General features: G+C 45.8%; 1 protein-coding gene across 1 annotated transcript; it reads left to right on the forward strand.

The window, feature by feature from the left end:
* Positions 1-1,463: 1,463 nt before the first annotated feature.
* On the forward strand, positions 1,464-49,365 carry BCAS1 (brain enriched myelin associated protein 1; the record flags this gene model as incomplete). The annotated part of the gene is given in 16 exon segments (XM_084271790.1): positions 1,464-1,524; positions 1,527-1,603; positions 1,605-1,664; positions 1,666-1,705; positions 6,397-6,470; positions 6,583-6,664; positions 13,433-14,016; positions 19,325-19,480; positions 20,028-20,072; positions 23,980-24,117; positions 27,208-27,243; positions 27,653-27,856; positions 34,680-34,847; positions 39,413-39,478; positions 43,173-43,439; positions 49,291-49,365. Coding segments are annotated over 16 exon segments (2,133 nt in total).
* Positions 49,366-71,589: the final 22,224 nt, after the last annotated feature.

Raw genomic sequence — 71,589 nt, forward strand, 5'->3', positions numbered from 1 at the left:
GGGTGGTGGTGGTGGTGTTCCCATTCATTGGAATCCTGAGGCACACACCGTGCAGATAACGCATGACCTCATTAGGATATTTGAGCAGCTGAAGCTGACTGACAAGTGATCAATGTACCAGGCTTGGATGAAAGGAAGCCTGAAGGGGACTTCTGGGAACCCCCGACCTCGGGATACTTCATTAATAATGAAGGAGAAGTTGACATTGTGCTTCTAGTACCTTCACACCGTGGCAGGGTTACAGCACTGCTGCTGTCCCCCACTGTGCTGGGGAGCAGTGTGGTCTCTCTCAGAGCTTCACCACAGAAGCTCCAGCCAGTCCCTAAGCTGGGTTATGGTATCGCCCTGCGTGAGCCTTTCGCAACTCTCCACAATCACTTTCTCAAACTATAAAATAAGGAATTTTTGTTGTTGTTGCTATTACAACAGCCTGTGGGAACCCTGTTTCCCAAACCCAAGACTTATTGGCTGAGGTGGTGTGAAAACTGGGAACAGAAAGCCTTTCCCTGCTCCAGACACCCCCAGCCAGCGCGTGGGCTCAGTGACTCACGGAGGGAACAGTAAAATTGGGACAATAGGTTTAAAATATAAACACTTAGTCAGTTTACATGTTACAGAAGGATTATTAAGATCCCCTTTGACTGCAGCAAATAGTCATGTCATTAAATGTACTTTGGGTTTTTTCTGCCATGGTGGGAAGAATCTGTATCTGGAAGGGGGTTTGGCCAGTGGGCACAAGGAGGCAATTTCCACCCGCAGAGTGTTCATGCTGGGTTTCCCCAGGGCTGCAGAGCCAAGTCTGTATTTGAACAGGGTTGGGTGGCCAGAGCGCTCAAGAACAGAAAGCATTTTGAGGAGGGCTGGGCAGGTGGACTACCCCACCCCTCCGTGTGTTTGCACCCAGTGTTTGAGAGCACTCCCGACGCTGATTACGAGAGGCAGGGACAGGGACACAGGGACCAGGCGAGCAGCACTGACCAGCTCCATCTCCCAGGTGTCTGGGTGCCCTGGCTGCCCTCCCCAGGTAACTCCTGCTCCTGGTGTGGCTTTTCTTGGGTTCTGCTCTTGTTCTTCCTCTGTCACCACTTCTGGCCCACGCTTGAATAGATTCCTACATCTGCTCTTGCACTGAATGATCTTGGGAGCTCCTGCAAGTGCTTGGCTTTCTTTGGTTGGGGCTTTAAATTGCCTGGTACAAATTTTCCCTCTGAGCACCCTGGTTTTCTCTGCAAAAGGACAGAAGAATAAAAAGATTGGCTTTCCAAGAAAGCATTTGTACCAGCCAGGTTGGGATTGTTCACCTGTGTGCCATTGTTGAACTGTTCCCTCCTGGAGAGCCTGGGATGTGAGTGTTTGAACTGTTTTCCCATTTGGCTACAGCGCAGAGTGGCCAAAAGATTTCTATTAAAAACTGCCCAGAGCCTGAGGGACTGTAATCCTGTATGCAACTCTGCATGTCCTGGATGCACAGCCAGCTGCCAGGTTGCTATTCAAATCCCTCTTGGGTGTTTCTTGTTTGCCCTGGGTGAGTCATCTCAATCCTTCCTTCTCCTGCCCCTTCACTACTGTCTATTGTGTGTCCATTTCTCCTCTTCAGCCACTGACAATGCTCAGAACCACCTGTCTCCTGGTTTCATCACACCCAACACGTGTCTGAGTTACCTTTTTTCTGCAGGAGAGCGATTGAGAGCTGCACTGAAGGAAGGTAAGGAGACTTTCTCAAGCTCTATCCTATCCAGAGTCCTTCCTTGCCTCCACTCGAAACAGAGCAGGAGCTTCTGCATTTCTAGCTGGGCACTGATGGACATGTCTCCACGTTCATCTCCTTTCCAAGAGGTGGGATAAGGGACAAGGACACACTAAAGGGGATCCAGTCCTTGCTCTGTGGCCACAAACCCAGCTGCCTTCTGCACGGATTGACGCATGTGAGGTCCTTCCTCTGCCCCTGAACACACATGGGTTAATATTCAGGTCTTCCCCAATGCTTGCCAAGCAGACGTATCTACAGTGAAATGAGATGCAAAGGGAACCAAGTGAAGTTGATTATTAAGTATTTTCCGATGTTTAAGTTCAACATATGGCAAGTTTTAGGGAGGAAAGAATTGGGGCTGTTGATGTGAACAGGCAGGGTGAGGCAGGCAGTTGCAGTGCTCAGGGCTGATGGATACATTTGGAAGGTGAGGCATGCCTGGCTTTCCCCACATCACCCAGTAGATCAAGCTTTTTGCTGTAATTTTCTCTCCTGGTTTCCAAAGCTTTCACTGCTCTGCCAGGACCAAAACAATGATTTTTGAGAGGGGGGAGGAAAAACAGGAGGGTTTTTCCCAACCCTCAAGCTGCACTTCATGCAGTGGCACTTAAAAATTCTTTTAAAATACTGTTTTCTTTTTTGGATTATTTTCTGCCTTACAATGGACGCAGTGAAGCATGTGTTGGGAAGGGAACTCTTTCTGAGGCTGGTAGCAAACGTTCCTTTAGAAACCAGTCGGGCTGCATTCCCGCTGCTCTGAATGAGGATAATATCCTTGAAACTTCATCGAAAAACCTGTATCCAGAAAGGAATCCTGAGGATGAGAATAAACTTGCTCCAGTTCCTCTTGGCTTCTAAGGGGTTTCTTCTCCTCTAGGAGAAAAGTGGTCTTGCAGCAGGATCATCTCTTTTCCACTCTCAGTCCCTGAAAGCTGTCTTGTCTCTAAATGTTGTCAAACTTCCCCTCCTAAAATAGACGTCTCGCCAGCAACACCTCACATGTCTGGTGGAGGTTTGCTCCATACTCACAGCTTACTATGGAGATGAGCTTTGTGCTGTTCAGAGGTAGAACAAAGGGCACAAAGAGGTCCTGCCTGGTGGCTGTACCACTAATAAATAACCGTGATTGTAGCTGAGATGGACCAAAGACAGCTGATGGAGAGACCAAGGCAGAATCCCAAGAGGCAGCATAGGGCTCACAGCTGGATGCAGGTCCTCAGTGGTTCCCAACATCCGATTCTGCCTGTCAGGAGCATGTGTGTGGCCAGACCCTGAGATGTCCCCAAAATTTGTGGTGCTCAGGCAAGTCACTGCATGCCAGGTGTCCTCAGCATCTTTTTGGAAAGTCCCTTTGCCTGTGCATGGATTTCAGCTGGGTGGCAAAGCGGGGCTTGGCGCTTAGCTTTTGGCAGCCCACGATCGAAAAGGTGGTCTTTGTAAACACACAGGTGAACAAAGACACCCAGTGAGAGCCTCACCGGAGCCCCTTATTTTCCCAAAACCCTCCTTGGCTCCACATTTAAGGACATTTGCTTGTATAACCTGGAGAGCTGAGTGCTTTGGGAAAAACACGACCATTCCATGTTAGTGACCGATCCAGACAGACTCGTTTGCACAGATCTGGAGCCATGTGTGATCCAGCACAATGGTCTCTGCAGCGGCGGCTTCTCGATGTGATGGCAGCAGTGAATAGCTGTGACACTACTCGCTTGGCAGCTGGAGACACTGCCAGTTTGATACCATTTTGCATGCACGTCATCACTTCTGCTGATACCCAGTTCTGTCCATAGGTGGCAGCGACCTTTCATTTTTTCGGTAAAACAGGGCGAAAACACAAGGACACCCATACACCCATATCTTCTACACCCATACACCCTTGGATGCTTACTTTCCCAGCACTCCTGCGGGATCAGGGGCCAGGAGGCTGAGCCATTGACTGAGCTCTGTATCCAGAGGAATAGAGTCACCTTCTGCCCTTGCCCCTGTGCCCCAGGGGTGTCACGATGCTCGTGCAAGCCAAAGATCAGCGCAGTACAATGAGCAGTTACTGTTGCAAGGAGGGAAAAAAGTCCGAAGGGATGCTATAGGGATGTGTGAACGGTGGAGAACTGTGTCTGGTGTTTGGGGTTCTTATTCCAAGGGGGTTATGTAGCAAATTTGTCCCATTTTTAGCAAAAAAACCCACCCTCAAAGCCTTGTTCAGCTTCCTATGAGAGAGAGGGTTCTGCTGAAGGAAAATCTTTTGAATTTCCACACGACCGCTGTGTGTGTTTTATATCAGCGAGCATTATAAACTTGATTGTGGAAAGCGGGTAATCTCTCCTCGAGTAAAATATGCCAGAGATCAGAGCCTGTGATCTCTGCTCTGCATCAGTTAAAGATAACTTACTTGACGTGAGTAGAGCTGCATCAACAGGAAACTGGAGTAATTGAGAATCAGGCTACAAATCACTGTCAAAACAAGAGAATAAAACGCAACAAGGAATTTGCTTCTCCTACTCCCTGCACTGATTTCACAGCCCATGCGAAAAAGGAAGCACGTAACCTGCAAATATTCCATCCACTGCTTAAGTTGTCTCTTGGCATAAACCAGGCAGCCTCGTGAATGGAAAACAAAAGTAAATCCTCCAGATTCAAGCAGATAGTAAATTTACTGTCGAGACTAAGCAGCAGGATTTGAATCTTGTTCACTTCTCTTCCGATAGGGTAATGCTTAAAGTTGCTAGGAAACGGAATTACATAGCAAGGACAAGGGGCCACTGCACATCCATGGGGAAACGTTGGCTGTTGTCCATCATCAATCAGAAGTTCTGATTTGTAGTGGAAATATCAGCTGAGAAGATAAAACCCCCACAAAGTAACTGTGCCCTGAAGGTGAGGTGCAGGCCCACTGCCTGTATTTAAGCAGCAATTCTCAGCAGTTCATGTTTCAGCATCAGTGGGGGCTGCTCAGTGTCCGGCACATCACTGGGCACTCCACACAGAGCAATACCCATCCCTGGAGAGAGGCCCAGCGTGGATCTCACATCAGCTAGGATGCAGCATACAATAGAAACCAGATCTGGGCCACCCCTGTAAAGCACAGGTTTGTAGGCCAGGGTCAGCAAATCCCTCCCCCTGGCAGCCCGGGCTCTGTAAGGAGTAACTGGAAGCAGCCGTGTGGGGTGGGAAGGGGAGCTGCCTCCGTGCCCACAGTCAAATTCCGCTCAACATGATTCAGCAAAATTACTCCTCCTTTTCTCCAATAGCCACGGGGATGGGATGTTAGATTAAAACACTGAAGCAGGCTCCCTCATGCTCACATGGACTAAAGCTAAAGAAAGGAAGGGTTAGATGAGATATTAGGAGGAAGTTTTTTACAGAGAGAGTGGTGAGGTGCTGGAACAGGTTGCCCAGAGAGGTGGTGGATGCCCCATCCCTGGAGGTGTTCAAGGCCAGGTTGGATGGGGCCCTGGGCAACCTTGTATAGATCCAGGCCTGGAGGTTGGTGGCCCTGCCTGTGGCAGGGGTGTTGGAGCTCTGTGATCCTTGGGGTCCCTTCCAACCCAGACCATTCTATGATTTTATGATTCTGCAGCTTCACTGATGGGTGCAGGCAAAAACCAGAATGATAATGGAAGAGCAGACAGGCTCCGTGGTGGCTGTTCTGGGCACCCGACGGGGTGAGCACAGAGCTGGATCTGGCTCCAGCCCTCTGCCTTCCTCTCTTCAGAGACCTTCCTCTTTCAAGGTGTGGCTCACAGCAACTTTTCCTTGTTTATTTGCTTAGGTTTAATAGCACATATGCGTATACATCCTAAGCCAAAGTCAATAGGAACCTTCCTCTTCAGCCTGGTTTGTGCTTTGATCATATTGCAGGGAGTGTGTTTGGCCCCAAACACCTTGCAGCCTGAAAGCACAGCGAGCTCAGATGGTACATAAATGTCTTGTAAGTTAAGGGGAAAATAAAATAAAAGAGAAAGCACAAAACAGAAGCTTCCGAGGTGTTTACGTGTACTGGTACGCAGGGAAGAAGCTCGAGTTGAATCAAGCCCACTGCTCTTGAAATTAAGTTTAAAGCAGTCTGAACAGTTTCACTAAATGTTGAGTTACCTAAGGGGCTAAGAGCGATGAACCAGCCAAGCCCACACCAGGGTTGTCATCAGAGCACTGACTCCAGTGGAAATGAGCATAAGAAAGTGACTTTAAACTGACCAGCTGCCTCTTTTCCTTCTTCTTTTTTTAAATGAAAACCAAACAGCAACCAAAAAAATAAAAACCCCAGACCTCCACCAAACTGCTCTAATTGATTTCTATACTTTGGTCCTTTCCACTTTAACCTGCTGCTAACCTCTCACTGCTTTCAGCTGAGTCCTAATGAACGGTGCAGGTGTGATCACTCCCAGTTCTCCCCAGTGCACAAGGAAAGTTACTCTGCACCACTTTGAGTGAGCAGCTGTGAGCCCAACAGGGCCAGAGAGGGCTGGTGGGTGCTGCCTGGCCAGGGCAGGTGCCTTTGGGATGGCAGGCAGGGCTCCTCAGGTGTCACACAGCCTGCCAGGGCTCTTTGCCATTGGCTGCCTCTTGATTTGAATTGGGCAGCAAATCCCTATCAGTGAGAAGGGAAGGGTTATTTGGGTTTGGTTGTTTTCTCCTCCATCTTACAGGAGCAATGGGGAATACAACGAGTGTCCCGGAGGCAGCTGAAGAAGACAACACATGCACAATGAAGAGCTACCAGGTAACCAGGAGCTGCCCATTCTCATCTTCCCTGGCTGCTGTCTGTGGCTGCCCCTGCTTTCCCTCTCCCGTGGTGTGCTGGGTCCTCAGAACTGTATCATTTGCTATTCCAGGCTCTGTCTGAATCTCCTGACAATGTTAAAAATGGATCCGTTGCATTTGTTCAGGATCATCCTCCTGCAATGAACGGTGAAGGTACGTACCACAGAAGGGTGGTGTGTCTGCACCTCCTTTGCCTCCAGACAGGGAGCGGTTTATGCTGGGGCAACAATAAACATTGGTGCTTGGCCTCAGATTAAAAGGGGAAGCCACATTTCAGCTCTTGCTTGTGAGTCAGTGCATGCAGCTTTTCTGAAGCTTGGAGGTTTGTTGGTAATAATAAAGAGTAATAATAAAGACATAATAATAATAAAGACTAATAATAATAATAATGAGTAAAATAGGAAAATATTTCCAAGGTCCCTTGGAAGCTGTTAGAATATTGAGTGTGGGCTGATAGAAACCCATAAGCCCAAAAGGAATGAGGTAATTGGTGTAAATTAAAGGCCAGAATAATGTATTGAGGAAACAAAAGAAAAGAAGGGAGTGGGAAACTGTTTGGGAGACTTTGTTTTGTGACTGCACTAAAAGACATTTTGAAGCACCCTACATGCACTCAGCTTTCTCAGGATGTTTTGAGCAGTTTAACATTAATAATAGACAATTGGGCAAAATTCTATGCAAGTTGGTTACAAAAAAATGAAATAAAATGAAATCCAGGTCCTACCTGCATGTTCTCACTCATGAGACCATAAAGTCTTAGAAACCACCTCTGCTTCTTTGTGTGTGCTTGTGAAACATTATTTCTGATGCTTTCAGTAGCACCTTCAACAAGTGGCATGATGGAAGTGTGAGTGCCTTTTTCTGTGTCTCAGCTGTTCTGCCTTGCTCTCTGATTTGTGGCCCTGTGCTGTGGTGTAGGTGCATTGCTTCAGCTTCAAACATACCAGGTGATTGTTTGTTAATGATAAAACACACGCAGGGGTACGTTTTCCTGTTCTGGTGGTCATTTAGAAAAAGTGGTTGGCTGTAAGTGCCATAAGGTGGTAGGCATGACACATGCAGTGATGTCATAACGTCACTGCTGCCTGACCTGAGGTTTTGCAGTGCAATGCTGCTTCTGATCCTCAGCTGGGTAGGAGACACTTGAAGAGAGCAGAGTGCATTGAATATGTAGTGAGATCCTTGTACACAGAGTTTAATGGTGTCAGGTGCTGGTGTTTGGGCTCCGGAGAGTTTGGGAGGAGTACAGTGCCGGAATTTATAGAGCCAGGGGTGTGCTGCTGGGAATGCAGCCTGGCTGGCAACATATAGCCAGGATGTCAGTCCTATTTACCATGAGTTCTTCACCCTTTGTCACGAGGCTGATGTAATCCCAAGCACCCCTCTGCATCATTGCTAGGGGTGTGTTAGACATCAGTGGGGGCAGAGCCTCAGAGTGGGCTTGTTCTCCCAATAGACCCAGGCTGATGTGCCCCTGTTTCATGCGAGCCATCGGTGTGAGGGTGGAAGCTGGACAGTGTCTGGCACAGCTTGGCTCCTCTGGCACAATACTGCTCTGTGTGGTGAGAGAAGCAGGAGGTACCAGGTGCTTTTGGGGATGGTAAAGCACTTCTCCATTGGTCTGCAGCCCATCTCAGACTGATTTGGGTGGTGCTCACAGGGGGACAGCAACCAGGTTCTCGAGTACTCCCACCAGCAGCAGGCTGGACCCTCTGGTCCTTGGGAAAGGTGCCTGTCAGCAGCTGAGCCGTGCTTCCAGGGCTGGCTTCCTAAAAACCTGCTGTGACCTGTATGGTCTGAGCACCAAAAACTTGGATCCAAGTAGCTTTGAGAAATTATCTCCACATATTCGTGGGAAGTCATGCTCATCTGCAGACACGAGTGTGTTTCCTCACTTTTCAGCACCTCACTCCTGTCTCAGTGCCCCTCTTGCTGGCTCTGGAGCTTCTGTGAGCAGCTTGGAGCAGTGCTGCTTCAGTTCTCATCTCTGCAGATTCAGCCGCATTTGTTTTGCCAGTGCTTTCCTTGCAAGGGATTCCTGTCTGCTTTCAGAACACAGCAGCACCCAACAATCTGCTCCAGTCTCTGCAAGGAAAGACAAACATTACTTTCTTGCTCATTGTTAAGAGAACACTCGCAGCCTGTTATGTCCAGTTGCAAAATCTAAGTTTGGACAAAACCACTCCAAGACTGGCACAGAAATCTGCAGATGGTACCGATTACAGCTCGGCATCTCTGCTCCGTGGCTCATTTCCTGATGCCATCTAGCTTCAGTAAGGCAGCTTAAACTGTTGCCTATGAGAAGATAAAAGCCTGTAGCTGCGTGTTTCTGCCGGTGTAAACCAGCAGAGCTCTGGGAAGTAAATAGGAGCCAGATGATTTACACTGTCTGAAGACCTAGAAAATAAGTGTATGTTTTACCCTTAACGTATAAAATGAAGCATATGGTATTGTTTTGCTTAAATGGATTACCTAATTAATGTAATTACTAAATCCGTTTAAGTAGCAAGTTGAAAAATTGAACTGCCCTGTTTTGATATTACTCATATTTTAAGTTCATTAATGTTTAAAGAGCAGCTACAATCGTTAACTGTTTGGATACTGCTGAAATACTGAGACAACCAAGGTCTTGGGGAAGTAAAAGTGCAAGTGGTGTTTGGAGATTGCTGTTAGTCCTGCAGAAAACGTAGTGGAGAGTATTTCTAATAGGAAACAGTGCAAGAACTAGTGCTGCAATTTATTTTGTGGTCGTAAAGTGAGCACTTATGGAGAAGACAAAAGAGCTGCAAAAAAGGCAAGTGAAGCAAGAGGATTTTACTGACAGTGCTGGGTGCACGTTTGTGGTCTCTGCCTCGTTAGCTCGTGTTTCTGTGACTGCCAGTGAGCTGCCCATGTGCTGCACATTAAACAGCATTGCTGATAAATGAGTCTGAAATCTATATCAGCTAATATAATGAAAAAAAGAATCCAGAGAGTTAACTTAATCTGACCAGAGGAAGTAATGTTATTTGGAAGAGCCCTGTCACCATCTGCTTCACATCTGCCTGAGCAGATTGGTGACTGGTTCCCTCCGCTTGCTGCTTCTGCTCAAACAGGCTGACAGATGTGTGGGCTTAGGGATTCTTTCCATGACTTGCCTTTCCTGCTCCAATTGATTAGCAGGGATGCAGACACTGCGCAGAGCGCTTGCAGGCAAGGCTGTTTAAATAGCAGTGGTGCCCTTGCTGCCGCTTCGTGACGTGATGCTTTTCGGGGAACGGCAGCCTGACTTTTCCTAACGTCTTGTGTCGGCCTTGCAGAACTTCAAATAACAGCAGTACTTGGTGGAAAACAGGAAAAGGGAAAAGAGCCAGGACTTACAGCTGTATAGCTGAGATTTTGCTGCAGAGAGTAGGAATGTCTCAGGACAATATAGGAGAAATTAAATTTGCATTCAGTCAACGGCTATGTGCGAATCCCTAATCCAGTGAGCAGCTTACTGGTGCTCACAGATTGCACAAGGAAGAAGGTTTCAGCTAAGATGCAGGTCCATTCTTCCAGGGGACAAACCTGATCCAGCAACTAACAGAGCTGGGTGTGCTGCAGAAATGCTGTGTGCTTCTCGAGTGTGAACAATGAGTTGTAGTTGGGTTGGTTTTATTCAAAGAATGATCATCGCTGTTCTTTCCATTAGATCCAGTAAGTCTGTTAGATAACTAGCATTGTTATTTACCTAGGTAAAACAAAGCTATTCTTAGAGCAAAAAGGTACTGTCAACTTAATTTGAATGGAGTAGCTGAGGAAGACTGCAAAAGAGTATTAGTGTTTTTTTTCTTTTTTAAGATAGGGAGGGAATGCCTTATTTTGGAGCTCTCTAATGCTTCTGGTAACTCAGTCATTTAGTCTTGTCAACAGCTTTGGGGTGTCTGCCACACAAACACAAGATACACTTGGAAATCACAACACTTAGCACGTCTGGAGCATCGTGAAGATGCTCTCAAGGCTTGTGGGCATCACCGTGCCTTTACAAGCAATCGTAGGGACTCTGCATGCAGCTGAATCTCTGAGTGGGGTCAAAGACTGAATTGAAATGTGCTGAGAGGTCGAGTGTTGCCAAAGCCCTGGTGCTTTCATCCAAACAGTGCCATTTCAAGGCCTTTTTCCCTCAGTTTGCTGTGACTGTGGCACAAGTCAGCCTCACGTTTGTGCCACCGTAGTAGTGTCTCCTTTCTGGTGGTGGGATCTGCTCTGTCTGGGGCCTGAGCAGACTTTCCCCGAAGCACTCAGCACTGTTTTGACACAAGAGACATGCTGCAGAGCTCATGCCAGTGAAACTTTCCAGGTCTTTCATTCCTTCCATGATAATTAGAGATAAAAGGAGCTTGATAGGTTCATGAGCTACTTTTTGGTTGGTTGGTTTTCTTAATGATGAGTTTATATTCCTATTTTTATACTAAAGAGAGTTTTCTTGTGTTTCATTTTTATCTGTTACATAAAGCAGAAGTTCAGCATCTATTACAATTATTTTCCAATGGATATTGTTTCTGCTTTCTCTACCTGGGAATGGGTTTGACTTTTTTTTTTGCTTCCTTCCCAAGTTTCCAACTACAATTAGGAGTTAGTGCTCCATATCTTTGTTCATAGTGTGCTACAGGAGGCCTGGGAAACTCCACTGATACTTAGCAGCCCTGGCCGAGTAGCTGAATAGTTGGTTGAACAGCAAGTTATTTGTGCCTCCTCTCTGCACGTCATCGTGTTGCAATAGAGGCTCATGAAATATTGCAGAGGAATATTACTGGCAAAAGATTCTTGCCAGTGTGAGTCACTTTCTTACATGGGTAGCAACAGAGAATCCAGGGAAAGAATTTTTCGTCCATTGGACTGCACACAAAGAAGTGAAAGTCTATTTACCTGGAGAGGACAGGCTGTGCTGCAGCACTCTGGCCCCTCTGTGTGCCTGCAGACACCCAAAATGCAACAAGAAAGCAAATGACAGATTAAAAATGTTATAAATAAGGAAGTTTGGAGCCAGCTCACTGGCAGCTGATAAGATGCTGGCTGCAGATGGGAATCCTGCCACCACAGCCCTTACTCTGCTGGTGAGGGTTTCAGTGAGGTCACTTGGGATTCACGCTGGTGTGCTGGCACACTCAGCACACCTCATCTCTTGATGTACAGATGCTCCCACCTCCTGCTCGTTGGGACAATGCTGAGCTGCAGAGCAGGAGTCCGGTGAGGACTCTCAGTCACCGGGTTAAGGGTGTGGGGTGGGGTGTCACAGCTGGATGTTGGGGCTCTGTTCTCCTCCCACATTTGCCCAGGGATATGGCCAGGGTCCTTGGGCAGTGCCACAGGAGAGCAGCCTTGAAAGGATACAGGCACAGGTTGTATGGCACCTGCAGTGCTCCCATGTTTTAGGCTAAATCCTTGGGGGGGGGGGGGGGGGGAGGGGACGGGGACGGGACACGACAGAAAGTTGGGATAAGGAAGAAAAAAACCCTAAAGGGTAGTTTTGAAAGCTGTGGTGTGTGTCCTGCTTTCCTTGCCTCAAAGGAGTTTGAAAAATGAAACTGAACATGGAAGATGTGCTCTGGGGAAGACAGGCAGTTCAGGCAGGGTCTGCTGGCATCAGGGGGTTTATTTCTGTTGGATTAGAAGGTGAAGGCATAATATTGACTAGACTATTGTTACAGTTATCATTGAAATAATTTCAATTTTACACTTGAACTGACAATTTTACAATCCTAATTTAGCAAGTCAGCACGAGCCTGTCAGTTTTTCACAGTTATAATTAAGTAGATCTAAATTCATCCTTGAAACCCACAGTGATTGGCAGGGAAATCAGAGATACATCTAGTTAAAGGGGGAGACACTCAGGCTGGGGGGGGGAGCTGTGAGGCTCCCCTTGACAAGGCTCCTCTTGTTCACTGGGTTCTGCACCACGCTATCTGTGATTCAGTCTCCCATCCACAAAATGGGTACAAAAAGATAGTTTTTTCTCTTGTTTCTTTTGTCTTCTATGAATCAGAAGCCTTTCCCTCCCCTCTGCATACCCAGTATCAGGGATTTTCACCTCAGCTGTGTTATCAAAGTGCCATTGTAACATAAAACCATACAATATACTTTTAAGATGAAAGATTTTTTTCCACATCCCAAGTGTGATGGCCACGTGTGTAAGTGAGGGGGGGAATTTTTGGGGAGAACATCAAGGGGATTAAGGGCCACATTATCACTGGGTAAGAAGAGTTGGAAGCCTAAGAATAAAAAGCCTGGCACAGATGTGATTCACAACTACTCAGACCAGGCTGAAAGTAATCTGCAGACAGCAGAGAGGTGGGAGGGGAGTAGGGAGCAGTGTTGGGAAGACAAATACAGTTATGACTGCAAAGCTCTTTGGGGAGGTTGGAAAGCCAGGGCAAATTCAGTCCTCACAGGTTCTGCTCTTTTTTCCCATTTAACTTCCACAGAGGGAAGTAAAATATATAGTATATAACAGAAGAAAGTGTAACTTAAGTAATAAACTTTGTCTCAAACTTTGGGTTTTTTGCAAATCACTTCTTTAATTTTAATTGGAAAGTAAAATGTCCTCAGCAGGTCTGCTGGGCAAGTAGTGGAAAGCCTGGGCCCCTTCTGCCTTTGGCAGCTGAGCAGGGGCTGTGGAGGATGCAAAATTTGCATCAACTTCAATGAGGAGCGTCAGGAAAGACAATCAGAGGGGCAGGTCTGATAGATGAGTGGAGCTTGTATGTAGCACAGGAAGACAAGAGGGTCTCTGAACAAGCTGCGCTCTGTGTGGTCGTCGTCCTGTCCCTCGTCGTCCCCCCTGAGGCTCCACGTTTCAGAATTAGTTTATTAAAGAGCGAGGTCACCATGATTAATGGTGCAACCAGTATAACTTCTTTGCTGTGCTGGATAATTACTGTTTTATGCCTCTGTTTGTAGTGGATGCAAAGGCAAGTGTTGCACGGGATAATGTGGCCGTTTCTTCCCCGAAGACAATGGAGCAGATCCCCGCTCCTGAGGCGGGCGGGCAGAGCCTCGGGAGCGCTGCCAGAAGAGCCCGGCCATCTGCTACATCCCGCTCCTTCTTCGCGTTTTCATGGTCTGTACCAGGGCGTACTGAAGATCCAGCTACAGATTCATCGGTTGGACCAGCGGAGCTTGATGTCAGCTCAGCAGCGCCCGGCGTGAACAAAGCCCCAAGTGACAGCGCGGAGGCTCCCGCGGCAGCTGCGCCGCAGGAAGGGACGCATAAAAACTTGACCCGGGCCCCACCGGCAGCATCGCTTCACGACATCGATCTCACGGCATCGGTGACACCTGAGGGAGAGGATGAGGCTGCCTCAAAGCCGAAACCAGTAACCTTCTTTGACAGGATCTTCAAGCTGGAGAAGGGAAAGGAAAGGAGTAAACCGCAAATTGATCCCCAGGAGGAAAGGCAGAGTGCAGAGCTGCCTGACGGGCGCGTCGTGGTGGAAGAGGCGGCTGGATTACAGAGCACGTCAGACCATGTCCCACCGGGGAAGGCAAGTGCTTGGATAGGAATCTCCGTTTCACTCTTAATGAAACCTCTCGGGAGTATTAATAGCTTGGGACAGCTTGATATCGTGATGGCTGTGTGAATGGATCACTGTTGCTCTTAAAATGGTTGCAGGGAACCCCCTGGAGGGGTGGCTGATCAGAGGTGGGGGAGAAGAACCTGTGGTGGGGTGGCAATAGCTCTATCTGCTTTGTGCCTGGGTGCTGGCATCAGAACTTCAGTCTCAGGTCACTGGTGCCACTTTGGGATCTCTGGCCAGGTCAGTCTGGGACTGCTGACAGGAGGATGAGCAGCAGCCAGCTGCAAGTGAAAGCAAAGACACCTGAAAGTGAAACGCTTTCTTCTGCTCTGATAACTTGGAGTTTGACACTAGATGGTTTAAAAGAGATTCTTTAGCACATTTTGTGCCATTCATATAAAACAGCAACTTCTTGAACAGCAGCAGCTTCTTGCATGGCTGTATCCCGGACTAGGGAATATCATGATGTAGCAATTTTTGCAGTCTTGGCTATTATGATTTGGGTTTTTTAATCAAGGAAATATGGTCCTTAGAATTGATTTTACAGGGTGAGAGTGTGAGATAAGGAATTAGGTAACTTATCTGAGAGCACACTAATTAAAAGGAAGGGCCTGAGCACAATGTGAGTTTAGGTATTTACACTTTCTACAAAGTTTGATACCAGCAAATAAGGCAGAGGATTAATTTTCAGGTAATTAACTACTGAAAAAGTCCATCTCATGGACAGGGTTAAGTGGCCCAACTCTTATTAGCTTCTGCTGGAGAGGTGCTAGAATATGTTACCTGTGATCTAGTCCTGCCCAGAATCAGGAACAGGAGTGGGAAAGTAGCTGCATGACCCCTTCATCAGCATCTGTATGCAAATGCCATTTTAATAGGAACTGCTCTCGTGTGCTTAGCTTGGGCTTACACATCAGGCTGCTGTATAACTGCTCGTGCTTTGGGTGGAGATGAGATGCTCACAAGATGCTCACCTCTTGCACTGGAGACATTGCAGGTTGTCCCCAGGGGTCTCTTCACTCACTCCACCATGTGTTCTCTATCTTGTAGGTCCTCAGACCTCAAGATCAGATTTCTTGTATGAACTCTAAGATTTTTTTTCTGAAGAGTTATTTGTGACACTAAACTGCTCAGTTTGTACCCTTGCCCCTGAAAAGCAGGGACCCATCACTGGTGTCAGGCAACTCTGTACCCACATTTAAAGAAGCCTGGCAGCAAATCAAATCATTCACTACATAAACAGAACGGGATGAATAATTCGGAATGAATAATCTATTCAGTGCTTCTGTGTGTAGCTGTAAGAGTGAAGCTTCTCAACCCTGTAAATTCCTGAAGCTGTTTTTGACTCCTACACACAGAGTGAGCTGTCTGTAGCTCACAAGCATCGTTACTTTTACCATTCAATGCAAAATTTATAATTTCTTACCTTGCTGTGATCACAATCTCCAGAGCATGAAACTGTGTCTCGTGCTGTTGAAGTAGCACAACATGAAAATTCTTAAGGAAATAATTATCTGGAGTAGCTTTGACTAGAATCCAAAGTTACACAACTGCTAGTAGGAAGCAGTTGTCCTGGGACAGCTCAGGTGGGTGAGCCTCTGTCATGAGCAGTTGTCAGGGACATGACAAGATCACCTACATCTTACTCTGCCACTTCAACTGGATACCAGAAGCGGCTTGTTCCAATTGAACTGGTTTTATGTCAATACTGCCTAGCTCTTTTATTAATTTGGGGCTCTGTTCCAGTCTTCATCTTCCTCCTATCCACATCCTGAACCTCACTTATGGGAATGATTGGGAAATCCCTGGTGCCTGTCAGCTGGAGGCTGGCTGGGTGTGTGGAAGTGCTTGCAGGACTGTAGCCCATGCCACAGTTTTTGGTGCCTGTGTGAGGACAGGTCTCCCATGTCACAAAACTGCCCGTGCATCTCTTAGGTGTGTGCCTAAAGCTGTGCTGCTGACAGTGTTGGGGAGCATGCGAGGTCAGGGTGCCCGTTGCTCAGGGCAAACAGCAGTGGCAGAACTACCACAGGGGAGAACAACATTTCAACCTTACCCCCAAATTTCTGGTCTATAGATCTTCTTTTAAATATGAGAAGGAATATACTTGGGGGCAGAGAGGAAGTGAGGATCTTTTCTGGAAAAAAATATACCCACCAAGCACTTCTGATGTGGTGCCAAACTTACTTTAACTCCATTTCTGAAACAAAGGCTGTGGCTCTGCCTTGCAGCACAGTTGCTCTCTGTTCCTTCTGAAGTTGCTGGTTCCCATGTAGGATGGGAGGATGACCAAATCTAATTTAATTGCTGTTACTGTAGTAACTACAAACTGTGACCATATAATCATACTAAAATCCAGATATTGCTGGCAACAGTTTCTTTTTTCCATTTTTTTTCTTTTTTTGGTGGAATTTGACTTGTAGTATCTGTAAAAGCTAAAGGCAAAGCAAAGTTTCCCTGCACTGAGTGCCAACACAAAACAAACAGCATTGCTGGTAAGTAAGAGAGAGGCTCCACAGTTGTAGCTTAAGAGCTGCACAAACATTCTGTGTTTGGTGAACCACTCTTTATTTTTGTGGTCTACAAAACTACATTCAGAACACAGCATAATTAAAACAAGGACAGAATTCATGAATTCATGAGGCATTTACTATGTAAGCCAAAGAAAAGATAAATTATATGCCTGAAATGTTTCACTGAGCCATGATTCATGCAAACAAAAGTGCTGGCAGGAATACATTCTTTTGATATGCTCTTCGAATGACTGAACTGGAACTACAGTATAAGTATTTAAGGTGTTTATTACACCCAAATCTGGCTTCCCAAAGAGATGAATTGAACATTTACACAGTATCTAACTTCTAATACTGACTTGTCTTACTGCTAGAGTTTCCTTTCTTTATTATGTGCCCCCGGTGCTTTGCACGGCACACTGTGCAGCGAGCTGCTGCAGGGAGTTTTGTGGGTATTTTACTCTGGCTCTGAAAACAGGGTATTGTAGGGATCCATGTTATTGCTCCCTGGGGGGTGGCCTGACCCTGTGCCCCTTCCTCCAGCAGTATCCCCACCAAAGTGCAAGGTGGATGGCAGCATCTATTGAAGCCCTGTCTCGGTAGCTCACTCTGGTGCAGGGCATTACGGGGCCCCTTGGAGCTCTGCAGGTCAGAGTTTGTGGGGTTTTTGGATGGTATTGTGCCTCAAGCTCCCTGGGGTCTGCAATAGCTTTTGCATCCACCAGGCAAAGCAGGGGCATACAGGAACAGGTAGTGGTGGTGGGGGTCCCCATCACCTCTGCACCTGCCCTAGTGGTACCTGCGTCTGCAAAAAGATCCCTCCACCCTAACCAGGGTGCAGCCTGGCACCCCAGCTGGGGCTCCTGTGTGTGAAGAACTGCTAATTTGTGGTTGATAACATCAAGTAGGGACAAGTGTGATAGCATTGAGGTCTCCAGTATTGCAGCAAGTCTTGCTGAGCAACATAACTTGTGCTGCCTTGGTCTCCCGCCTCCCTCCATCGTTGTCCCTTCAGTGTTGAAGTGGAGCCAGCAGCTCTCCCACAAGCAGGGTTGGTGTGGCCACACGTGCTCTGCATGGGATGGGCTATTCTCAAAGCTGCTTGGGCCATAACTGGTAGTCAGATGAAGTGGCACGTTAGACTCTTGTATGAAACTTCTAAACCAGCTGTTGAAGGACCCTGAGCTTCTGAGCTACCGTGCTGTGCTTCCTGAGTAAATCTGGAAAATGGTGGGAGAAGAATTAGAAGCCTGTTCTCAAAGTAAATCCTTGTGTATTTTGGCTCCTTAAATGCTGCACGGAGGCTGGCCACTTGGTGTTCATCTTTCCTGGTGCCAGATCAGCCCTCTGAAGTTTTAACTTGCACATCTTTACTCTGCTTGTTCCTTTAGTGATCCACAGAGAGGTATGTTCTCCACAAATCCTATGTAAACACTGGTTTTAAATCCCCTTGTGCAGGGAGAGGTTCCCAAGAGTACAATTTAAAATTTTCCTGGTAAAAATGGCACGGAACATGTATGTTGAGTTGGCAGATCAGGAAAAACCCCTTGGTGTCACTTAGCCCTCCAGGCAGTCTTTTGGAGGCAGTGCTTCAAAGATGCTGTTCTCTGGAGACACCTGGACAGGATCATGCATTTTATTTCTTGTCCTAATTTTTTTCTCTGGAGTAATCTGGGCATCTAGTACCAGAACTGCTGCTTCTCCAGCCACCATTTCCTAAGGGACCAGATGTGTACAGCTGTCTAAATAGTTGAGATGACAACTGCTGCTGAAGGGTTATGGTGCTGCTGTGATTGTCCGTTTGATAAAGTCTCAAACCTCCACTAAAGCTGACGCCACTCTTATGCCACACACCATTTACTTCAATAAAGAAGAGGTCCAGCCCTGTACTTAGGATGTAGACAGATAAACAGAAGGGAGGGGTATTATTGATAACAGACTCGGGCATCTTTAAACACTAAAAAAGGAAATGCTGAAGGACTTGTCCCAAGCTGTGCTGCCCCAAAAAACATCTGTGTTGGCTTTACCTGTGCAGGCTTAAGGCAAAAGTGGTCAGAACCATGGGCAAATTCAGCACAAACGGATGCCAAGCTCTCCAAAACTGGTCCAAGAGGTGGGTTTTTTTTTTTTTAAAAACAGACCCTTGTTTAGATGCCTAAAGAGAAACTGAGGAGCTCAGCATTACATGCTTGTGAGCACTTGAGCATCAGAAAGACATTTTGGGGCTCTGGGAGCTGCAATCCCAAGGAGAGAGGCGGCAGCTCCGTCTGGCTGAAAAGAATTCCTTTGGGCTGTTGCCTCTCATTCTTTTCATCCACACCATGTTTGTATTTGCCAGATAAAAATTATTTCTGGAACTGCAGACTGGAGCCTATGGGAAGCAGTCTTTGAGCAGTACGGTTGGACAGCGAGCTGTCAGAGGCCAGACTCCCAGCACTTGTCCCTATTCACAATTGCAGCCTTGGAAAGAGAAAAGCAGTTGTTTGGGATGCCATGTGCGAGTTTCCCTGGGTTTGTTATACTTGGTAGCTGAGAACAATGTCCAGCCAACCAATGGCAAATGCTGAATGTATTAGAAAAGAGGGGCAAGAGATGTATAAATGGCTGATTGTTCGGAGTACGTAGGCTGAAGAACTATGGTTGGAATTAGGGTTGTGACTCTCGGGGCAACATAATGCAAGTCACAAATGTTGCTTTTGCATTCCACTGGAATCTAAGCAAGCTAGGACTGAGGAAGCTCTGCCCCCTTCTTTTTTTTTTAGGAGATAGATGATTGCAACCGAAAAGACCTACAGCAGGACTCAGTGGGTATCAACGGTCTCACTGCTGGGCAACCTGACAAGGCAGAGGTGAAACAACACAACCCCCCAGCAGGTGCAGCAGCAGACAACTCCGTCATGAGTTTCCTTAAGACACTGGTAAGCCTTTGCCTTTCCTTTCCATCTCTTGGCAGTGCTTTGAATTGCTTGTAAAAATGGCATGTGGGCATGTGGAGCTAAATGTAATGTGTCCCCTGTGATGGGTGCTGATAAATAACGAAGCCAAGCAGATGCCTTGGAGTGTTATTCGAGACTGAGAGATATGTAGGTACTGTGCAGTTGTGACCAGATGCCTACTCTGGAAACTCCCTCCTCTTGTAGACCTGGTGATACTTAGCTGTCTTCATATATTTTCTGCATGTTGAAACTCTTAGTAAAAATCTCTAAAAGTTCACTTTTATTGATTAATTGGATGTATAAGCTTGAATATCTTTGGTCCAGATATGTTTCGTTTTAGCTCTTGACTTCTAGTTGCTATCAGGAACCTGTTACAGTACAAACCTTCCCACATGGGCTGGGGGGGGCAATATTTGCACTTTTCACCTTTGTGCTAGGAAAAAAACTGCTCCTTCCAAACAGATGAGCTTGAGGTATTTTGAAAGAGTGAGTGGGTGTGACTGCTTTTTTTTTTTTTAATATGTTTAAGGTCTCCCCAAGTAAAGCTGAAGCCAAAAGTGACTCTGAAGACAAGGTAGGCAGATTGCTCATTCTGTCCCTGATCACTACGTGGCTTTGATGTGGGTATTTACCCTCTGTGTTGCTTTTTCCTCAGTCGATGTTATAATTTTGAAGTAATTTAAAATATTTACCCCGGAATAAATAAAGGTTCTTCACTTTTACACACAGAGGTAAGGATTGGGGTTTTTAAGCAGGGTGAATTGACCAGTCAAGCTGTTCCAATGCGAGGCATTAGGCTGTCTGGAGGTGTTTGGTGTTCCCACTGAGAACTGAAACCCGTATTGGCTGGACTGGTATGGAGCCAGTCTTAGAAATATTCCTCCATGTAGCAGGCAGATGTGCTCCTTGCTTTCCTCTTGATGGATAACTTGTTCTTGGATTCTCCTGGCAAGAGGAAACTCATTTTTTAACAGCCATGAACAGTGATGGTCATTTAGATGTGAATCCAGATAAGCTTCAATCATAGCTTTCATGTGTTATCACAGATATTGAAAATATCCAATTGAGACAACATGTTTACTGAACTTAATCAGACTATGGGAAAACCTGAACTGTAGAGAAAAAACAAACCCTTGATGTTGAAAATATAATCTTCTGTAATGGGAAAACATAGGTATTTAAAGACTTCTCCTTTTACCTTATTTCCTGTTAAGTTAGTGCCAAAACATAGAAGTGAGACAATTTGTGTTAAGCTGCCTCCTCTCTTCTGGAGTTGCATGGCCTATGGGCACATCAGTGACTGCATAGCTTGGAGCTTTCAAGTTAAATGTCCTTACATGTTGTTACGGCTAGAACAGCTGCAGTATTTCCTTGCAATGCCCATGATAAAATTTAACAACACATAAAGAAGAAAACCCTAGGGAAGGAAACAGTCTTTCCAGGCAGATATTAGGTAACCAAATTCATTACTGGCATCAACAATTTTGTTTTCATGCTTTTTTTTTTTAATCCCTTTTTGTCCCATTTAACTTTGGCATAGGCTGATACTAAAATGCAGTCAGTCTTTCCACAAAGCTTGAGGAGTATGTGGGGTACACACATCACTCCCTGTAATTCCTCAACCAGGGCTGAGGTCTTCTGTGACTTCCAGAAAAGGGCAGCTACCAAATTGTCCTGTTTCAGCAAGACTTACAGCTCCTCAGCTGCTGAAACCTCCAGTTGCTGACCCTGTGGGCATACCTGACGTTATCACACACTTCTATAGCAGGTGACCGGGGCAGGTGGACTAGTTTGGAACAAATATACTGTTTGGGTTTGGTTTGCTGTCACGCCTGGGAGGGCAAACAGCTCAGGGTGACTAGCAGGATATGCAAACTCATTATGCCGAGGTTAAATGGGAGGGGTCTTTTTATGAAGTATTCCTTTATCTCCACTAGTGTTTTCCTGATACGTGGAATGCCATTTTCACTATATTAAAAAAAAAAAAGTGTTAACAGGGTAACAATGCAATTGCCATATGAAACAGCTGCAGAGTCTACAGCTGAGGCAGACACAATCATTTAATGGCCATTGTTTCTCTTGAAATAAGTTCAGAACACAACTTTACCATTAAGTCAGAAGCAGGGCTTTCCCCCTTGCACAGTCTGAGCCTCTCCTGAGATCTGTGGGGGTTTGGCTGGCCTGGGGGCTGCCGTGCCTTTCCATGCTGGTGACACTTTCATGTTGGTGGCTTGTGCACCCCCTTGGTTGGGGAAGGCCGGGTTTTGTCACACAAGGGCTGGTGGTTCCCAGTGTTGCTCAGCAGTGCTTGCCCATGGCCAAGAGCACAGAAACGTTCTCATGGTGAGGAGCAGCTACATCCCATGTTGGCGTTGCATGGTGCCACACTCCCTCCTGCAGAGGCGTGCGGCATCAGCAGAGCTGGACTCGGTGTCTTTGTAGCAACACGCTGCCATCAGCGATGCCTCTGGCTTTTGACACGTGTGCTTTCAGCAGCCTGGGCACACCCTTAATGGCTGTCACTTCATCCGTGCAAACATGAGAGTTTAATGTGAGCTGAGTCATACTTCCTTGGGTCAATTGATCCTTTGCAAGTTTATCCTCACCAGCACCACGTTCAGAGCAGATCTGGCCCGCGCTGTTTCTTTGACCCTTCTGTAGCAGAGCCTGACTTGTTCCCACATCAGTGCACCTTTGGGAATACCCATTCCTATAGTAGGGAGCGCAGCACAGGGAAATGCCTGGTCTTGATGTGCCTGGCCACAGCAGGAAGGCACCTTGGTGTGAGGTGCTTGGCAGGAGGCATGCCATCATGCGAAATGAAACAGTCTTGAGACCCAGATCTCCACTTCACATGCTCATACCTGTTGTGTTCTGGACTCTTTCCCCTACTGCTTGTGGTCAACCACAGCGCTTGGCTGATCTTTCACGTTGTCAGTACTAGAGGCAGGTTCTTTGGAGTTTGGGTCCCTTCATCTTTCTATAGTTCCTGGAAAGCTTTTTCAACTCATTTTAAAGCTTTCTACTCGTTGGAAGCTTTTATTTTTGAATTGTTCAAGTGTAAAAGAAAGCAGAATAATGCTTGAAAAGGCACAAGTTGATTGCCCAGAGTGAATACTTGAGGCATTTTTCATTGAGATTTTTTAAAATTTTTATTTCTTAATTAAATCAGAAAATAAATTGCCTAAGAGAGGTCAGAATGAAGTCCAGGATATTAGGAAGCAGTAAGTAAAAGAAATACTACATCCTCCTTTGTACTAGGTAATCAAAGGCATCTTACTGCTTTAAAATCTGACAGTGAGATGCAGAAGAGGGAAGAATGCTATCCTGTGTTACTTGTGATTAGTCATATACTATGGGCATAGGTACAGTGCTGTTACCATAGTGCAGGCTCCTGTGTGAACATGTATGGTATGTTGGAGCCCAGTTAAGCCACCTGGGGAACTTGTGGCTTTGTGTCCCTCTCCTTTTGTTACTGAAAAGGTGAAAAAGGTGGGAAGGAAGGGGGGGAAAAAAACCTACCAAGCAAACTAAACTTTTATCTTAGCCCGATAAATCCAGAGGGTTGTGTTGAAGATTGTGGAGGGAGGAAATTTGAACAGAGAAGTTTTGAGGAGGTTCTTGAATCTGGACATATATTTTTTTTTCCCAATGGAAGGTGTTAGCAAGTGTTATGCAAGTTTTCCCAAGACCTTGTACAAAAGTCACCTCTCCCCTATGCAGGGTAACTTACTCTGCAGTGAGCTGCAGGTAGTCTTTAAAGCAGCCCAATGCTCCTTTTCCATCTAGATAATAAATATCAAAGTTCTGCTTTAATTTATAGCACTTTATAGTGGATTTTTCAGTATGCTGCCTGGATTTGTAGAGATCCAGTCTCTGGTGTCAGTGGGCAACGTGGGCATTGACAGTGGAATGAGAAGGAAGCTGTGCTTTCTGATGCAACACCTTCAGCATCAGCCTATCAGGACTGTTTTCTGATGCTTTTATGTCATGAACTTTGGTGCAAGTTTGAGATGTTTTATGTAGCACGTACCATGAATATTCATAATGCTTTCCTCATAAATAATGCATCATCCAAACTATTTTCAAGTCCCTATAACACAGCCTAAAAAAGAATGAAGGTATTTTTGAAGATTTGTATATCTGCCTGTTTTAAACTTATAAATCCAAAATTCAGCTGGTTACTCATGAATTTAAAACAATACAGAGTCTTGGTCTTTGTGGGATTTGGGTCTAAAACTGAATGAAGATGGGGGTGCCAAGTATTGGTTAGTTCTGAGTCAGTTGGACTGCCCTTAGCTCTTGTATTTCTTTCACTACTGGTGGAAGAAGGTCTAAGGGAGCGGAGCAGTGACTCAGAAGGAAACATAACCTTGTCTAGGGAGAAAAGGAAATGTTTGGGTTTAATACTGCATCTATTGAGGGTTTGACTGCTTTTCGTGACCAATTAAGTGCTCAACTTCAATGCTGTTGTACAAAAGGGATCAAAAGCGGAGAGAGGCCATGGTGGGCAACCTGCTCCGACAGCGGCTGAATCCCAACCCAAAGGAGCCAAGAAAAAGAAGGCAGAGAGCCCCAAGCTAGGACACAGTACCTTTAGCAAACTCTTTAGGCACAAGGTCTGTATCAAGCTCTAGCAAGGGCAGGACCCTGAGCTGTAGCAGATGGCTCCTGTCGCGGAGTAAATCTATTCAATTGGCAACTGAAATGAGCACTGGGCCAGCTGTGCCATGTGCTGGGAGCTACTGGTGTGAGTGGTTCTGGGCTGTGCCTTATGAAAACCACCTTCATGTGCAAGGTTTCTCTCGTTATGCCATCTGTGACCTCAGGATTCTGAAAAGCCCTTTACCCTTCCCTGCTACGTCCTTCCCAGTCACACATGCTAACACTAACCAAACTTCCCTGAGCACTTAAAATCAAAAATAAAGTAAAAGGTACCGAGAAACAGTGAATTACAGGGATGTGAACAGTGTCTGTGATTGTGGGATGGGTTTAAGAGCTCAGACCAAACACAATTAAGGCTTAACAGGCACTGTCGTGTGGCTAAAGTGGTGATTTGGTGAGCTGGGGCATCTGATCTGGCACAGGGAAATCTGGAACACGGAGTTTCCTTCTGAGACAGTTAGATTTCACTGGAATCCAGAAAAGCCATTGACTTCTAAGCTTAGTTTAGATGGGAAAAGTTTGATTTTCAAGGATACCTAAAGCTACTCAAGCTGCACACTTTTCCTGCAAATGGTTATGTTGGACATCAGTAGCTTTTATTTTCACAGAATCACAGACTTCTAGGAGTTGGAAAGGGACCTCAAGAGATCGAGCCCAACTGCCCAGTCACAGAATAAAATCTTAACAAAAAAACAAATCACTGAAAACTTCTCACAAGCTTCACTCCCAAGGTTTATATTTGGGAATTTCTGCATCCTCTGACTATGATCTGCCATGAAGTCCTGTGGCACGAGAGCAGAAAATTGTAGCTTTTTAGCCCAAAGAATGTAGAAGCAGAGACCCTTCCACTGGGGGAGGGAAGTAATTAATATTTAACACTCACTCAAAACACCCACATGGAATTTCTGGTGAGTAGGGGGCTTTATAATCAAGGGCATGAGGCAAAGGGAGTTCTTTAAGATACTTTTTTTCAGGGCAAAAATTTTCTTTCCAATGTCTTCTCATTTTGAGATAAAAACATCATCTGCATATCACTGAAGGACTGATAATCTTCCCAATGCACTTAAGGCTGCAGATGTTGCCAGCAGCTCAAAGATCTCCTATCTGCTACATTGGGAGCTAACAGTTTTGGTATTTAATGCAATTAAAATATGAATTACGAGTTCATAGTGAATTAGGGCTTCCTGCTAAGTAAAAAACATTCCTGGGTACCTTTTTTTTTTTAAGATGCTAAGGCTCTTTACAATAGTTGAAAATCTTACAACTGAGCTGTTGGGTGAGATGATTGGTTTTCACTAGGCTGGCTGGTGGAATTTGAAAGGCTTTTGGTCTGGAATGAAAGCTGTTATCTCGAAGGAATGTAGCAGCACTAAGTGTTTACAGTAATAAATCCTGTTGTTTAAAATGCCCTTAGTTTTTAAATAGGTTTTTCTTGCTTCCAAGTTTATTTCCACAGCTTGCTTTCCACGTACAGAATTCAGAAGCACTTAGTGGGGTATCATATGAGACAGATGTAGGATAAAGGAGATGAATTAAAATAGTACCAAGAGTTTCCTTGTAAGGCTGATGGAAAGGAGAAACTCAAACGAGAGCGGTGGTGTGACAGGCCACCCTGAAGTCATCACCCCTAGGAAACAAAACGTAGTTCTCTCTCACATGAAATGCCTAGAATGATGTGCCAACAAGGTGAACAGGTGCCTTTATTAGAAATTATCTTTTCAGAATATCAGTCATTTCATTTTAAGCACTTCACTCTCTCCTCTGAAAGCTCTCTGCAAGCCTTCCAAAAAGCATTTCTCCCTGCTTTAGGTAAGAATAGATGGACTATTCAGTTAACAAACATTGTTTTTCGGTGCCCTGTGTTTACATAAAGACTAACTTTAAACCAACTTGTGAATACTGTTTTCAAACAGCCACGTGCATCCTAATATAACCCATAACATATGCTGGTGGGGTTTGGCCACTTGATGGCTGGGTCTCTCTCAGTTCTTTTACTCCATCTGTGTGTAACTGCCTTGCATCGTGTGCTAGTAATACTGTACTGGCTGGGAAGGGTTAATCACTTATTTTCAGCATCAGTACTGAAGCCAGTTCATGGCATTACCCTACTTTTACCTCTTGCCCTGGATCTCTTTCCTTAGAGCTAACCACAACAAGAAGTTCTTGGCTCCTGCAAAACCTCTCTCACCTATTCTTCCAAGAAATCTGCAGAGCACATGCAGGCTGCCTAAGCCCCTGGGGGGCTGGGCTCCCATCTGTTGAGTCTGGGGCTTGCTTCTCCTCCTCTTGACATGAATCTTCAGCATAAGCTGTGCTGGATGTTAGGGTGTGATCTGTCTTGCTGGCCAGGAAGGAGCTTCACAAACTGGAGCCCTCCTGGCTTTGTGTATTTGATGAGACCAGGAAACCCACCTCTGAGCATGATTTTTATGTTTACAAAAGAACAAATCCCATGAGCGGATGGACTAAGCCCCACTCCAGCACCTGTGGAGCTTCTCTTTGCAGAGCTGCCACTGCTGTTCTGTGCCTACTGCTTCCAGCCCTTCATCAGCCCATGTTTTGTGTCCTAAAAAGCAAAACCTCCACCTTTGAAAGCAAAATGAGTGTGTCCCTGATAGATACACTGTTCCCTCAGTGGAAAAGAGCCAGCTCTGGCTTGTGCGTGTGCAGTGAAAGTTTTGCTCTCACCTCTCAGCTCATACCTTAAAACCTCGTGTACCTAAGAAACATGTGTATATATACATGTGTATGTATAAATATACATATTTTTAAAGACTGAGCTGAGGACTACAAGCACAGCAGGCTGAGTGCAGAGCTGTTCCCAGGGCCATGGGGCTGCTGCGGGTAGCGGGATGCAAGCCTGCAATCCCTTCAGGCAACCCCGTGCTGCCCTGGAGCAGTCTCCATGGCTGCAGGAGCCAGGACTTTCACAAACATTCCCTAAAAATAAAATAATTTGTGACACAGACAATTCCTGAACTGTGTGACTGTGAGCACTGATGCTGCTGCAGACAGACTTCTCTTTGTGTTTTGTTTCCCTTCAGGCTGCAAAAGAGACCCAACAGACAACTAATACCAAAGTGAGTAGGATGATTCAAGTTATCTGTATGAATAATGCAGTCAGAGGGTGATTACTCTTGCTGTCATTTTCAGTCTCAAAGACACCGTTTTAACTTCTTAATTAATCATCTCTGTTATGAAGGGTGGGTTGCTAGGTAATTTGCTTCCTGTGTTCAAGGCGTTCCTTGGTTTTGGAGGATGGGGATGTTGTTTCCAAGCTGCACCTTGGTTTAGGTGTGTCCCGTGCAATGGTGCTCTGCTGCACACCTGCCTCTTGTACCAGGTGATGCTGGAGTGTGCTGGAGGTTCTCATCCTCCACACATTTCACAGAATTTTCACTGAATTGTAGGGGTTGGAAGGGACCTCAAGAGATCATTGAGCCCAACCCCCAAATTTCCTATAGCCTATCTATTTGTTTTTCTTCCTAGAGTGCTGAGCAGCAGCCCACTACCTCTGTGAAATCAGACAAAACCGCCCCTCCCACTCAAGAGCCGCAGGTGACGAAGCAGCCCACAAAAGCCCCCGAGCCCGCAGCCCAACAGCAGGCAGTGGCCACTGAAGCCCCCAAAGAGGGGCTCAAGGAGAAAGCATCATCCACTCCTATGCCGCTGAGCAAGCTCTTCTGGAAAAAGGTAATTGGATTTCGGAGCTGGGCCATTCCTGCAGCATCGGGAGTTGGTCTGCAACGTTGAGCACAGCTCGTGTGCCGAACACACGAGGGGCGTAAATGATATATGCAGCTACAATGTGTACATGAGCTTTGGGTGGTCACCAATCCATGCAGCTGGTGATGGCAGCAGGGCTCCTGCAGAAGGATTGATCGGATAAAAAGTGGCTTTTGAAACCTGCCTGTGGTATTTATAATCATAGAATGGTCTGGGTTGGAAGGGACCCCAAGGATCACAGAGCTCCAACTCCCTGCCACAGGCCTGGATCTACACAAGGTTGCCCAGGGCCCCATCAATCTGGCCTTGATCACCTCCGGGGATGGGGAATCCACCACCTCTCTGGGCAGCCTGTTCCAGGCCCTCACCACACTCTCTGTTAAGAACTTCCCCCTAATATCTCATCTAAACCTTCCCTCCTTTAGCTTCAATCCATTCCCCCTTGTTCTGCCATTATCTGCCCTTTTAAGAAGTTGATTCCCCTCCTGTTTATAAGCTCCCTTCAGGTACCAGAAGGCTGCAATGCGGTCCCCCTGCAAAATGATGTTATGGGAAAAGGAACACTGCTCTCTGCCCACCCATCACACTTGTTAAAAACTCCCTAGTGATTACAGTGGTTTTTACCAAATTATCTCACTAATAGAGAGAGCTCTGAAACCGACTTCTGTGAAAACTGTTTGATTTAGTTCTAAATGTCTGAAAACCTGGAATCTGGCAGGCCTGCTCTTACTCAATAGACTGCTTGTCACACCAGAGTAGATCAGTCTTTACATTTGGGAATTGAGACCGATTGCTTGGGAAGACGTATTTTTCCTCAGGTTAAATAACAATTTTAACTAAAATTAGAATTAACTTTTAAAGTATGGCTCTTGTTTCCATGATCCTTAGCAGTTTATAAGCTGAAGGTTTATTCTCATTTACGAGAGGAGCTGTATTAAACCTCACTGAACCCCCATGTGATGAATAACTGCTTTCCTGGGCTTCTGTTCAAGTTCAGAAAAGAGCTGTTTCCAAACACACAGATGCTGCCTTAGCAGCCAGCCCTGCAGCTTCTCTGCTGTGTTTTCCCTACCAAGCAGTGGCACTGGAGATATACTTTGGGTCTGTTAACTGCATTAAAAAAAACCAAAAAACACCCGAACAGAAAAAACACCCTCAGGTGTTTAGATATTTGCAGGGTGTAGGTGCCTGAAAACAATCTAAGATTGAAATATTTTTTGCTTAGGACTTAATTTCCTGTGAAACTAGGAGAATTGGATACTTGGAAGTTGTGAAGAAGAGGGAGGGGGAGTTTTTTATTTCATTATTGCTACGGAAGTCACCTCCTCTGTCTGAGCAGCCTGGCTTATTGGGGAACAGAGATGGGAAGCAGGATGTATGCTGAACATCAGGACAAAATAAGAAAAAGAAGTCTTCTGGCAAAGAGTTTCAGTATAAAACCGAGTAATAAATCTGGTCTGAAGTTCAGGATTTTCACAGGGAAATAACAAGGCCTTTTGTGTTTGAGGAAGTGGGAAAAATGTGAGAAAGGAACACTTTCTTGCAGAAAAATAGTAAAAATCATTCCTGGGGAGGAATGACCAGTGGTGATGGGGGGGTTAAAAAAAAAATCTGATTAGTTTGGGTTAATCTTTCAAAATAACATTTTGAAACCTTAGCAGGACCCTTACATAGTTATAGATGTTCCACTGCTTTGCCTGTGTGGGCTCTCCCCAGACTGAATACCAGCTCCCCATGCCTCGTAGCCAAGCAGGTACCTGTCCCATATCTGTAACCACACAGCAATCTCCACTGACATCCTGGGATCTCAAACATCTCAGGAGTATATTTCTTGTACTTATGTTCCTTTGTAATTTGGTGATTAATTCATCCAACATCATTAAAATAAAGCTGCTTACAGCAGCAGATAGGAAGTGGAGGGAGCGCTCTACAATTCCAAGCAGGTTTTGGTTGCTACCAAAAATATTAAGGGCTAGTTAAATTATTACCCAAATGTGCTGAACTGCAAGAGCCCAGGAAATCTGGCTTTTAACATGGCCGAACGAGGCTGTTTTCTGCTTAGTTAAACTTCCAGGGCCCAAAATTGTCCCAAGACAAAATACTTTGGCAAGTTTTCTGGAGTAAATCTCTGAAGTAGGAACTGAATTTGGCCTGAATTATTTTAAATAAATAAATAAATAATATCTGCCTGCCTGAGCATTGAATCCTTAAAGCTGATGTTGCTTTACTAGATTTTCCTGACAGAGAATAATACTATATTTCCTTTGATGAAAGACCTTGGTGACCCAGTCAGCTTGCAGCTAAAAAAAAAAAAACAACCAATGAAGATTGATATGAAAAAAAAAGTTCTTAGACTACAGGGTAGCATCAAACTCAGCTTGGTTCAAGGATTCTGTCTTTTTTTTGTTGTTTCCTGCGGTGATTTTATCTTTCTGGCTCTCTTAAGGCACTGCCCTCTTGCCAGGATAGGGAATCAACAGTAACAACTGTTTCAAATAGGTGTATAATTCAGCCCTGTAGTTTTTCAGTGGAATAACAACTAGCAACCACAACACTGGCTAGCCCCAGGGCTCAGAGCCAGGTTCTCTCTTTCCAGGCAGTCTCTCCAATATCCATCTTCTGGTGAGCTGTCACTTCAAAGCAAAGCTAATGAAGTGCCTGTCCGCACATTGCAGTTATTGCTGCTGCTCTGGCTACAGATGACTAAATTTCTAAAAGAAAAAGACAAGAAAAAAAAAATCCTTATTCAACTCCTGAGATGGAAACAGCTCCAAGTGTGTTTGCCCCTTCCCTCCTCAGCCTGCTCAAGAGTTTTCATGGCTCTGAGTCGAGTGTTTGTCATACCAGTTGGGGTTTTTTGACAAATAAATAGAAAAATGCAGTTAGTAATGCCACATCTTTGTGTTGGAAACTTGGTTTTCAAGACCTTGTAGGTATCTGATCTGGGCAGGGAAACGTGGCGCTTCATTTATATCTGATCTGAATGGAGGGGAGTGATTGAGGGGGATCTGCTTAGGCTGCCCTGAGAATTCACTTTAAAAGCAGGTATGTATTTTAAAAACTAGAAGTTTGAGCTGTTGCAGTTCTGTCACCACACAAGAACAGAAAAATCATGCCCTTTCTGCTGGGCAGGGGTACTTATGCCCTGATAATAAAGCAGGAGGCTGGTTAGCTATTAAGCCAAGCAGAATAACACCTTTTATTGCTGCGCCTGCCACCCTCCTCTTCCACAGGAAAGCCAAGATAAATATTTGGTTGGAGCATGCGAGATAAGTGCTAAAATTGCTGAGGACTTATCAAGTTCCCGTATATTCCAGGATGGGAGCAGTTTTACCTCTGTCGTCCTAGCACTGGCAGAGGAGGGCAGGAAGGTGGGTTACGTTTCCCCAGCCCTCTCCGCTTCCTGCCGGAGCGTCCGTGGGCGGCAGGAACAGATCTCAAGCCTGGCTGCTCTTTTAAGTGGAAATGTCTTGAGCAAAAGGTCATCTCTCATAGATATTGTTAAGATAAAAGGAAAGCTGCTCAGTAAAGAAGGTATAACCCAGGAAAAACAGAACCACAGTTCCTTGTGTCTGATGAAATGCTGTGGAGAGTGCTGGTCCGGGCTCTAGCAGGGGATCAAAGCAGGGCACAGTGTTTAACTCAGGTTTGGGGAAAGATGCAACAAGCTAAAGGGAGACCCCTATTAGAGTTATCCCGGTCACAAAGTAAGTTACACCATCGTAGGGCAACAAATTGTATGGTCAGGAGCCTGGATAAAAACTGGGGTAGAGATAGTCCCGTCCCCCTCCTCCCCCCCCCACCCCTCAACAACAGGGAGGTTTGGAAGAACCAGAAAAAACTCAGTGGACACAGACTTTCCACCATGACTGTTTTAAGTAAGCTTATTGCTGGAAGAAAATTAGGGCTGCTGTCATTTAAGAAATGGAAGAGAGCTTCCCAAACATAAGGAAACCAGGAGCCCACTAAAATACTCTCCGAGGTGCCGAACAAAGCTGCTGGCTTAGGTCGGATTTATTTTGATTTGTTCCTAAGGGAACTGGAGGCGGAATTTGGACCTGTGTATCCAGCAAGCCTCAGCTGATGGGTATGAGGTGATAACTTACGCTTATGACAGCGCGTATTATGCCTTAAAGCCTTGTGAAGCCAATGGAGCTGGGCTGTTTGCAAATAGCTGTTCTGTACAAACTGCAGTTTCCTCCTAAAACTAACCACAAAACTTGATGTATTTTTTTGTTTCCCAGTGGAGTAACTCAGCCCTTTGCTCCAGAGAACCCTTTAGGTTACTGTATCACGGGTTTATTGACTCTTTATCTTTGTCAGGCACTTCCTGTGACACTTTGAATTCCTGCCAGAGACACCCTGGAGATTCTCCTGAGTGCACAAATGGAAATTCTTCTTTAAGTTTCTTTGGGGAAACAGGAACAAGAATTTAAAAATTTGTTCTTAAAAGTATGTCAGAAAACTCTTCTAGCTGGCAGGGGGGTTTCCCTTCTGCTGTGAGAGCGCGCACAGGCATTTGCAGCATCACTGAAGGACGTGGTGTGTTGTGCTCATGTCATTGGGTTCCAAGAAGGTGCCACTGTGGTCAGTCTTGAGAGGATTTTGCCATGAGACCCCAGAAGTGAAGCTGCTGCTTTATGGAGCCAGTGTTTGAACTCAGGCAATGAATCACTGCCCTCGAGCAAATAGATGGGGAACTGATTACATGGACACATGAATAGGCAGAGGTACCAATTAGAATTATTACAGATTGATTATCTCAAAAATGTTCATAAATAGAAATTAAATCCACGATTCTGTGATTCCACAGGGAAGTGGGCTGTGCTGCAGCCATGTCGGGCAGCATGGGACAAGCAATATTTATTCCCTCTTCATCCTCTACCCCACCCCCAAAGCATTCTCTTCTTCTATAAGAGGAGCAAAGAACAAAGCAAAGTCTCTTGTCCTGCTGTAGAAAGCCATGGTGAATCCCCATCTCACATGTAGCGTCCCCTTTAACTGAAAGAGAAGATTATAGAACAAAAAGATATAATATTGAGAGAAAAATTGCAGAAAGATACTGAATGGCTTCTGTATGCAGAGCTACATAAATGGGGGGGGGGGGGGGGGGGGGGGTTGGCTCAGAAAGGAGTTGGCAGAAAGGAAGATGACAGCAGCACACAGAATGACTGCTGTGCCATGAAGGGTGAACAGGAAAGATCAGTTGTTAGAGAGGTTGTTAAAGAGCATCAGATAAAGTTATTTGCTGGCAAACAAAAATAAAGTACTTTAAAAAAAAGATAACTTTTTTTAAAAATAAGCATACTTTAGCTGTAATAACTCTGCCATGGGGTGCTGCTGGATGTCAGGAATATGCCAATTCAGAAAATACTTAGCTAAATTTCTGTAGGAAAAAAAAATACATGCATTAAATCAAATTTACAACATGAGAATCGCTGAGGTGAAGGTGCTGGGAGGAGTAGGAGGGTAGCAGCACCACAAGCTGGTGCTGGAGGAGGCACCCGTTGCTCACCGTGCTGAGTTGAGATACGGGGCTGCCGTGCATCTTCAGCATTAGCTTTTAAATTCTCACGTTTGTGTGGCTGAAGTTAATTTGGTCAAAATAACTGAGAGTATACATTAAATGTGAGTTCCTGTAAGGATACGTAAAAATTAGGAAATACAGATAATTCTGAGATTTATTTATAGCGTTTTTCTCATAGTAACTCCAGTATATGTTTAAGCTGTAACTGTACTGTGTTTTCATGTGAATTAGTAGTTCTTGAGGGCGCACAAGAATTTTATTGACCGGGGTACTCACAAAAAACAGAAGAGTCAGGTAAGGAAATGGGTGTTCAGCCTCTTGCTCCACTGTGTCCTCACCTCCTGCAGCAGAACTGTGCCCCCCACTCATGTATGCAGCTCTGCACAGGTCATCTCATTCATTAAATGCTTTGGGCATCCCCAGGATAGCCTGGAGGAGGCTGTGGGATGACATGTGTGGAACATAGATCAATAAGTATTACAGGGATCTGTGTTTCAGAGGGATTTGCAAACCACATGCCTCCTGCTGAGGGGTGGTTACCACAGAGGCAACTTGTCGGTGGGACCCAAAGGCAATATCGCTGGGTGCCCTGTGACTCAGGTAAGGGCCAAGGCTATAAGAGGGTGGCTGTGGTCCATGGGTTAGGTGAATGCCTGAGCTACGTAACCACCCCACGGCACAAGAAGCCCTTACAGTTTTGCACCCTGGAATAGGGACTGGCATTGTGTGACCAGCCTGAGAACGCTGTGCTGGGACACTGCACTTCTGGGTCTCACTGGGAAGGGTGCTTAGCCAAGTTCTAATAGTTAGCAAAATTTGTGGTGTTTTAATTAATCCTATTCTTTCTTGCCAACACCTGGGTATGACCTTTCCCATTGTTACTGATTTTTACCAGGGTGCCACCTGCTCAGTGCCGTAAGTAATTTTGTTCAAGTTGTCTTTTTAAATCATTAAGGGCAACTTACTGTGTTCAGGAACTGGCACTGCAATTCAGGGAAGGCTGGTTCTTCTGTTTAAACAAGCGCTTCAGACCCCAACAGCTTATAGGCTTTGTTGAATTGGGATGACTTAAATTCCCAAAGAAACCTGTACTGAGACAGTGATGCTGAGGCTGCTTCCACGTGCTTGTTCGTGATGCTGCTGAAGCACCAGATTGAAACCTCTTTAAACCTCTTTAAAAGCCCCAAAACCTCACTGGTTAAGTATGATTGACTGATATTTTTTTCCCCTTTATTTTCTTAATATTTACCAAAAATAACCCAGAACGCATCGGAGGAGGCAGAGGTGGTAAGCAACGAAAAAGCAGACGCATCTTTGGAAGCGGCGGCTCCTGATAAAGATGATGGCAAGAGCCCAGAGGCTGCAGAAGTGAAGCCCAGAAAAGAAGAAAGCAAAACCCCCAAAGCAAACCTGAGGAAGTTCTTTAAGCTGGTGAGCAAGGCTCTGGGGGTAGGGAGTTCGTGCAGGGCAGGGGAGGGAGGTGGGGGGGTGGATCTTGCAACCTCTCAGCACGGTGTTTGTGAGCAGGGATGGAGCTGTGTGTCCGGCCCCCCCGCGCTCATTTCGCGTTCTCCATCTCCCTCTCGTGGCTCCGCCGGGAACGGCCCCGGGGCCGCCGCTCCCTGTTCTGAGCATCCCGGGGCAGCCGCTCCCTGCTCCGAGCATCCCGCCGCTTCGCTCATCCTGGGGCCGTGAGACCGCTCCGCCGGGGGGGTCCCGGGGCGGTTGGGGGCTGGGGCCAGCGTTCACCCCCGACTGCCACCGAGGGAGCTCAGATGGCCTCGGCCGGTGCTCTGAGCCATGGGCAGGGGGTCCCGGGGCACAGCAGCGACCACCCCACACCCGCCGCTCCGGAGGGTCCTGTTGGCTTCGGGGAGTCGCGGTTTCCATATAGAACCATCGAAACCCCTGAGCTGGGAGGGCCCTTTAAGGACCATCAGTCCCACTCCTGGCTCCACACACGCCCAGCCAAGTCCGAGATGGGACTGAGCATCATCCAGACGCTGCTTGCCCTCAGCCCAGCTTGCGGCTGTGACCCGTCCCTTGGGGAGCCTGTGCCAGCGTCCGACCCCCCTCTCAGTGCAGAGCCTCTTCCTAACACCCAGCCTAAACCTCCCCTGGCACAGCTTCACACCCTTTTAGTAGCGAAACATTAGTCCTTTGTCAGGTTACACTAGGTTAGCTAAACTGGCTTGGGAAAAGGTACGTGGCTGCTTGCGGACATCAGATAGAGCAAGGAAAGGCACCAAGTGGAGCTTAGTGCTTCTTCCCAGCAGGCAACTGGAGCAGGGAGGGGAAAGTAAGTGCTGGGGCAAGCGTGCAGTGATGAGTATGAAGGTGTCCTGACAAACTGCACACAAATGACGGACAGACAGCAGCCCTCAAAGTGTCTAGAAGAGTGGCCAAGAAAATAGTCCACATCTAGAACCAACACTCCTCTGATTAACATTGCTGCCAGCCTTGAGGATTTACATAGCCATTGATCTATTTAGGCAAGGTTTGCAAACGTGCATTCTATTTTTAATCGAAGCTGTGATTTTTGTTTTTAATCAATGCCAGTTTGTTTTCAGGCAGCAACATGCTGTGGGTGTTAGAGTAGCTTATACATTAAGATGTGAACAGTATAGTTTCCCATAACACGATGTCATAAATAGCCCGGGCTGTCCGCACTGCCTGCTCACAGGTATGTGCAGCTACACACTGTGGTGAACAGTCATGGCACATTCCCAAGTCAGACCCACACCAACCCAAATCTGGATTTATCTTCCATTTCCCAAAAGATTGGTGCTTCTTTTATTTTCAGTTGTTGGTTAGATGGGGCATGTACTTTTTGTTCCTTGGAGTTACTCTGCTACTTTAGCCCCTCTGGTGCACTTGGGGATCCAAGCTGAAATTCCTAATATCAACCAAGGAGCTGTACACCCAACAGGCCTTTAAATTAAGATTTTACAAATTAGTCAGTCTGGGAAAAGCTCAACCTTATTGCAAAGTCCAAGGGGGCTGGTGGGCATCCTGCATAGAGACCTGTCACCGTAGCTCGTGACACACATGCGGAAGGTGACATGGGAACAATGCGTATCAAGCGCTGATGCCTGTGGCAACCACGGCTGCAAGCCAGGTCACTCCACAAAAATAAATAGCACTGGTTAAAAACTAAAGCCATGCTCCACACCCTCCTTAGTCACTGTGGAAGAAAACAAGCTGTGTTAAAAGTGGTGGATGTAATGCTGCTCAAATCAGCGCGGGGGCTTGGTCCAGTCTTTGTCCTAGAAAGACAGAACTGGTACATGGGCAAACCCCACACACACCTGGGGACACAGAGCTGTCTTAGCTCTGGAACCTTTAGCATTCATCTGCTCTGCTTCTGGCTATCAATTTCCAGACAGATCCTAGATTATTTTAATATATTTATTGTCCTTACACTATGTCCCAGGCAGTTTCCTCTGAACAACTCTTGGGCTGTGGTTAAAATGGGAGAGGGTCAACTGATGCTATAAGAGCTATTGGGAAATCACAGAAAGATATCAGGTATTAGCTGAAGCCCTCTAAAGCAGTAAGAGAAGAAGAAATACTGCTGTTCTTCTATCTAAGCCACATCTACATGGATGAGACATCCCGTGCTTCCAGCTGAAAGTCACTCCTGCCTCATTAACCAAAACCAGAGAGCCATTTTCTGATTTACAGGATGGGAGACATCGGGCCCGATTCAGTTTTACCTATAGAATGGCCACACCTGAGGTAGTCCCTGCGGGTTCCCTTCAAAGGTCAGCAGATCTGAGGGCACAGGAGCTATGCATCAGATGATATGAGCCCGGGAAGCGCCTCTTTCCTCCACAGAATGTATACAAATACAGAGCTAGGGCAGATAGACCCTTCCCAGATGTCTATTTGGAGACATTTTGTGGAGCTAAGAAGGGTGTAAAGCTACTTGTTCTGACTCAAAACCAAGTGAGGCTGCAGCCCTTGTCCTTGGCCAGGAAGGTGACTGGCAGCGCGGTGGGTCTGAGTGCCGAGCATGGTCTCTGCAAATCACACGTTCTGCATCTGGGTTAGGGAAGATGCTCTGAAGGAGAAGGCATCCTTCTGGAGTGTCCATGCTGGCTGGCTTCAAGGTCAGTAGCATTTGGAATCAAGAATAATTATTTTACGCCATCCCACCTTAATTTTCCTTTGTTATACATCAAAGTGCAGTAAGTCCATTGCATGTCCCCACCCTCCTCCCCTCAAAGATGTGCTGATCCACCCTTCTTGCTGCAGAAAGCAGAACCCCCTCCTAGGGAGATTTCAGCAGCAGCAATCCTAAATGACCAACGGCAAGGATAAGAGGTCGGCAGTGCTCCAGAGAGAAACCCTTGTGATCACTGCATACACGTCTCACTGAAGGCAAGAGGAAACTTTGTCTAGGCAAAGACCTCAAGGTCTTTAGTCTGTTATTTATATTCTGGGTTAAAAAAAAAATGAGAGCTGGATTATGAAAGGTTGGCTAGAGAAGGGGTTTTTCTTTCTTTTTCTGTTTCCTCTTTGTTTTTAGGAGGAAAAAAAGAAGGAGCAGTAACATGATTGCTGTTATAGCATCAACATTGTTTTGGGTTTGTTTTTTTGGGTTTTTTTTAAAGACTTCTGAAATAGAAATGCAAAGTAGATCTTATCACAATGGGGCTTCGTACACTCTGGTCTGAGTTTCTGTCCTGTAATGTTAAGACAGACCACACTGTGCTTCCTCCCCTCCATTTCTGCAGCCTCTTCCACAAATAAAAGAGTCACGAGGACAAACGTGCGAGAGGCTGAGCAGCAGCATGGTCCAGAAAGAGGATTTTCCCCACAGTTTGTGACCAGTAATGAATTGCCACTCAGTGGTTTCGTTTTCTACCCTGCTGCTGCTGCCTATTGATTTTTCTGTGGTTTTATAGGGAAATTGGAGACCGGAGTAGGTCCCTCCAGTAACACTGGGGGATCGAGCTGATGCTGTTGTGCTTCAAGTAACAAATCTACAAGCTGCAGAAAACCACAAATCCGCCTGATCTATCTTTAGAACAAAAGTCACATCCTTTCATTGTTTTCATTGAGCTTATGCAATGAAAAATGACATTTAAATTTGGGCACTTTGAAATTCTGGATTTATTTTCTGCTTTGCTGCTGAGCTCTGTGGCTTATACGGCACTCGGGAGAATACCACATCGACCCCTCTAGCACACTTTTCAACTGAAAATGGACATACTGTTCCTTTTGTATGGCTAATTGTAACTAAACCTTAATCTAATCGTCACCAATCTTGTTGTATTTAATCACTGAGCCAGTTTTGTCAAACAGAGGGTTTTTTTTCTTGTTTCTAAGTCGAGATGGAAAAAGGGGACTGTACCTTAAAAGCATCTTTCAGAGTCAGGGTTTGCTCTGAATGACCTGCCAGAGCTACAGCCTCAGGGCTGGAAGGATGAGTGGGCACCAAGAAGGGCTGTTCCTTGGATGCAGAGAGAGAGACGGAAAGCACAAACTGGGAAAATCAGATGCTGATGATAAAATACCAAAAATATATCTATAAAGCCGAGTGGGATTTAATTATTCATGGGATATGCACTTAGTTAAATAGGAAGGAAGTCCCATTAGATCTTCTAAGACAGATTATTGCCTCTGAAAAGTAAGCAAAGGCTCTTTCCTAGAAAACTGGCTGGCAGGGCTGATAGCCCTGTCTCGTTCACTGGCTGATACGATCACTGGTCTGCTGAGACCTCACGCTTACGTCTCAGGCCTTAGTGGGAAAATTGACTTGCCAGAGACAATTGCTTCATGTGGAGAAGAGCTGGAGATGCTCTGCCTGGGACGTGTGGGTCTTTCAGAACTGTTGGTAGAGCTTCTGACATGTCTGGCTCTGGTTGGTGGTGTGAAGCGAATCCTTATGTCAAACCTCACGTTTTTGGGTGCGTGCACGTGTGTTCACATTGAATTAACACCTCAAACAGGAACCCAGTTAGAAGTCCTATAATCCTTTGTTGTTTTAGTCAGTCAAGGCTGACAGAGGCACAACCAGTTCGGAAGTGGTAAATGGCCCAAGCCCCAGTCACCAAGTAAGTGCCTGGATTTTTTCATCCTTTGGTGATGGGTTGCTGTCCCCTGCCTCCACACAGCTCCAGCATTTGAAGCGTAAAAATCCCTGCAAGAAATGTCCTGCCTGCTTGCTGAGCTTCCAGTATTTCCATGTTTCTTTACTTGCCTATTTATTTTACCCAGTCCTACCACTAAACATGTTTTTAAAGGGTCACTATCACATGAAAAAAATGCTTTTTCCCAGGTGTGCTCCTTGCTTAGAACAACTGGGGTGGGTTATGTCCAATCTTCGCTCCCTGCTCTCTCACTTGCTGTGTGCGCCCTGTCTTAGGCAGTGAAACTAAATACACACAGCTAGAATAATTTTCCCTTTGTTGATGTACTTGTCTGCTTAGGAAAGGATCTTTTAGGTGGAAACTCTGCAGAAGAGAAATGAAAGTGAGAATGAAAACCGTTTGCTGCAACTTAGCAGAAGCCATGAAAATGTGTTTTTCTTCTTCTTTTTTTGTGCCTTCATAAAAGCTAAACCGAAACTTTGGATGTGACCTTTACCTTATATTCTTTATGGCTTCAAAAATGCTTCAGAAAGATCATGTTTTCGTTAGAAATGCAAATGCTGTTACCTTTTCTAAGAGGCAAACCCTCATCTGCTGCGTGTCAGGATACCCAGAATAATGACCTTTGGTAACGAGAGACGAAGCGCAGGTTCTGCGTAGAGTTCCTTTAACCTCAGAGCAGAACTGAAGCTGCTTTGCAAATTGGCCTTTCAGCGTTTCCTTCTTCATTTCCTTCTGTAATTAATGGTAAATTATTTTCTCACTCTTCCTACTTCCACAATGTCCTACGAGGGTAAAGTTAATCCTTTCTCTAAAAGCACCCAAATATACAAGGTCTTGTCTTATGACACATTGCATACAGCAGCTCTGGGAAGCGATCTGGGTAAGTCACTGAAAGTTACAGCCCTGGGTCTGCTTTTTATTATTTTATTCTTTTAATTAGCAGCCAGATTCCTTCCATTTATTTTTTTTTTTTAATCAATGTATTAGTCTTCCTCTTTCTCTCGCTCACACTGGTGTAACTTACCCCAGGTTTATTACACAGAGGAGCTCAAGGAAGCCTGTATCCACTGCTGGTTTCTTTCTTCTTTGGAATTTCTGTGCAATGGCCTCCCTAAATTATCCGTGATTCTTCCTCGTTCTTCATCGCTGCCATTCTGCATGCTACAGAAATACATCACAGCACTGATCCAAAATCTGTGGGAATTCAGGGGCCACCTTTTGCACATAAAGAGCAGCCTTGGAAAGAGCTCTCCTGGATGGAGACTGGGAAGAATGCTATCCTGTTAACCTTTTTTACCCTTTTTTTTTTCCCTTCCCAGTGGCACTGTTGAGAGAGTAGAAGCAAGCTGTCAGGTGCAGATCACCCCTTAGAATAAGAAACATTAACATGTTTCATTATTCATAGGCTTCACTTTGTATTTCCTGAGCTGCTCCCACCAATATAAAATATGCCAATTTCCTGCCTTTCAAGGTTAATATGAAACACCTCAAAGAGATTATCTGATTGGATTTTTTTTTTCTTATTTTGCCTGGAAAATGTATTATTAATATTTTTTTTCAAGTGTTTTGTTTGATTAACATCAAAGGCCCAAACCTGCTCACAGAAACAGTCCTGCTGCATCCAGTCCAGATTTGGCTGCAGGACTGCACCTCCTCTGGCACCTACAGAAACACATGCAGTGAGGACTACTCCACTCTCATTTTACTTCCAGAGCATTAATAAGGGTTAGAAGTTGTCCTGGCACCCTCGAGCACAGACGTACCGTCTTGTAGCTGTATTTTGGGTACTGTGGTTATTTTTGCATCAAATTGTGCCAAGGAGAAACACTTCAAAAGGGGGTTAAGGCGAGATGGGGTAAGGAGGATGTTGTCAGACTAACCGATGGGTTCAGCGACTGAGAGCTTCCCTCCTGTCCGAGAGCTAAAATGACTCAGAAGGGAAGGGACAGAATTAAATCTGGGTTTTTGTGAAGCTCAGCTCGTCCTCGTGCTGGGAGCGCTGCGCTGCCCAGCGCTCAGCACCGCAACCCTTCCTCAAGTGAGCTGAGTGAGATGTGCAGCCCCAGTGACAGCTCTGTACTGAGGGCACTGAGCTTTCTTCGACAAAGTACCCGCAGTCAGGGGGTGCCTGCCTGAGCTGGCCAGGGCTCCCCATCTTGAGTACCTCCAGGTCTCGCCTGCCACCCTCCCGCGTCTCCTGCTGTGCTGCAGGACTGAACCTTTTAAATCTAAAAGCAAACCCAGATGTGAGCAAATGGTCTTTGAGGTCCCTTCCTGGCCAGTCCATTTTGCAGTGGAGATTCTACACCTGTCCTTTGGGAAAGGATAAACAGAAACATGTTTTGGGGAGGACTTGAGCTAACCGGTCAAGTCTGAATGTACAAGGTGGTTGCAGGTTCTGTAATGGAAATGTGGGGTTTTTTAAGGTTAAGTGGGGAAGAAAGGTGAATCAAGTGAAAAAGGCCAGTGGTAGTACTGCTACCCCCACTCATTCTTGTTTCCCTAAAATTAGAGTGGCTTGAGGGTTTGATTTTTTTTTTTAAATAGATATGAGACTTGTATTTGCATTTGGTTTCTCTGGAGTTTCTGCTTTCAGGTTTTTCTCTGAAATCATTATGTCTAAAAATGTATTTAATTTTTTTTTAAATGAAAGCTGAGCTTGTCATGTAAGTGTATAACTCTAGGCCTTTAGAAGAACACCAAATATTTCAAGACTTTTGGTAAAATCCCCCAAATTAGAAAAACTACACTGCATTAAGCTCTGGGCTGTACCCTGGGGCAGATATAAGATTTCCAGCTTTTCACCATGGCAAATGTGTGTGCTATCTTAATTATTACATTAATAAGGCAATGTGATTTTTTTATTATTATGGGGGGGGGGCAAGAAAAATGAAAATCCCATTTGAAAACAGATCTCCTAGCAAAAACCATACCCAGCCATCTGCGAACAGCAGCTGCTCCGTTGCCTGATCCTTCATTTTATGAGATCCGATTTTTCCCCCATGACCCTCAGACATATCCCTCACTTCCCTGAGTTTCAGAGTCTTCTCCTTTACTACAATCAGATGCTCTGCCATTGCGGCCACCTTTGCAATGTTTGCTCTCTCTTCCTTTGCACTAGTAGAAGCTTTCCAGGCTGCTGCAGCCTTGCGTGGCCAAACCCCACCCTGTCAGGTTTTTGGCCTAGTGCTGCAGTTCTATAGTGGGAACTGGCTTTGTCTTTTGCTTTATACAGTGTCCTTTACTTCTTTTCTCTCCTGGATCTTTCCCTTGCACTTTTTGGGTGCTTTTCCCAGCCTGGGATGCAATAGCCAGGGGAGTCTCAGTTGGCAGCACATGCTTGTGACTGCATCTTTCCACACATGGGCTCTGCCTCCTGAAACGGCCCCAGCACACATGTAAATACAGCCAGTCACTTCAGGGATGGTCGGATCTTGCAGCCTTTGCTCGTGGAAGTAATTCTATCGGCTCCCTGGAAGTCCTTCCTGGAGTCAAGGCTGCAGGAGCCCGTCCCAGCCCCCATAAATGAAAACCTGTTGGACAGCAGGATTTCTCCCGGCCAGGTGGCCTTGCATATTTTTAATGTATTTATGGATCGCCTTCCAAAATGTTTACATTTCACACTAAAAATAACCATTGTTTGAAACTGCTTTAGACATTAAACTCCACAGAGAGGCCAGTCGCCCCAGCTGAAAGTGAACCTGTGGGCCAAAAGAGCAAAGAGAGTTCAAAAGACAAGAAGTCTGCGGCGGAGCTGAGCAAGCAGAAAGGCAGCAAGCAGGAAGCCAGGGAGCAGCCCGACCCCAGGGAGCAGCCACCAGCCGAGACCGACTCCATCCACGACGGGGGAGATGCTGTGAAGGAACCCTCCTTCAAGAAGACAGAGAAGAGGCAGTCACTTGGAGGGTTCTTTAAGGGCCTTGTACGTTGACTTGGTATTATCTTTTCAGTTCCTTTCCAGCTGATGTAGGTCCCCAACTCGCATGCTGTCAGTGATGGGGGATGGAGTGTGACTCCACTGGCAGCTTGCAAAGGACAGCAGGTTTTTGGGCAAAGGGGAGAAAACTTAAGCCTCGGGGCAGTGATTTGGAGGCAGATCCAGGTTTATATGGGAGAGCTGCTGTTGTTCCCACAGCCCTGTGTCAGAGGTTCAAGCTGTGGCTACAGGGGTGACTCAACTGTTCCTGTAACAGGTACCAAACCACCCACAAATTAGGGCGTGTTTGCTTAGGGAAAGCGGAGGTGGTGCAGGTTTCCCTGAGTAACCTGCCTGCCTCAATGGCCATCCAGGGGCTGCCTCATCCTCACAAGTCAAAATCCTGGCAAGGCAAAAAGCAAGGTGTGGGAACCAGCACAGTGCGCTCGTGTTCCACACCTCATGTTAGCCACCCATTATAGACCAGTTAAAGCACACAAAAAAGTACACGTGGTATTTTTCCTTCCTGCTTTATTTTCGCTAAACTTTACCCTAAATTGGCTTTGCCCCCTTCACTGAAACCTGAAACACAGAAATGAAAGACTTCAGCATGCTAAAAATTGGAGTTTCTCTAAGTGATGCCTCGGAGCATGAAATAGATGGAATCTTTTTTCCTTTTCCCTCCCTTGCCCATATTCAGGGGCTACATAGAAACAAAAGCTGAGGTTGGACCTGGGACTCCCAAGCCTTGGCCAGAGGGCATATTTCCATTGCTTTTTACAAAGAAACCAGGAGGATGCAGTTTGTTCCTTTCTCATCACTCTGTCACAGCAGTGATGAATCCATAGAGCTACCGGGTCATTTTTAGCATCTTTTGGAAACCCTATATAGAAGCTGAGCATCATCACAAACTTCAGGTGATGCAAAGGACCTAAGCAGATTTAACTGTTACTGGTAATGATTCCAAGTGAATCTGGCTCCCCTGGTTGTTATTTTTTTTTTCCTTCCTCTCTACCTTACTTCTGAGGCTGTCAGGAGAGAAAAGGAGCTAGGCTGTCTCCAGGGCTGAAAGGAGAAGCCGAGCAGTGTGGCTTGACGTGGTAAGGCAGATTTGATGCTTAGCCCTGTCAGGACACTGGGTTTTGAAGTCAGGCTGTACTCCAGACTGGTGTGACTCATTCAGAGGCAGATGTTTTTCCATATCATACCAAGTGTTTAATTTGCACGCCTTTCACAGAATTACTGTGTACCCTTCAGACAGCGATTTGCATTACCAAAATACTTCCATATTAGAAGGGGAATTAAGAAAAAAAAAAAAGAAAAGAAAAATAACTTTCTGCAATATTGATTAGCAACAGTTTGGCCACTTCTCCTTTCTGTTCCACCTCATTGTTCTGGGGTAAAATCCTGGTCAGCCATGAAGTGATGGGATTTTCCTGTGGTTTCAATGGAGTGAGGAAGTCCTGGAGTAACTATTAACTTGCATTGGCTCCTCCTCATCTTGGCTCCCAGTGAAGTCAGGAGGAGAAATCTTTGCTTAGCACAGTGTGAAAGGCCAGGGCATTGTTTATGGTAGTGACTGATGGAAGTTGTCTCACAAGTGTGTGCTCACGTTCGCTTTTCATTCCCTGCCCCCTTGGCCTCCACGTTCTGAGTGAAATTTCCCTTGTGCACACCGTCGGCGCACGTGAGTAACATCTGAGCTCGTGAGCGTGGGGTGTAGGTGTCATATCCTGCCTGGGGTATGGGCAGCCCACCCCCGGCAGTGAGCGCAGGAATCAGGTCACACTGCTGGGATGATGGTAACACATCTTCTACAGCTGTAGATGGGGAAGACAGCCACGTTTTGCTGGCACAGGTTATCCAGAAGCGAGGCAAATGTTAACTGCCTCTGTTATTTCTGGAGATAATTGAGATTTGTTTTTCTGGCCTGGAGACTCATTGAAATGAGACGCAGACAGCCCTGCTTTGTAAGTCCTTGCTGTAGCCACTCTCTGTCAGGGTTTGTCTGCTGCCAGCTGTGCTTCTGTGTGGTGTCACACAACCGAGCTGTCCCCAAAATTTGTTCACAGAGTTTAAGTGTAGATACAAATTTAGTGTTATTCCAGAAAGGGAGCTAGGAGGGCGTGCAAGCTAGAGAGGAAGCACACTCCAGGTGCAAGCTCCTGAAAGACAGAGACAGGAGAGGTGACTGGGGTTCAAAGGGCAAGAAAATGCTTTTTGATCAAGGGAGGAGATTGTGACGACGTTAAAAGACATTTTGGGGGAGGAAAAAATTGCAGAATAAAGACAGAGGAAGTAGACATGTTCTGTGACATACTTTTGCTCACTCGAGTAGTACTCCAGGCAGTTTGGCAGCACAGCTCACACTCTTCTGTGGTAATTGGAGAGGCCAAAAGTGTTCCCACAGCTTTCTGCACCCATTAACAAGAGATGGCACTTTAAAAAACCTGAAAGTGACATTTATGATAACAGTGTAGCTGATTTGGTCAGTTTATTCTGCTTTTGAACTGGCAAAGAAACCCAGAGCAATGAGATCTGGGCATGAAAAAATACCCCTTGGAAAACGACTGTCCCTTTTTGAATACCCCCAAGAAGAATGCCCGTGCCTCAGAGTCCTGCAATCCTTCTAAAAATCACTCTAGACATCTCCTGGGTGATCATACTAAATCCCAGGAATGTGTAATCATTAATTGAAAAGTATTAAGTTTCACACAAACCAATGCCAGATTTTTTCTTTCAAGATACCGGCTCAAATATCTGGTAACAGCTCAGCAGAAATATTAAGCTTTATGCTGAGAAAATGGGAGCAGGAGATATTTAAGAGGGGCCTTACTTGCTCATGAATCCATGCCCAGCGAGCTCCTCCCAAATTCTGCTGAGCTATTTCCATGGCAGCTATTTTAACACCACTGTCTCCTGAATCCATCGATTCCTCTGGGAAAGGACAGAGCGAGGGGGTGTCACAATGCAGGAACACAGCCGATGAGAATGCTTCAGTTTGAGCATCTGCCCCCAGTTGGGAGAAGAAATGCTGAAGCTTCTGGCAGGAACAGAGCCCCTTATGCAAGCAAAGTGTGCCACGGCCCAGGTCCATGGGCTTAGTGCAGAGCATGGGGTCCAGCAGCCATTCCTATGGTAAAAGAGATGAATTTATCATCTATATAAAATTAAAAGGTATTTAGTAGGACTTAGAAATATTAGATTAGAAAGAAGAAAAGAGGAAAAAAGAACAAAAAAAAAGGGAGAGGGGAGGAAAGGGACAAGAAGAAAAAAAGAAGGGGGGAGAAAAAAACCCAAACCACCCCAAACCAGAAGATTAATGGCATTGTTTTCTGAGCTGGAATAACTCATACTGAAGTTGTCAGAAGCTGGGAGTGCTTAGCAGGCGGAAACTATTCTGACCTCTTCTGATCAGAGTAGCTGGTACACCGACACGAACTTCTCCTGAGCACAAACTGGAAAAGAAAATATACTCCAATAGCAGGACATTCCTGCGTGTGTGCTTCAAAGCGCTCTGCCCAGAGTAATGTGTTCCAGCTTAGCTGTCACACATGAGGGCAGCCTCCACTGCACCAGAGGGGTTGGTTAGGGGATGTAACAGAGAGCAGGGTGTGAGCCGTGGTACCTGTGCTCCTGTATCCAAGGATGGAGGTGGGATTTGTTCTGCAAAGGGCAGGAACAAAGTTCTTTATTTCAGACTGGGCTTGGAAATTCCAGTTGAACAAGAATCATCAGGCAGTCTTCCTCTCAGCTTCCTGCTTTCATCAGGAACCACCTTGAGATGGGTGCAGCAGGGAGACTGTAGCATGAGCAAATAACATATGACACCTCCACAGATGCACTGAGTGAGTCAAAGCTGGGATTATCTCAGATGAGTTCTCCCTCCTCTGCTCCTCCCTATGCCCTTGATAGGAAGAATACCAAATAGTATCACCATCTCTGAGACCAGTCGAGAGATGGCTTCATGCCTTCTGAACAGCTACAGATGCCAGGCCTCACCACGCTCCTCATTGTACTGATGTGTATGTTTTCTAGATACATTTGGAATGCCCAGCTTGTTTGGTATAGTTTGATGGATATTAGGACCCAGAGCACTTTTTTTGTGTGTCCACCACATATAAGCAGCCCAAAAACAAGTGTATTCCATTCTGGAGCCTCTTCCAAACTCATCATCGGTGCAAGCAGAAGCGAGCTGGTTGAGCTGCACAAGATTATAGTTAGTTTAAAACTTTAATTCATCATCTTTTTTTGGCTGCTCTTTTTTATACTTAGCCTCGCAAAGGTGACAAGTGAACAGGGTATCAGCGAGCTGGAACCTGCTCAGGATAAAAGCCCCACTGATTTTACTTCCCTGCACAGGATGAGGAAATTGAGACCTTTTTCTTTCTCAGCCAGGCACAGAATAGTCCTATGTTGACCTGGAGTGATGAGTCAGGTTTCTAGTGTGAAACTGCATGGTGTGGAAGGACAACTGGTGTGTAATCCCATGCAGGTCATCTTTAGCTCTACCGTGTTCTTGTTTGGCATGTAACGGGGTTGGGCATCTGGCTCCAGATGAGGTTGGCATCCTACGCAGTGCTAACGGCGACCTCCAAAACTCCCCTCCTGCTATTCTGTTCTGAAGTTTCGATTGCTTCAAGGGCAGTAAAATTAGGTCAATGCATCTTAGGCTAAAGCCAAGTTTTTATCAATTACTGGCCAAAAATGTAGTGGGTATAGCTCGATCGGTGCATTTCCTTCATCTAAGCCGGATTAGCGTCTTGAACTGGTTCCAAAACCAGAATTATATTTGTAGTGTAAAACAGCTTTATCACTCTAACATTGTCAAATACCTGTCATGCATGAAAGTATTTAATGTTCCTTTAACTTAGAGCAGACCAAGGCTGGCTATAATACGCTATTAATCATGCTTGAAGGACTCTCAGCGTGGTTTCAGTGAACCGTTCAGGCCAGGGAAATTTTAGAGAAAGTTATGCTGAAACTCCAACCCTGCCAGCACACAGCAACACGGCTCTGGTACAGTCGTCCAGTTTCTACAGGCAATCGCTCTCTGCTGGCTGGGAAAATGATGTTAAAGTGACAATCAGAGTTAGGCAGAGCTGCGGCCAGCGGCTTCCTGGAGTTGTCATGATGCTGATGGTGCTCATGCACCTATGCAGGTTAAATAATTCCCCCTCTACTGCACCCTGGTCAGGCCCCACCTGGAGTATTATATCTAGTTCTGGGCTCCCTGGTATAAAATAGATAGGGATCTCTCCTGGAGAGAGTCCAATGGAGGGCTATGGAGATGATTAAAGGACTGGAGCCTCTCCCCTGTGAGGAAAGGCTGAGTGAGCTGGGGCTGTTCAGCCTTGAGAAAAGAAGACTGAGAAGGGATCTGATCAATGGTTATAAATATCTGAAGAGTGGGACACAGGGGGAAACAGCCAGCCTCTTTTCAATGGTCTGCGGGGACAGAACAAGGGGCAATGGCTTCAAGTTGGAGCATGGGAAGTTCCGCACCAATATGTGGAAGAACTTCTTCACAGTGAGGGTGGCGGAGCCCTGGGACAGGCTGCCCAGGGGGTGTGTGGAGTCTCCTTCTCTGGAGATATTCAAGACTCATCTGGACACCGGACTGTGCAATCTGTCCTAGGGAACCTGCTTTGGCAGGGGGTTGGATCTGAGGATCTCCAGAGGTCCCTTCCAACCCCTACAATTCTGTGATTCTGTGAAATAAAATGCAATTTGAGAAAAGCAGAGAGGTGACATGAGTGGAAAACACCTGCTAGCAAAACTCTTAACTCGTAGTCCCAGCCTTAAGTGTTCTGAACTGCTTGAAACTTTTTATGAATTTCTGTATCCCATTCCACAGGGTTCCAAGAGGATGTCCGATGCGGAAGTGCAAACAGATCCAGTGTCCATCCTACCTGCTGGGAAATCCAAGTAGGGAATACACGTGGCTGCTGAAGGATGGGCAGCTCTCTGCGAGCTCCCCTGCAGCAGAGATGACTCATTATTTTCCTTTCTGCGGCTGTCATCAAATGCCTGAGGCTAAAGCAAACATTGGTGTATCATTTGAGGTGTATCATTTACAGGGTTTGTTCCTTAGATGTTAGAAAGTGACTCTGAAGATCACCGAGCGAGGTGTAGTATATTTAAAGCAAGGTCGGGCGGATGATTTTAAGTCCATAGAGGGTAGAGTATGTAAGGTAAGAAAGCAGCAGTGAATTAAATACATGCCAGGGAAAAAAAACGCATGTGACAAAGGAATGCAGTTTGTGCAGCAAGGCAGGAGCAGCAAATCCTTGGCTTTGGAGAGCTTTAAAGCAGCCAGGAAGGAAAAAGGAAAAAAAAAAATCTCCTTTGATAAATGTTATACTTAATGTAAAAACAGCCCAGTCACCTTCTGTGGGTTTCCATAGAGCTGAAGTTAGGACGGTTCTGCAGCGTAATAGAATCAGTGGCTATAAGGTTATGCTTTGTATCAGTTATTAATGTAAATTAAAACGCTAAAATGCAAAGGCTTTACATGATCAGGACAACTTCCCTCCTGTCTGGGGGAGGTGGGATAACAGATTAAAACCCATTTATGGCTCTAATAGGACAGGAGGGGGCACCCACATCCCTGCAGCCCTAACTCCCCCAACCCCCCTTCAATCCCCTTGTTAGTGTTTTGCAGATGATAGGAAATGTAGTTCTTTCATCAGCTATTTGTTTATATCCATACCTGTAATTAATCCTAATAAAAACCAAAATCAAGGCTGTCCAGGCACCCCCCTGCTTCACAAGACTCCTGTAACAACTGCAGTTAATAAATTTTACAGAAAATTAAGATTTCTGTGGTTTATTTTACCCTGAGACAACCTGGATGGGGAACTGTGGGCCTGACGTTTTAATCTACACTAGAACTCAGGTGATGTAGTACTGTATATTTTGTCCTCCTTGTGATTAAACAAACGAGCACTTATCCTTTAAAAAAACAAAGAAAAAAATAATAATTTGCTGCTTTACTCTTAAAACAAAGTTTGTTATTTACATCCCTTTTTTTCCGACTATTGATGTGACATTAAGGCATAAATCAACACATAAAGATCCTGCCTGCGGCATGAATCGCTGTCATTCTTTATTTGAGTAAAGGCTGCAATGGGAAATCGAGTGAGAACTCTGTAACATCTGCAGAACTGCATCTCTACCTGGTGGCAGAAGGCAGAGGTAGAAGAGCGTTGCTGCTCCACATGAGCTGTCGCAGGTTGGTGGCATTTTTACACATATATTTCCCTCTGCAAACCTGTGGGCTTGGGGCAGACAACCAAAACCTCGCTGCTGGTTCTACGCTCAGAGAGCACAGACAAAAGGTCCCTCAGTTATAATAGCACTTTCTGTTCTCCTCCCCAGCACAATGGGCCTTTGATGCCATATAAAGCGATATCAATCAAGGCTGCTTACAGATTTCAAACCTGATTCGTAACGACCTACTTCTACATCTGCGTAGGACCGGTGACTTCTGCACATCCCCATTTATGGTAGCATGAGAGAACTGGGCTTGTTGTATCCTGCTCTGCTCCGCAAAGAAAGGCTCTGGCTTTGTCTACACGGCAAGACTATACAGCTTTAATTAAATCAGTGCATATAAAGCTACATACAGTGAGACAAACTCCATGGTTACATGCTGGTATGAAAGTGCCAGATGTCAGCACAGCGAGTGTTATCAGGGAAGAGGAATAAGCTATCATGCGATCGCTGAGTTCGTACCGCTGTAATTAACTCCGGATTAGAATAGCATGTAAGCGGTTCTCAAATGAAAACATGCTCTTGCTAATTAATTATACTGTAGGCTGTATGTATATCTTACTATGTTCTAGGCAATGTAGATATTTACAATATAGTATGGAGCGATCTGTGGAAGAGTACAACTCCTCCTTAGCCCGTGCTTTAGGAGCATTGATTGGATTCCATATTCCCGAGGTAATTAGGACTGCTGACCACGTGGTCTGAACGTATCAGTTGGTGATGGGGCAATTCCAGGAATCAGGAAATCCTCTTGGCAGAAAAACAAGAAAAGCAGTTTGTTTGGCTGAGGATGCCCCTTGTGCCACTGAGCTATGATTGCCGGTGAAATAACGGTTAGTGTTGGCACTGCCTCCCACGCAGAAACTCCCTGTTTGGTTTGATTCCTCTCTGATAAGAGGAGCAACACAAGCTTTGAAGAAGCCAGGCAGCCTTCTCATAAAGCAGCAACACATGGAGCCCCAGGAGGAAGAGCGGTCTTAGGAGATGCATCCCCAGCTAAGTCGAGCTTCCGCATTCCACATGCCGTGTACCGAACATAAAAGTACAGCTCTGCAGTTCCGTGGGTAAAGCTTAACAAGTCCTCTGGAAATCAAAGCTTTGGAAGAGGCTGCAACCCAAGACAAAGGGAAGGAGCAGCCAAAGCAATATATTTCTTGCTGATGTCAACAAATGAGCTCTGGTTTTATGCTTAGGGCTTTTCGAGGGGAGCCCAAGCAGATCAGACTGCTCCAAGGATCTTACGGTGTGTTTCATGTGGGCATTTCAGAAGAATTTTCAGAAGCTAATGCAAACTCAGAAACATAAAAATCCAGGGAATGGATTAAAATTCCTACTTTTTGTGTAAGAAATGTTTCCCTCCACCACCCAGATGTTTATTTCCCCGCTAACACTCATGTGCGTTGCAGGATGAGCCCTCGGTGAGCAGAGCTCACTGCCAGAGCAGGGAGAAGGGAGCAGCTCTGCCACAGGTTGGGTGCCTGGGACTTTTGTATCCTGAAAGCAAATTATCTCCCATGAAAGCCTATCTGAGCTCAATCCATCTCCTCTGGAAGGTGCCCAGGTGCTTAACTTCACTGCACTTCAAGAAGGTTTTCATAGATAACTCCTGGCAAAACTGCCCTGTGCTGCCTGCTGCAACGCACAGGCCAGGTAGAACACTGGGATTTCTGGCACTGACCAGTCCGCCCATTAATTCTGCGGGTAACCAGCAGTTAATTACCAGCACACACAAAAGGGTAACTGCACTTCAGCAGCAATTACTTACCTGGTAGAACCATTGTCTACAGACCCCTGCCTGAAGAAATAGCCCCAGAGCCTGGTGGTTTGTCAGCCTGCCCTCCTTACATGTATATATAATATACATTCTTAAACTTACATGTTAATGGCTGGCTTTGAGGCAACTTAAACAAGATCCAGGGGTTTATACAGAGAAAAGACAGCATGACAGGAGATAGAGAGGGTTAATTCACAGAGTGGTGGCTGTGGGAAGTTACTCCATTAGAGATGGAATAGCTCTAATTTCCGCATGTTCATTTGAGGACACCAGTGAAGAATCTGGATTTGCTATAGACTCCACCTCTTCTGGATAACACACCCAGGTCTTTACTGGCAACTTCAGCAGTTCAGCAGTTCTGAGAACACAAAAACAGGAAATTCTGCAGCAGTCTTGACGGAGGCTGAAGATGTGCAGAAATTCCTGGCAGATTGTATTATTTTCTGCAAAGAAATTATCAAAAGCCAAGCAGAAGAAGAAGATGATGATGAAATCCCTTATCAACACCCTTTGCTTTTACTTCATCATTTCCTATTAAGTTTGTCACCTACCCGGCTCCTGCACAGGAAGCATTAGTGACCTGATTTTAAAACGGAAAGGTACAAAGTCCAAATTCCTTCTTTATCACATCTTACTGCAGCAGGTGATGCAGCAGGTGATGCACTACCCCTTCACCTCCCTTTACACGGAGAGGAAGGTCCTTTATGATTATCGCAGTGCGTGGGGAATGATAAAGGCAGAAGACAGACAACCAGACACTTCAGGACGTTTAACACACAATTAGAACTTTGCAGACTGATCTTTGTCTCTGTGCTTCACAAATTCGGAGGATGTTTGTGATTCCTTCATTAGAGTTGCTTGGAAAACATAAGGGAAGTGAGGGTCGAGGTGCAGAGTTTTCACTATTCTTTTTTTTTGTTCTGTCAGCTGTTTCTAGTCAATCTGAGAAATAGATTCTTAGTTGGTATAAACTGAAATTGTATTACTTGAATAAATAAAATTGAAGCAATGTGGTACATTGAGGCACCGTCATCCCAGGACTTCTCCTTGCAGCTTATGAGAGCATTGGCTGTCATAAGGCAAGGGAAAAAATTACGTGTGAAAAATTTGCGTGTGAAATTGAGCTTGTTGCTGAAACAACTTTTCCTTCTTTTTCTTTCATTTTTCTTTTTACACCACTGCTTCACAGCGTTGGGAGTTATCAAACTTCCAAAGTTGCAATTATCAAACGCCCTGTTCCTACACGGACAGATGATATAAACCCTGATAAGCAAAAGACTGATAGAAATAAAGATAAAGGTCTGTCTGGTAGGACTGAAAATCTTCCTCTCGTTCATCCTCTTTAGGAAGCTGAAATTAGAACACTGCTGTCATGATTCCTCCAGGCAGGGAGCATCTCACATCAGGGGCACGGAGCTGGGAAGGAAGGGTGGGATGCTGTTACTGCCTCCAACCTCCCCCTGTTCCCAGGGCAGTGGGCAGCCTGCAATCACTGCTATGACACAAGGCTTGTAGCAATGGTGAGAGTTTAGCTCACAGATGTCCTCCTGCCTGCTTCCGACCCGTATCTGTTCCTTCTCAAACCCTCTCGCTCAGCCTCCGTGTAGGAGACCATAAATTCCTCTCTCTCCACATAGTTTACACTATTTCTAGTAAACAGCTGAACGCAAGTGCTTGTTGTCACAGCTCTGGAGGTGGCACCCGCTACGTATGAGCACACATCACACGTCACTGCTGAGGAGATTGGGTTCATAAAAACACGGGGATAAAATGATACGTGGTGAGCTCCTGAAGCCTGGTGACTCTCTGTGGGACCACTGCAGGCTGGCTGGCTGCAGTGAAACCATTTCACAGCCTGGGATGTTTATCTGGTTCAACTAAAATCCCTGGCTGTGGCCAGAGATGAGGGAAAGGCATCCTCTCACTCAGAAGAGGAGAGGAAACAGGTGGAGACATGAACCTCTTCTTAAACCGCCACAGCACACATTAGCAGCAGGCACTCATCATCAAATGCAGTAATCAAGGCCAGGTAACTATATGAGCACCCATTTAACAATGCCATCAAGGAGCAGGACCTGCTACAGAAGCAATTCCTCATAGCCAGAGAACCCCCAGACACACACACACACACACCACCCCCACCCCCCTATGCACACAATGAGCATTTTGGTGAGGGCAGCTGAGGCAGGAGCCACACAACTCTGATTGCAGTGTGACTAACTGCCCACCACGGCTTGTATCGATCTGTGGCTGTGCTTGAAAATCTTTCTCCACTCCCTTCTACCACCCTCTCACATCCACACATCTAGGGCTACAGCAATCCAGTGCTACAATGGTGTCTGCAGAACCCACAGAGACCTGGGGAGGGCTAATTAATCACTGCTGTGAGGGCAATCAGCCAGGTGGGTTTTATCTAGGAGCTGCTAAGGCTTAAGTGCCTCCACAAGGGCTTGGGAAGGAAGGCTGAGTTGCTGTGGTGGCTGCTGAGGAAAAGGCTGCGTTTGAGCAGGACCAGGTAGGAGGTGTGTGTCACCAAACCCTTCTCTGGGCAGGTGTGGGTTTGGCTTGTGTCTTCTCAGTCTGGAGCATGTGCTCTGCCTGTTGTGTGGAGTCCCTTTGTGGCATCCTGAGGAGGCACCAGCCCTTGAGAGGCTTCTCTGGGTCTTGCCTGGAGTTTGTGTGTTTGTGTCTGGGTGTGCTGTGGTGATCCTCTTCAGATGCACTGCATTGCATGTCAGTAGCCCAGGGAAGTGATGTGCTCTCTTCTGTTGGAAGCCTAAATGTATGGTGAGGCACTGAACTGAAAGTACCAGTGTCTTTGGCCTCAGCAGTGGCTTTTCAAGCAGTGAATGGTGATGCTGAAACATAGGCTTGCTGGAGCCCAGAAGTGTGTAGGAAATAACTTGCTTTTTAAAGCTGCCTTTCTCTGTAATGTGCCGGTGTCATTTAAGTGAGGGATGTGACACTTCAGAGCCACACTGAGCCCTGAGAGGAGCTTGAGCTGAGTAGCTTGATGTGAAAGAGTGATGGAGGATTTTGGCACGTCCCCATCAGAAAGTGTGCTAGTGCCAAACACCCCTTCTTGGTGTGTGCCCTCTAGTAAATGCTCCTTACTCTATTTCATTGGGTTCATCTTGCGGGGGGGGGATAGGGGGCTGTTTGCGTGTATTTTTCTTTCTCAACAAGTAAAACTCCCCACATCCCTGAGGTTTGCAGTCTGTCTTGATTGCTGCAGAGAGGCTTAGTAACAGTGGAAATGGTCCCTGAAGTCTGTGGTGTGTCCAGAGCGTCCAGGAGATGTAGCGTGCGAGGGTTAAGGCGGATCTGCCTTCTTTCATTGTCCCATGTCACCGTGTCAGTCACCATAGCTGACCTGCAGTGATGTAATAGAACATGGACACTGAGGCTTTTAACAAACGTCACTTTGAAACAAAGCATGTGCTTTTAGAGAAAGTTGTTTGTTTTAACTGAACCCAAAATTAAGCATTCATCATCTTGTCTCCTACAAAGCACATTGTTCTAGCTCAGAGGAAACTGAAGCTAAACCATATGCTGAAAGTAGAATTTAGGAGAAATTTACATCCAGTCTGTGCCTCGTTTCTCTAGCTTAAGCCCAACAAAAAAGTAATTGCTGTAGACAGGGTAAAGATGGTAGTTACTATTCCTAGTCCATTACACAAGAGTAGGTGCTTTCAAGTACTTGGAAACAAACATTGTACTAAAATTACTACTGGTTACTGGCAGAATTACTTGTAAATGTCTATATTCGAGGATGGAAATAGTATTTAGGGTTTTGCAGAAAGTGTTCCTTACGGTTTTTGTTCACAGATGTATCTTTGTTCTTATGTACACACATTTGCCAAGAATTTCCTAAGCAACTAATGATTATGCATGCTTCAGTTTTGGGGTATTGGGCTTGTAACTTCTCAAAGAACTTAACCTTCTATGAATGCTGATTCTTTGGCAGTGAGATATTGTAAAGGTCGCCCCAAACTGACATTATTAGCATGCTTTCCACCTTCTCATTTACTCTGAATTTACTCCCCCGAGTTGACCCATCGTGAGACTGCAGTGTCTTAGTTTCTATAAATGCTGAAAAATGTGGTGTTTGTTTGGAGCCAGGTTTGTAGGTTTGGGAACAACTCACTGTCTGTTTCTGGGGAATATTTTCTGTGCTTCCATGATTAAAAGTTTGTTGTCGGACTCCATGCACTGGTCACACTTATCTGAGTACCTCTTATATCTTGATACAACTAGTTGCTCTCTGCCCTACTAACAGCAAAACATGAAGTAGTGAAGTACTGCTGAAAGATCTCAATCTGCAATCTGACATAAGAATTCAAACTAATGTGAGCAACCCAGTGGTTACCTACAAGTGTCTTGGGTATTTAAAGAGAGACCTTTACTCCAGTCGCTAGTCTTGATTTTAATGCTAACTGTGTATAGTGGGATTAAAAAAAAAGCTACTCTGGCTTCAAAGATAAGTTTTTGTGAGTTAATGCAGTCTCTGACTTCCAAATAGACCCCTGTAGTAGGGTAATATTATCATTCCTACGCTTATTCATACCTCTCAGATGTAACTGGGCTCACATACTTAAAGCAGAGATGTGGAAAGCACTGCCCAGCAGAAGAGGGGATTTGTGGTGCTGGGAAAACACCCCATGTCACCCTTGGACCTTTCCTCACCTCCAAGTGCACCCTGAGACTGCCAGCCCTGTGCAGTTAACACAGGGCTGAGGGCTTGCTTGTCCCCTGCTGCTCTGGGTGGGACATGGGGCTCCCACACCAGGGGCGAGGTTGTGAGCTGGGCTCTTCCCCGAGCAGCGCACACAGAATGTGTGAGAACACAGTTATGTGTGTGTGTTTAATTTGCTCTTCCCAGTGTAATTTACACCTGAGATACTTCTCCAGCAGCCAGCTTTGGGAGGATGTTTCCATCCTCACCATCGCCCTGGCTCGCATGCAGTCCGTGCCTGAGCGCGATGGGTCTGACCTTAGGCACGAGAGCCTTTGTCTGTATTTCTTTCCCTGTTCCACTTGGCAAGATATTTAACTGCCATTATCAGAGCTAGGCCTGAGCTGTTTATGATTTAATATCCGGCCCACGAGGAGGTTTAGGCTCAGGCCAGATGATGAGCACTATATAAAGCTGATGTAGCCATGCTGTATAAAGGATCAGCCCAGGTGGAAAAGGGGAAGGTGTGACAAGGGAAATGCTTGTGATGAACTGGACCACAAACAAGCTGCCATGGAACCGTAGGTACAACCTGTTCTCAGCAGTGAAATGTTAAAGATTAAGCAGATAAAACAGTCCTTGGTATTGAAAATAAGATTCCTGCCTTCATGCCTTAGCACTGCAAGCCCTTCCACAGATGGACACTATTAAAGGGAGTAACCAAATACCAACACGTGTTTCGTACAGCAAGAGACCCAAAGCTAGCTGGCTAGCAGAGGAGATGTTGTATTTATTTCTATATCTGAAAGCTGACCAAGATCTTAAGCTTTTCTAGGCTGATTTTGTGTGCCTGGTTTCGTGGTGGTTGCCACGAACCTGGTGACATCCTCACCTCACGTTCCAGTCTAACAAATGCTTAAAATGTTTGGGGTTTTTTTAAGAAAAAGTATAATGCAGAACATGATTTCATGCAGGGTCTTGTCACTATTTCTGTTAAGGTAACTTAGATGTGAAAAAACTGGCTTGCTTTTGCTGTAATAACATGGGGGTACATCAGGATTACAGAAAGTGAATTTATTAGAGTCACAGAGTGCAGAACAGACGTGGTGCTGCAAGTCTGGAGTGGTGCTTGTCCTCCCCCAGCGTGATAAGAACTGCAGCTACTTATTGAATTACTTAGCATATGATATTTGTGAAACTGATTCTGGACACAACAAGGGAAAGTGGACTCTGTAGGCAGATTTACAGCCGTTGCATCAATCTCCCAGTGAGCAGCTTCAGTCCCGTTCAGGCTGTACAGAACAGTCCCCTCCCCTGTCTTCCTGGCAGAAAAACAGACAAAATTGTCACTTCCCAAGTTGCTTCCTCATGCAACAGCTGAATCTCATCTCTGTCCAGCTCTCCTGTTCTGGGCTTCACTTCCTCAGCGCCGCCTTTGTGTCTTGTGAATGCTGTGTGACTCCCCATTCCTGACAGGGTCCCTTCAGTAAATCTGAAGGGGGGCAGGAGGGAAGTTGCTGTTGTTATTAGGGGAATTGAAAAGCACTTTCCTGGAATTACATATATTTTAAACCACCAGTTTATTGAAGTTTGCTGCTTGATTTTCTGTTACACTCTTTTCATACACACAGCCCTGCTGTTTTAGCTGCAGTTCATCTGTTTATCTATAATAACATTAGGTTTGTTCTAGCTTTTATGGAGGCAGCTGGTAAGGTCCCATGGATCGCTGGACTCGGGAAGATCTAGGTGCCTGCTAACTGGGGCTGCACGGTACTCCCTGATGTTGCAAATTCACCAAATGTCAGCACAGTGGTACCAATAAAACCGTTAGCTGCTTTGCTAATGGGGCAAGAATGACTTGTCCTGTCCAAAAATGACTGTCTGAAACAGATTTTCCATGCACTGTTTTGTCAGCGTGTGTGCGTGCATGTACACACACACAATCCCAGCATTCCTGGGACCTCATGGATTAAGTTCCCATAAGCACATATGATATAATTTCTTCCAGGACCAGATTCATGTGGTAATGTCATTGTTGCACAACTCTGCTTTCCTCAGCTTTAAAATACAGGCTTTAAGTACTAAATAATCAGAAGTTTCCCTCCTCGCCTCCCTCGCTAATTTTTTCCAGTGTGAAATTTGAAAGGCAGAAATTGGGGGAAAAGGAAAAAAAAAAACCCACTTCTGATATAGAAGTGGTGATGTTGCTTCGTGATAAAAAGCTTCATTCTCTTTCCCCCCCCTGCTCCCCTAGACAAGCTGCCTCAGCATCCTGCCCCCCCCGGCGCAGCCCGGCCTGCGCTGACGCGTTCCGGTCCCGCAGCTCCGAGCCCACCCCCCCCCACGCCCCGTGTCCCCGTACCCCGCCCCCGGTGCCAGCAGAGGGCACTGGCACTCGTTCCTCGGCCGGTGCGAGCCGGTAAAGCGGCTGAAGCGGCTGCACTTGCAGGTTGGGGGGGGTGTTGTGGGTTTGGGTTTTTTTTCCCTGCCGTCCCATTCATAGAAATCTGGAGACCAAAAAAATAAATACAAACCCAAACCAGTAAAAACCAGCAAACCACGATCACCAAACCAATAAACCCCAATCAATAAAACCAGCAAACCCCAAACCTATGTGATTGGGGAGGGGGTGGGCAGGGGGTTCCTGTAGCTGCAGAGGTGTAGGGCCAGGGGACACAGCCCTGGAGAGCCCCAAGCCACCTGCTTTCTTTAGGAGGATCTTTCTATAGCAGAGGCTAATAAAAGGGTCCCTCAAAATGTTTTCTGAGCAACTTCTTCGCAGCGGTGCCCTTGAGTAAATAATGCTCCTGCAGCTTTAGTGAAATGCTGGTTTATCCCGACTGGAGCATCACGCTAAGCACAGGACAGGGGTGGGCTCCTCCAAACCACCCTGCTTCTCCCTCCATTTATTCTTTCTTTGATTTTTTTTTTGTTTGTTTTTTTTTTGTATTTAGAATTTTTTCGGGGTTTACAGCTCAAACTAGGTGCTGTTCCCAGTAGTCTCTGGTCAGATGTCCTGTTAATCCCACCCTCCTTACCAAAAGATCAAGAGATGCTCCTGCTCAGGACCATGCGCTGGCAAGGGGGTATCATTCAGTACTTCTTCTGGGGTGCCGCTGCCAAGCAGGCAGTGTAGGGTGTGTGATTGAAGGAGTGGGGCAGGCGAGATCGAAGGGGTGTCACCCAAGGGCAGGGATGGCAAAGGGGAAATGAGAGGGCTCAGGCTTCTTTTGGCTGCTGCCGCCCAAAAAACAACGTACTTGGGACAGGAAAAAGTAATAACGTGCCTCAAAATGTGTCTCTGCACAGCACGGATGAATGTTAAGCAAGCAAGTGCCACAGAAGTTCTTTTAAATTAGAAAGGAGAGGGGATAAATGAGAATAAGGGCATTATGTATATGAAAAGACATATTCCCCTCTCCATTCTGCCTTTGTCTTTCAAATGCAGAAGAAACAAAAGGTTCAAGGGAGATTTGGTCGCAACTAAACAGGGAAGTCACTTCTTGTGCTATTGTGGATGTGTTACTGTTCTTCTCTCACTGTGTCCTTATTAAGAACGAAATAAAAACAATACTAATGACAAGAGAGGGTCAGAGCCATGCGGGAGGGATGGCTCGCTCTGAGGAAACATCTTACCTGTGTACTCCCCACACTGCTTTAAAGGAAAGCTGCACTGCTCACTCTCACCGTGTCCTTCTCAGAAAGCAGCTTGCAGTTTTCTGCTTGGGTCCTAGGCAACCTCTTGGTGCAAACCCTTCTCTCCTGACCCTACCATCCAGTTGGGACAGCTCTTACCTCATAAAAGTAACCAAAGCATGTCTGGTGTGAAACATAAACAGGGCCGGTGCCTTGGATTGCGTGCAGTTGAACAAAGATAACTGACTTGTGATTTACACCTGTTCTGAGCTTATATAGAGTCAGTCCTGTGCTTTCAGTTCACATGTAAGTCAGATAACTGTACAACTGCTTAGCAAGATACATAATTGCCTGGTTATGTAAGCAATTAAATACCGTATGCTGTTGTAACTGTAGGAGTAAAATAGGAGTGCGGTCATACCTGCCACAATAGGCTGGGCTGTTAGTGAGAAAGCCTTGTGTATACTGGGACAACTGGAGTCTGTAACTTATCGTCCATAACTTATCGTCTGAGTAACCCCAGCAGAATAGCTGTGGAGGAGTCGGTCACTCCTAAGAGGAAGTATTCTTATCCTGCAGCCAGCACTGGTCCAAAGTATTCAAGGTCCTTGCCCTAAACTGAAGCTGAGAAATAATTTGCCAACGTTTCCGGTATTGTTTCTAGTGCAAATTCAACTGGGTTTAAAAAGCACACTCAGCAGGGCCCGCAGAGTGTGCAGCATCAGTTGTGCCCTTTCAGAATAAAGGAACGTTTTTAATTTCCGGCTTTCATTATAAATCAGAGAAGGCATTGTCTCTGCAAAAGTGTCTTGGCCTTTGGTTCACACAAGGGGGTTCTAGTTTGTGGCCATGGCTCTTGGGAACTACAGTATTTCCTGAGACTGTGAACGGTGAAACTCTTCTAAAACTGACTAATACGTGCTTCAGGTTAGTAACGGAAAAAGCGTATTCTGAACCCTTTCTTTAAGAGTAAAGGATGGCTCCTACTAAGCGTGGTCTCTGAAGTTCCCGGCATTCAGTCAGCATTCTGGTTCAGGCAGATATGAGTCACGGATCCAGATCAAATTTTTGTGTAAGTGAGGCAGTGTTCAGGTTCTGACAGGCACATCTCCACACTGAGATTTCTTCAGCGATAACAGGAACTATTTAAGCCTGTTGGCTGGAGCAATTAGCAGTTTACCCTTTAATCACAACTCACTGGGTAAAAGAGGAGTTATTGGAAGGGGGCAGGTATGTAGCTAACAAGGAAAAATCCCAAACTAAATACAATTTGAAGTCCTCGTGCTTTACACTGCTCTATGTTCATTCCTGGAAAGTCCGGTGTATGTTTCTGACGCTGTGTGCAGGTGAACCCTATGACAGACAAAGGCTGAGACATCAGAGCAGAGAGATCTTTGTTTATATTTTTTTAACAGTCTAGGAGAAGGATAGTTGGTCAGTTGGCCTAGTAAGGAGTATTGCATTTCCCTCTGCTTTGCCTGGTGTAAGGAAGGGCAGGATGACCCACTCCAGTGTCCCTATTGCACTTCATGAAGCAAACATCCTCAAATATCCCTGCCACTCAGCCGTCCTTCTGGAAAGGAAGAGGTAGCACAGGCTCCCTCTGTGCTTTTGGGGTGCTTGGGAAATATGGAGCAGGATGGGCTCAGACATCTGCACCCACTGTGGGATGTTGCATGGTCCTCTGCCTGGTCGGGGGGGGGGGGGGGGGGGCTGAGCTACTTATGGGCTTGATCCTGAGCCTACCACGTACAAAAGGAGCCAGGTTGGCAGAAAACATCTCGCTTCTCTATCAAAGTTCATTGACTTAAGCCTGAATGAGCCATAAAATCCAGTTTGCCAGCAAGCTCTGCGATGCCAGTGGGGTCTCCTGCCTGTGTGATAAGGTGCCTCCAGCTTTTTTCCCACAGGGAGGTGTTGATTCTTTACACAAAACGGGGAGTGCCGCTGGGGTCAGTCTGGGTGACCAGCATTGCCCTAGTCTGGGCGCTTCTCTCCCTGTGTGCCTGTACCTGTGTCGTGTAAGCAGACGTGGTAAAAGTTGTGGTTGAGAAGACAGCAAGAAGTGTAGTGAGGATTTGAGACAGTGCTTTTCAGACCATAACCCTGCTACTGGGAATGAAAGTTTGAAATAAAAGGTACAACAACTGGCCAATGACAGTGTCTGGCCAAATGTTTGTTCACAGGGTCAGAACATGCCAGGAGTAAAAAGGAAAATAAACACAAAACAACCCCACACGCTCTTTCCCATCCACCAGCTCCCAAGAAACTGCACGGTGTTTCCTTGCTTCTAATAAAGATCACACGTCAGCTAATGCTCTATCAGAGCTCAAAGGCCAAATAAATGCAGTGCTTGCCTTCCAGGTCCTGTGCCCTACGTTTATTGGCATGCATAATGGGGGCAGTGTCGTGAGAGGCTTGTGAAATGCAACTTCCCACGTGCAGCAATGCTTTTTGAGCATCTTGGTGCAGATTTTCTTCAGAGATAGCTGTGTTCTTAGAAAGAGGGTGTCTGTGCACTGAGAAATCATTTCTCTAAGGCTTGTCGATAAAACTCTGGAGAGAGAAAAGGAGAGTACCCAAAGCAGAGCAATCCACTGAGTGCAGCTGAGGATATGGAGCGGTTTATTGGAACTGGGTGGTCAATATCTTGCAGGATTATTTATTCTGTGAAGGAGGAACAGTCACTCCTTCTTCCAATCCTGCCAAGTGATAAGGAATGAAGCCGGAAACCCAAATTCTGGAGCTCGATCCATGCAGGAAGAGCTGGGGATCTGTTCCCTGTGTGCCTGCAGCACTGGCAGCCCTGGGCTAAGCTGTGGCTCTGTCTGTTGGTCCCAGAGGCTGCTGGTGCTTTGAGGTCAGGCATAGCTACAGAAAGAGAAACTGTAGGTCTTGTTTCCATGCAGAAGGTATTTGAATATCAGTGTGCTTAGAAAGAAAGGAATGAGAAGGGGGGGAAAAAAAAATGACTGGCAGTATCTGGAGCAGAGCAAGAGACTTATAGCCTCGGTGAGAATCAAGTTTGGGTTTGGAATGAGCTGAACAAAATAAGCGACCCGAATTTGAACTTCAGGAGGCTCAAAACTTTCTTCTTCTCCACTCGAAACATGGCTCAGCACGGCCCACTTCACTGGGAGGTGCTTCAATGCATTAAACTCTGCGTGGGGTTATCTGTCGCGACAAGAAGTAGTGTCTTGTGGAATGAGATGCAATAAGCCTCTTACAGATCTGCCCCCAGTCAGCACGAATAATCTCATTTGACTTTTTTTTTTTTTTTGCTTTTAAATCACCTGACTCAAGTCTGTTTGTTCACAATGATTCATCAAACAGCTTGTGCAAACAACCCGTGTCCTGTGATTTTTTTTTTTTTCCATAGCTGGTCCAGGAGGGGCTGCTGTTCTGTCACGTGAGCGGCTGCGCTGCGAGTCACACTGCTTCTGTTTCCTGTTTGATGACAGAAATAAGAGATGGCAGGTCTTGCAGATGATCTGATCTATTATGCAAATAAACTCCCAGCTTTTGAGAACTGTCCCAAGAACACTTTTCCCTTCTGCCTGTTTGACCAGATCCATGTTTTGTGCCAGCACTCAAAGGTGCTTTTCCTCCGTTCTCTGGGGATGAGGAATGTGCAAATCCTTCCTCCCCATGCTTAGACACCTTGCTTTATTCCTCTGGCAGTGCTTTATGCATCTTCGGTTTAAGAGCTCCCAGGCTGGGTAGCCCTCCTTCTTCCTCTCCCTATAGAGATGCCAGTGGCATGAGGATTTCACGTAAGGATTCCACATGCACAAGTGCCGATGTGTTGCTACTAGCACTAATATAATTTAAATTAGACGTGGAACTGCTTGTGCAAAGGCAGCAAGAACGCTGCAGCCCTGCCAGGCACTACAGAAATAGACCTTCTGGGTGCGGTGCCCGTGCTATTACAGCCCCCAGCGTTATTGTCTGTTAGTGATTGAACCAAAAAAAGAAAAACAATAGTACAAATAAAGGATGGTTGAGGAAGAGATGTAAAACAATCCCACGTTCGTTTTCCTGTAGCCTACATAACGATTCTTTTAATAATCTCAGCCACATCGCTTAACGTTGGCTTAAATGAAAATGAAAGACCGCAAGATAAGATCGCAGAAAAAACAAAGGTTGCTGAACTAATTCTGTGCCTGCCAATAAAAGACACTTCTTACAAAGGCAATTTTAGTGAGAAGATATTTGAGGAGCAGTTCAAGCCGTGCCCATCAGCAAACACGTAGTTGTGTGGCCAGACCCTACGTGCACATTGCCATGGGTCCATTCCCTTTGGAAATGGGTTGGAGGAAAACCCTGCCTGAGCCTAGCCCAGCATATGGAGCAAACGGCAGCTTAGACCAGCAGTAGATGTTGAATTCCCATCTTGAAAACCCCTGAGCTACCAGCATGGGAGGGCTGGCAATGTGGCACGGGAGGTTCTGAGGGTGGTGGAGGCTCCATCTGCCAACCAGGAGATTCACCTGTGTGACACAGAGGGCTCTTTTCATGCAGGACTCTTGGGGTTAATGTATGAGGTCACAGCAGTGTAAGCAGGAGCCTACTCAGGTCCAGGCTGGGGAGAATTGGCAAGGTTGCACCTCAACTAATTTTTAAGAGGAAAAGTGGTATTTGGTTTTGTCTATTTATTTGATGGTTTAGACTACAGTGCTGTCTGTTGTAAAAGGAAAGATAACAAATGTTTCATTCTAAAAATGTGGGTTCTCTTATAAATTCAGAATAAATCCAGTAATCTAGTATCTCTCAGCCCAAAGTCAAGTCAAACTTTCTGCAGAACTCTAGTTTTATCTCCCTGGTTTGAGGTCTATTGAGAGTGGTGGTGGCTACATGAATTTTGTCATAATTAGGTTGGAATAGAAACCTACCACTTAAAGCCACAGTGAGCAAAAGAAGTATTTGTAATTTTGAGGTAAATTGGCTGGTATAGGAGGAGTATTGTTTGCAGAAACCCAGGCCTGTGGGGTGGCCGTGCTCGTGGCTGTTGGAGCAGGGTGGACTTTCCTGGGGGTGCACCAGGAGCAGCTCCATCTCAGTGAGACCAGAAGGATGACCACTGTTTCCAAATTCCCATTTGTTTTCAGATGAAAGTGGATTTCATAATGATGAGACTGGTCATGGGTAATTTCCAGCTGCAGTTGCTTTGGATGAAGAAAGGGGATTTCTGGTGTTACAGCTCATGGTTTTGTGGAGCCTGAGTGGAACGGTTGCTTTCTTACTGGTCATTAAACGTCAAGAATTACACAGAGGCTGTAAACATCAGAAATCATCACAGCAAACTCCACTGGCTATGTGAGGCCTTGATGTGAGGCTGGATTTACACAACATATATCTAATAAAACAGTGCTAGCAAACTTTGATTTTTGTGACACTTACATAGAGTCTGAGCATAAATCAGTGCCTGCCTCAGTTTACCTTCATTCAGTGTGCTGATTTTAAGCAGCAGTTTCTATGGGGCAGACTGTATGTGCCATATTTTAAATTGTTATTTTAAAATTAAAAAATGAAAGATGTTTGGACAAATGGCCTGCTTACTTCCCTGCCACTTCAGGCTGCTTCTGTGCACTGGCCCTGAGAGCTGTTTTGTATCAGAAAATCAACTGTTAGCACACGGGCATTTAATAACTGCTGGAATAACCCTTATTTTGGGACAAGGAGTCTTACTCAGAGCCTGATGTGTGGGCAGCACTGCTCAGGAGCATGGACTTCACAGCACGCTGGTCACTTCTGCATTTCAGAGTCTCTTCTGGGATGAGGTATTTGTTCCTGGAGAAGTTCGGAGGCATGGAGGGGGGTGTCTGTTTTCTTCGCTTCAGTTGGTGGTTGCGCTTGGGGAGTGGAAGGGACTGTGGATATTGTCTCGCCTCCTTAAGGAGACACTTCTGAAGGGCGATGGTTTTGCAGCGTGTCCTAGAGATGCTCGGACTCTGGATCTGCCTGCTCCCGGGTGGAAGCCGGCTGTGCAGCCAGCTCCCCTCGACAGAGAAAGCTTTGTCTCTGGCTCTCATGTGCTTCATCCTGAGCTTTGTGATCTGCATTTTCCCAGCGGGGCACAGCTGTCACGGTGACTCAGAGCCCAAAAACCACCCTTTGATGTAACTGTGTCTCTAGCCATGTAGCATGTTCTCCCGTCCCTCGTCCAGTCTAGCTTCAAGTGATTCAAACACCGCTCCTGTTAGCAAAATATTCCATAGCCTGGGAGACTGTGTTGCTATTCTAATTTCCTTCCAGCCCACGGTGTTTCATTTAATGTTTACACACATCAAATATTTAGGCTGTTATCATATCCTCCCTTAGTCATCATTTTACCCAATTACATGCATTCTGTTGTCATCTTTTTTTCTTTTATTTTCTTCCTTTTTTTAGAAAAAATTAAATTAATTTACCCAGAAGCCTGTTTATTTTCCTGGTTAGCACCAGAACCCTATAAACAGATGGACATGGGCGGAGGGGGGGGGGAAGGGAGGAGGGGGAATTTTTAAAAATCAAAGCGAGTTCATACAGAAATACTAAAATATCATCAGCAATATCATAAACTTTTTTTTTTAAATGAAAGGATTAAGGGTGGGTTTTTTTCACTAGAAGTCTCTCTGCAAGGATCACAACAGTGGTGTGAATTGTGTTGTTTTGTTTTAGTTGTGTTTAACAATCCCCTCCCTGTCACTCCAGAGCTCCTTTCAGTGCTCAGCTTTGTATGACAAATTACTTAGTGACTTACATTTTGTGGCCCTGGGTTTGTTTTTCTTCCAGAGTCTTCTACAGTGATTCAATTTAGCACATTTATGATTTATGTGAAATTATTCATTATGCAGCTGACCTCATGTGAGACAATAAATTGCCCCTTTTGAACAATTGTCTGGCTTCTGGAGCGCAGTTCAGGCTGAACGAGGAGTCAGCAGATAATACAGGAGGGACTGCTTGGAATTTTAAACCGATACTGGATGGTCTTTGAGCAGGCAGGGTGGCTGGTGTGGGCTGCCCTGGCGTTCCCTACACATCTGGAACATGAAGGGTCCGAGTGGCACTTCCTGGCAGTGGGAATCGCTTGAGGGCTGATCCCCCTGTAAGGTGGAAGGGACTGAAACAGCTGGGAATAGGAAATTCCCGCAGAAGAGAGAAGAGGGAAGTGAAGGGCTTCAGGAGTGAGACATTGAGGAGGATGGAGCTGCTCGTGCTTTGCTATCAGTTCGGTTTGCTGGGAGTGATGGGACCAGGGGCATAGAGTGGGTGATGTGGAGCCCCGCTATGCATCACATGTCCAACAACAACAACAAAGTGATGCAGCCTTTCTCCCCACAAAGCCTTTCTTCTTCTTTTTTCCTTTTCCTTTTTTTTTTTTTTTTTAAATTCTCTTTCTTCAGACATCTAATCGTCCCTTACAAGCCGCAGGAGTTTTTTCAAATGGTTGGGGCGATGCTATTTTGCAGTGGGATAGGAGAAGAAAACTTTACAAGCTGGGGGAGGGGAGTAACAACAACAAAGCACTTATTCTTCCCTTTCCCCTCCCCCAGCTGAGGGAGGAAGCAGAGGAGTGGTGGTAGAAGTAGGAAGAAGAAAGGAATTAAAAAAGTAAAGAAAACTTGAAAGTGGAGTAAGGAAAGGAATTTAAAGGGGAAGTACACTTTTTAGCGAGCCCTTGGAAATAGGGCTGGATTCTGGGAGGCAGTGGAAAGGCTGGATTTCACAAGCCATGTTCTGTAATTCCCAGTGTGCGCATTGCCCCGCTGATAACAGCGCTGTTCCTCTGCTCTACTCCCGCTGAGGGCGGGGCCTAAAGGTTTCGCATTAAAGCGCAGATTGGAATATTTGTGAACCATCCTCACTGCTCATATATTAGGGGAGAGGTAAGCCACTCGGATAGTTTCACCGGAGAGGTTTCATAACCTTTAAGCTGGGTGTGTGCTGATTCAGTGTGGTACAAGCAGCGCTCAGGGTGAGTTAAGCTCTGTGTGTTGCACGCTGTTTTCTGAGGATTAGCCCAACCACCTGTTACTAAAACATGAAACTCAACTCAGAAAAACAATCACACACCTTTCCAGATGCACGCAGGACGGCGCACCTTGGGTGAAATAACTGCAGAGCCAAGAACATTTTTGTAGGGAACACAACTGCTTTTGTCCTCCCTCTGAGGCAAGCTGCTTCCAGCAGCTGCCAGCATATGCCAGCAGGGAGTTTCTCTGGGGTTTTGTCCTCTGGCTCCCTGCACACGCGTGTGCACGCACACACACGTGCATGCACACACTCAGGCCAAATGTACCGCTCACTGAATCTTCTGTTTGATCGCAGTTGCACTGTTCAGACTGTGCAGATAAGCAAAGATAAGCAAAGCATACGTTATGTGCTGGAAAACATGTGCTGCTCCAGCTGTAGATGTACACACAACATAGGCAAAGGGTGCATACGCTATGGACCAGCATGCTGGCCAGGGGAGGAAACTTTCCTGATCAATTCTCCTCCATTAAATTTTGGTTTCACAGGCAAAGATCTTGTTTTAATTACTCTTGAGTACAGCTGGTTTGAAAAGCAGGGTTTCCAGTTTGCAGGGATTTCTTTCCTTTTTTTTTTGTATTATTATTATTATTATTGTTATTATTATTATTGTTATTGTTATTATTGTTATTATTATTGTTATTTTGTGGTTTGTTTGCTTGCTCATTCTGAACCTGCTCTGGGTTCTAGAGCAACAGCATTGTTTGAACCTTTTGCCATGTGGCCCCTCGGCTCCACAGCCCAAACTGCCAAGGACAGTGGTGGAAGTGCCATGGCGGCCGTTTGGGCCAGTACTTGCCCTGGCTGGGCCCTGGCCTGGCCACGGTGGCTGTTCATCAAATCCCAGGATGATTTAGAGAACATGTCCCAAATTTAGCAAACTGACATTATCCAACAAAACCTTGCTTTGCTAGAAAGTTTCTGGCCGGCTTTACTTTTGAGCAACTCCCTTCATCTAACCCACGAGATTAAAAGCCTGGGCTGGCTTGGGGTGGGCAGCGTATAAATAACTGACAGTGCCTGCCCAAGGTTCTCCCACTGGGATTAATAACAGTATGTAAATATTTATAACAAAAGTCAGTTGTCCTCGAATCCGATCTGGAGATGCAGTTTGGCTCCATGTGGAATTGAGCCTCCTTGTACCAGGCCTGCGTGTGGACCTGTGTGTGTTCTGGGCACTACTGCAGCCCTGTGTGAGTGCAGCCCTGTAACAACCCTTTTGAAAACTAGAACTGGAAGAGTTCCTCATTCCCTGTTCCCCATCACGGGGCTAAACACTTCGGTTTTGACAATGACCTGTACAGGCAGAACTGCTGTTTACTCCTAGTGCCTGACAACAGCCACAGAGCCTTTGTTCGAATGCTGAGCAGCTCTACTAGTAGCTAGGTGTGCGAGGAAGCAGCAGCTCAGCTCTTCCTCCTGCACGCACCACGCTGGCAGCGCGCAGCATTGCCTGTGCCGATGGGTGTGCAGCACCAAGCTGCTACCGGCTGCATGGCATCAAGTTGGTTCTGTTTCCTTAACAGAAGGGGGAATTTGGGTTAAAAGAGGAAACAAAAAAAAGTGCAGCCATTCCTATCTTGAAAACCTAACTTTAGCTCCCAGGGTTCTGTCCTTTTCCTTTCAAAATAGGAGCCAGATTAAAAATAAGGAAGTGTCGGTGTGCTAATGTTTCGGTTTCTAATCGGTTCACAAATGGCAGGAAATTAACTGGCTTTTCATGAACATCTGTTCCACTTCTGGCTTGAAAGGTTGGAGGCAAACGCTCTCTGTCAAATTTAATAGCGAGCATCAGTAATAAATATACGTTTCATTTTTCACACGTGTACCCTCCCCCATTTCTCAAACCCGTGTATTGTAGCCAAATGCATCGGTTTCTTTTCCTCTTGTACTTTGGGGAGGGGGTTGTTAACATATGCTGCTAATTAAGAGGCTAACAAACTGCCCCCAGATAAGCTGTGGCTGCAGCGCTGAGATGCTCTGTACCTGCTGGCTGTGTGACGAGCTGGGGTATCCGTGGTCATCCCGAGTTCTTCTCCTCTGAAATCTTGGGTTTTGGAAACTTCATAATAGCTTGGGAAGCAAAGTCTCTTTTTACTAGTATCATTTTTTTTCTTAAGTGACTTGAGGAACTGAAGGTCTTGCTGCTGCAGCAGCTGCCTCTGTGGGGCTGTCATGTCAAAGCAACTTAATTTAATTCACCTTCTCGTGCCTAGCACTCCCGTACAGCCTGGTTCTTCTGGCTGAAGTACCAGTACTCCGCAGGATAGGTGTAACTCACTTTGCACTGAGCTTGTGTTTCTGAAGGTTGGTAGGAATTAATGAATATCTAACCACTCTGGGAGGTAGTTTGTCCCCCAGGAGAGGACTTTACTACCACTGCATCGCCTCTCGTTGGGACTGGGATGCCTGCGCATTGTGCTCTTTGCATTGCTGTTAATACCTTGTATCGAATGTTGTCTCTTCATTTAAAAACCTGACCAGCACCCAGGGTTTCTTGTTCACTACACCTGATTGTTAGCGAGTTCGTGGGCCCAGAATCAGATGTGGTGTGTAAGAGCTGTGCTTTTCCCGGTTCCCTACGGACATGGGACTTGAAATCCTTTGCTGAAGAGACACGAGGGTATCTACATCACACTCTCATAGCAGTGATTACTCCTAAAACTGGTTTCAGTACCTATTCAAAGTCACACTAGAGAACAGGGGAGCCAAGTAAAACCTCAAGTGATACACGGAGCAGACCCCACTGGGTTTTTTTGGTCAATCCACAGCTGAAATAAAGA

Source organism: Gallinula chloropus, assembly GCF_964237585.1.
Source record: "Gallinula chloropus genome assembly, chromosome: 16".
In the NCBI taxonomy this organism is placed as follows: Eukaryota; Metazoa; Chordata; class Aves; order Gruiformes; family Rallidae; genus Gallinula; species Gallinula chloropus.